Source organism: Leopardus geoffroyi, chromosome C3 (assembly GCF_018350155.1).
Source record: "Leopardus geoffroyi isolate Oge1 chromosome C3, O.geoffroyi_Oge1_pat1.0, whole genome shotgun sequence".
Classification (NCBI taxonomy): domain Eukaryota; kingdom Metazoa; phylum Chordata; class Mammalia; order Carnivora; family Felidae; genus Leopardus; species Leopardus geoffroyi.
Window position 1 is genome coordinate 113,196,787 of NC_059338.1, and position 72,089 is coordinate 113,268,875.

The 72,089-nt window shown below is 42.9% G+C and overlaps 1 protein-coding gene across 8 annotated transcripts; it reads right to left on the reverse strand.

The window, feature by feature from the left end:
• Nucleotides 1-35,787: 35,787 nt before the first annotated feature.
• On the reverse strand, nucleotides 35,788-44,963 carry PDP1 (pyruvate dehydrogenase phosphatase catalytic subunit 1). Of its 8 annotated transcripts, none has more exons than XM_045454219.1 (3): nucleotides 44,777-44,963; nucleotides 43,901-43,935; nucleotides 35,788-40,049 (listed from the first exon to the last, which is right to left on the reverse strand). In XM_045454219.1, exons 2-3 carry the CDS (start codon nucleotides 43,929-43,931, stop codon nucleotides 38,389-38,391), a joined length of 1,692 nt encoding a protein of 563 aa, XP_045310175.1. In that variant the 5' UTR covers nucleotides 43,932-43,935; nucleotides 44,777-44,963; the 3' UTR covers nucleotides 35,788-38,388. The 8 variants fall into 8 exon arrangements, with proteins under 8 accessions (XP_045310175.1, XP_045310178.1, XP_045310177.1 ...); XM_045454222.1 differs by lacking the exon at nucleotides 44,777-44,963 and adding an exon at nucleotides 44,604-44,621; XM_045454221.1 differs by lacking the exon at nucleotides 44,777-44,963 and adding an exon at nucleotides 44,458-44,511.
• Between the last annotated feature and the right edge of the window lie 27,126 nt (nucleotides 44,964-72,089).

A 72,089-nucleotide genomic window follows, 5' to 3' on the forward strand; every position in this document is an offset into this window, starting at 1 on the left:
ACTGAAGATCTTTGTGAGACGCGATAGCTTTTCAATTAGGACAACTTCCTTCAGAAGTGACAGGGCGTCTAAACATGGGGGTCCAAAAAGCATATGGGCTGACCTGGGGCAAAGAGCACGGGCTTCGAATCAGGCACACCTGGGTTTGTGTTCAGAGTCTGGCATTTTCTGGTTGTGAGACATGGTGACAGGAAAGTCAGTAATGTCTCTGACATCTGCCTTCCTCATCTGCAAAATGGGGAAATTAGTACCTATCAGTGGAGATTGCTGGGGAAGTTAAATTACCGTATGTATGCAACGTGCCTGGCACATAATAAGCAGCAGGTACTATTCGCTTATACTCGTTGTTGCACATTTGAACATCACTGTACCAAACAGGATCAAAAGATGTGTTATTGATTACCTATTACGTCTCTGAGAGTGGGAAAAGATCAGCAGGAAGTTCTGCCAGCAACATTTAAACTGCAAATTTTGGGGCGCCTGGGTGGCTCAGTCGGTTAAGAGGCTGACTTCAGCTCAGGTCATGATCTCGCGGTCCGTGAGTTCGAGCCCCGTGTCAGGCTCTGTGCTGACAGCTCGGAGCCTGGAGCCTGTTTCAGATTCTGTGTCTCCCTCTCTCTCTGACCCTCCCCCATTCATGCTCTGTGTCTCTCTGTCTCAAAAATAAATAAACGTTTAAAAAAAATTTAAAAAAAATAAATAAACTGCAAATTTTTTTCACGGTAGTCCATATCCGTTGGCAGATATGGATGTCCTAATAAATAAAATAAAGAAGGCAAAAGAATGGTAATTTTATATTGTCTTAAATGATTGAATCCTACTTCTGCTGTATAACTAGATATGCCTTGCCTTGCTCTGTAGTGTATCTGTGCAATATTTTCTCTTTTAATTTTCTATCATTTTTGAGTACTTATCATGTACAGTAAAACCTTGGGTTACAAGTAACTTGTTCTGTGAGTGTTCCACAAGACTAGCAAACATTTCTACTAAATTTTAACTAGATAAACAGGTGATGTCTTGCAATATAAGTAGCACGTGATGCTGAACGTCATATGATCACAACTGAGACAATGGTTTCTCTCTCTCTCTCTCTTTGTCGCGGGATTGGGGTGATCATCTCCCACGCTCAGATGCTCAGTCTCGGGCTGTGGTGTTTGGCAGAAATCAGTGATTTTTTAGAATGTTGGAAGGTGCTCACAGCTGGCACCAGTGTATTTTTTGTCACTTCAAAGCACCTATGGACAGTCCTTTGCTTTTCCACACAAGAGTAAGCCTAGGAAGGCTTTGCTTCATTCTAGGTCAAGCTGCTTGCAGATAGATATAGACCCTTTTGTCTGCTGCCTTATTGCCAGTTACACTAAATACAGTATATGATAAGAGTTTATGAATACTCGCTTGTAGTCAACATCCATGTGAGCATATACAATGGCCTCCATGCAGAAAAAGGTTGAAAAGAAAGGTGGTAAAAAGAAGGAGATGATTATGGTGGAAGTTAAGAAGGAAATCACCGAGAAGTACAACCGAGGTATTTGAGTCGCCAAAATTGCAAGATTTTATAACAAGTCTACGTCTGCATCTCATCTGCGGAGGAGGAGGAGAAAAGGGCGGAGGAATCCCTCACTTCAAATGAGATGAGGGAGACGTGTAAAATGTGGGGAACAGTGCAAAATTTTGTAGAAAAGCACCACCCGAATAAGTCTGTAGCAGTGCGAGCGACGAATCTAACAACAATGCAATGTCACATTTCCACGAAATCCTCAAAAGGAGACAAAAGCAAGTGTCATGGGATGGGTTCCTTGTTAAAGTTGCATGAAAAGAAAAAGATTCAATTGAACCAATAGGTAGCAGTGATTCTGTTAGTGATAGTGAAAGTCGTCCTACACAATAACCCTCCTCTTTCTGTCTCCCTCACACCAGCCACGAAGGTTTTCAGAGATAAGTGCAGGTTAATTTGTTTATTTTTCTTTGTATTTTTATTTTTTATTATTTCATATTCTATTACAGTATTGTAATCATTTTTACATGAATATTTGTGGGTTGTGGAACGAATCATCTGCGTTTCCATGATTTCTTATGGAAATTCTCTTTGATATACTAGTGCTTTACAAGCACGTTTCCAGAACTAATTAAGCTCACAAACCAAGGTTTTACTATATTTAATAAGGTGCTTTTCCTATATTTTCCTCATTTAACACTCCCAATGATCCTGTAAAAGGACTGTCATTATTCCAATATGATAGGTGAAGCTTAGTGAAATTAAGTGACTTGCCTTTCACTTAGTGAAATTAAGTGACGACACGGGTTTGCCTGCCATTCAGCCCCCTCCAGATTTTGGAGCGTGTGTGTATGTACAGACCTCTGAAATGTGGCTTTTTATATGCAGGCATGCACTATGAGTTCTTTTTCCTGTGATGAAGGTGACTGGTACTCAACAGATATTTTTTGGGTAAATGAATCTTTCCTTTCTCCTCAGACCTTACTTGTAATGAGCAATGTGTCTTTGTGTCTTTGCTGTCTTTGGAGCCAGCAAGGTCCGTGGGATGGACTTTCCTCCTCTGGGCAAAGATATTACTTTCATTTTTGCTGAGCTAACCATATAGGACTAAGAGAAGCATCATGCATATTCTTTTGTAACTTACGCACGTTGTATGGTCTGGCCCTTGTCTACACCTCCAGCCTCAATGCTCAGTACCCTCCCCTCGGTTCCTTAAATGCTGACCGTACAGGGTTTCTTCTGATTCTCACCATGCTTCTCCCATTGGGGTCTTCGCATGCTGCTCCGCCTGCCTCAAACACCATTCCCTTCCTGAAGAGTTGAATTGTACCCACTCTTCCAATCTTAGCTTAATCAGAACTTTCTCCAGAAAACTTCCTTGACCCTGTCTCAGTTATCTATTGCTGCATAACAAGGCTCCTCAAAGTGTAGTGACTTAGAACAACCATCCTTCATCTGTTCACAGATCTGTGATGGAGTTGGGCTTTGTAGGGAAGTTCATTTCTGTTCCACGTAACAATGGCTGGACTAGTCTGCCTGAGGCTGAGGGATCCAAGATGGCCTCACTCACATGTCTGGCACTTCAGCTGGGATGGCCACTTTCTCCCCACAAGATTTCTCCAGCTGGACTTCTTAACATGGTGTTTGGCTTCCAAGAGGGTGAGAAACGCTGCACGGCACCTTAAGGACTATGCTTGGAAGTCCCCTGGTGTCTTCCCCTTCTGCCACATTCTACTGATCAAAGCAAATCACAGGGCCAGATCAGGAAGAGGGAAAATAGACCCCGTCTCTTGGAGTGGCGAGTGCTTAGAGGGTTAAGGAGAAAAGCTGGTGGCCATATTTCAGCATCTCCACACACTCCTATACTCGATTAGCTCTATTATATAGAGCACCCCTAACTAAAAGCACTTGTAAGTACTTATTCAATGTCTGTCTACATTCTTCCATTACCTCCCACGCTATAAAATCTATTAGAACAGGAATCCTGTCTGTCATCTTCATTGCTAATTGTAAATATGGAGTGAATGAAGGAATGAATGAGTGAGTGAGCATACTATAGTCCAGGCACACGGTACAAGATCACAGATCTTGGTGGTCATAAGCTTGACATTTAAAGTCATGTGGCACTTCCTCTCTCCTGGAAATATTGACAAGCATCTCATGAGGATTGAACTTCCACCATCATTAAAGGCACAGAAAAGCTTATGGTTCTGGAAAATTCTGACTTCTGTAGGAAGTAAAGGCAAGGATGATGTTGTCAGCAATCTTTCTTAAAGTTATTGTAACATGACTTGTTTTTTGGTGCCTAGAAAGCTGTCACTGTGATGCTAGAATATCTTGTCTTGTTGATGTTTGTCTAGCAGTGGCTGTTTTGGAAACACATTGGAAAATCCCTTCTCCTTGTCCCCATCTGTCTTTCTTTTCTTTTCTTTTTTTTTCTTAATATTAACAAAAACCAGAAGGGGATTTCAAGAGAACAGCAAAACCAAACATGGCTATGCAGCATTCACGGGAATTTTCTTTAAAAACTCACATTTCAAATGCTAAATTAACTGCAGGCTTATGAGAGAGAAAAAGAGAATCTTCTTAGAACTAGGGGGGAGAAAACAGGGAAATCAATCAATGTGCATTTCTTTTGATGTTCCTTTGCATGAAAACAGAACAGGATGTGAGGCACAGGGAAATTGGGACTTTTTCAGCCAGAGCAGGCAAGGGCTTGAAAAATCTGGTTTTGACCTATGAGTCATTTGATGCACAGATGCCAAATCTGGAGCCTATGCTGGTTGCTGCCCATCTCCTTGGCCTTCATCTCCTGAGCAGCTGAGCTGGGCCAAGGCAGATGACAAGCAGAAATTGGTTTATTAGCCACCCCGAGGTTGGGTGTTGTGCTCCTCTCGAAACTAATTGTGCTTAGGTGCCGGGACTGTTTGCAAGCATTTCTAATTGTTGGCAGCAATTGTTCATGGTGATTTTTAAAAAACAGCTTATTAAGGAAGAACTCCAAGTTGCTTCAAATTCCTGGAAGATATGTGTATATATACATATGTTTGTATGTGTATATATGTATGTGTGTGCATGAGTGCGTGTGTCTATAACTTTTCTTCTTCAGCGGACTGAAAAGATAGTCGGAAATAGAAGCATGCAAGGCAAACGTGGTCGCTTAGCTTCATAGACCAATCACACAGCATCTCAGCTCAGAGCTGAGAGTGGCATGGTTTTCATTTGGATTTCTAAGCCTGTGTTCAGCATTAATTTCTTTGTAAATACATATAAACAAAGTCTCTAGGCAACCATCATGAAATAAAGGCAACTTGTTCTGAAAAGCAGAATAATTACTTTCATTCTAGTTTTCTTTTTTTTTGCTACTTAGAAAATGTCTCCCACTCTATACCCACCAACTACCCCACACGTTCCTCAATAAAAGCAAAAGGAGTTTATAGGTTTTTTTCAACACCAAAGAGGGGGAAATTTCTTGAGCCTCAACATATTCAGCACCAGAGGCAAATGGCTTTACAAAATTCTATCAGATAGCACCCTAAATTGGTGGATCTTTCCAACTAAAATATAAATCAAAGAATGCAGGAGTTTTCATTGGCCTCTGGCATCATCTGGCTCAGCCCAGGCTGCTTTCATTGCTGCATGGTTGCCTAGCAACCTGTCACCAGTCAGCCCCACTCCTGGGGCTCGATTCCTTACACTGGTCCTCACAGGTTTTTCTTTTTTATATTTGTTGAGCCTGCCATAGCAGCATCTGAACAATGCAATGCCCACAAGAACAGCTTAGAGGTTGTTCAGGACAGGGGGTGCCTGGCTGGCTCAGTTGGTAGAGCATGTGACTCTTGGTCTCTGGGTCATGAGTTCAAGCCCCATTGGGTGTGGAGCCTACTTAAAAAAAAAAAAAAGTTGTTCAGGATAATATCATGACAGTCCTTGAACCTCAAGGTGAGGAGTCTCTCCCTCATTTGGGGAGTGGTGGGGAGCCACTGCTATTTTGAAGTACAGCAGTGACAAGATCTATACTGGCTCCTGCTTAGGAGGTTGTGAGATAACAGACCATAGTGATTAACATGGGAATGGAAAGCCATGGCCCAGGAAAGCGATTTGACTTCAGTCGAAGCAGGGTCAGGTGTCATAAGAACACACGTTAGGGCACAAGCTTTTGAACCTGAGTTTACCTAGACCGCAAAGCCGGTGTTTTTTTCTTTATACCATTTTGTCTCATGCCTAGTCCTGCAATGTGGCACTCAAGAGGCAAAAAAAAAACCCAAAAAACAAAAAACAAAAACCCAGACATGTTTGGATCTCTGCACATTGCCCGTAATCATCTAGTGAAGCCATCTGTGACATTTTTTAATGCCCAATGCAATAGAAAATGGGAGATACGCTCATTTTACAAATGTTCTCCATTCTTCTCCAGATGGTAGCTCTTCTGCCTGCTCCAGCTTTACAAGCAAAACATCTACTTTCAGCGTGGAAAGAATCATCGGACAGGCTCTTTGCAGCCTGCCACTTAAAGGGAGTGGTAGCGAACTTTGCACCTTGAGGCAGAAATCCTCACTGAGGATCAGGGGTAGCAATGGGGAGAGGGGCTCTGAAGGGCAGGCATCCACCCCCGAACTCTTAAAGGACAGCAGCTGACTCAGAAGTTGAAGCGGGTGTGTGGCTGGAGATGTGATCATTGCAGAAGCTCGTGAAACCTTCTCTCTAGAACATTCTTACGAGCATGCCTTGGCTCCAGCAATAGCCTGTTGATTACACTTTCCAGATTCACAGAAGACAGATACTGCTTGGCATAGCACAGGTCAAGGGACAATCCCCAAGTAACCCACCCATGGAGGGTGCCAGGGTCACATAGGTCAGCTAGGACCATAGAAGTTAGAGGAGAGCGGGTAGTGGTGAGTCAAGCCATCAACCCAAGTGATGTCCGCTGTAGCGTGATGGTCGGCCCTGGAGGTGGTGGCGAGATATTGCAAGCAGAACCACAAGAGAACCAAGATCATGGCAGGTATTTGTGGGCAAACGTGCGACACAACCCTGGGACCCAGAGGGATGATGGATGGGAGAGCTAGTGCGGTGAAAATGAAGAGTAACAGTTACCGGCCACTCAGCCTGCCCGTGCGTAGCTCCGTCCTAAGCTCTTACTCCCTTGTGCTAACTCACCGAATCCTCACCAGTGCCTACACAGCACGCACCACTGCGCTGTTCGAGCGAGGAAGCCAAAGGTGGAGAGACTGGGCAACTTTCCCAAGGGACGCGCAGGGGAGGGTGGCCTCTTGGCTTTCAACCCAGATGCTTCGACTCCAGGGGCCGTGTGCCTTACCAGTACTTTACTCAGCAAATGGGCCAATGAAATACGAGCTGTTCTTCTCACATGGGCCCCCTGTGCAGCCACAGATTACAGTCAGGCCTGTTGGGGCACTTTGTTTTGTGTTCTGTTGTTGTTTCAGATCAGCCTTCTTCGCCATTTGACAAAATGCATCCAAGGGGTAGTTTAAGACTTAGGATTACTTAGAAATACTCCAGTCTTCAGGCTCCACATATATCCTTACATATGAATTTGTCCACACCCTGGTGGCTATGACGGCCTATTATAGCCCTATGATGGCAACAACAATTATGCCCCAAACATGCAGTCTGTTCCAAGTATGAACACTAAACTGTGTGGTCCTGGTGTGGGACGAGTCCAAAGGGTGCCCAAGTCTGGACGTGTGTCTTTGCATAATCACTCTGTCCTTTCTAGAGGAAGGCATGGTATACACCTGTGGGGGGGTTTCACGTTTATTTAGAAGCTGCCACTATTGTCGCTTTGAGTTCTTCCTGTGGCCCTCTTTTCCTTGAACTGCACCGTAAGCCATGCTCATGTACATCCTCGAGGGGCGTTCCTGAGCCAACAACTATGGATTTTTCTACATGCATCCAGAATCCGGAACGGGGCCGGAAGGTGAAGCAGCCGCTTGTGCAGGTAGGTTTTTAAACAGACCAACCACCAGAGGGCGCGATGCAAGACCGTTTTCGGGGGAAGGGAGCAATTTCTGCCTTCACAGTCCCCAGGGAAGTCAAAAAAACTAAGGTCTTCAGCCGGGAAGGAATATGGTCTGGGGCTACATTTCTGTCATGAAGAAGATTTGCCATGTACTTCCTGCCTGTTTGGCTAATTATATTTTCTCAGCTCCCCTTAATTATGCAGACCAGATGCTTTATGACTAGAAATAAACACAAAAAGAGAAAGAGCATCAAAGATAAATCGTCTATGACGAGGAGCCATAAATTGAAAGAAACTAACAAATTAAGTAGTCTAGTCACTGCCACACTTGGCTTGCCACAGTCCATCTTCTCAATTCAATTAGTTTTAGTACTGAGTGTAATGGTAAGCATTTTTAAAAATTGGGGCCAGAGTCTTTTACTTGTTTTCTTTTCTTTCCTTTTTTCTTTTTTGAATAGGCAGTAAAGTAAAACGTCAAATGCTAATTTCCAAATCCTGTAATGGAAAACTTCATCAACTAGGGAGTGTAGTACAGAAAATCCTCTGGTAGTGCTTTTTTTTTTTTTTTTTTTTTTTTTTCTTTTTGGTAGGGCTCATTTTTTAAGTTAATTTTTAGCTATACAAGTAATACATAACTACATTCTCCTTATGAAAACGAGACATTACAGGTACGGTTCGAGGCCCGTTGGAACATCACCACAGTTCTCTCAACCCCCTCCATCTTCTCAGAGATCATCATGATTTCCTATTAGTGTGTTTTCTTCCAGACTTTTCTTTAATTAATTAGGTAGGTGAGGGTATACTCTGTCTGAAGGGCACATTTCTGTTATACTCGTCTGAACATCCAGGCCTAGGTCAGGCCTTATGAGACACTGTAAAGAGCGCTGGACTTAGATTTGATAGGCCGACATTTAAACCTCAGCTCTGTTCTGTTCTGTGTCTGACTCCCGGCATGCCGCATAAGTGCTCTGCAAATGGGGCTAGCAAAACCTCCGTCAGACATTTGTTCATTCGTTTATTCTGCAGTATTTACTGAATTCCTTCTAAGTTCCAGGCACCTGGGCAAAGCTCTAGGCTAAGGTGGCTTGCAAAGACATAAGCAGACAATTACAACACAGTACGATAAGGAACACGTCACGGAAGTGCCAGGTGCTCTGGGATCGTAGCACTCAGGGGTCAGGGACAGCTTTCTGCAGGAGGTAATGCGAAGCTGCAATCTGAGGGATTAGAAGGAATTGATGGGGGGGGTGGGCATCTGGGTGGCTCAGTTGGTGGAGCGTCGGACTCTTGGTTTTGGCTCAGGTCACAATCTCCCGGTTTCACGAGTTCAAGCCTCTTGTTGGGCTCCGTGGTGGAAGCTCAGAGCCTGCGTGGGATTCTCTGTTCCTCTCTCTCTGCCCCTCCCCCACTCACACTGTCTCTGTCACTCTCAAAATAAATAGATAAACTTTAAAAAGGGGGGGGGATTGATCGACCAAATAGGGATTTGGGAGTAGGTCAATGTGTGGGGGTTTGAGGAAGTAGAAGTAGTTTTCAAGGCAGAGAAAATGTTATATCCAAAGGTCCACTGGCTAAAATGAATAGAATACATTTTAAGTTCAATAAGCTAAAGTGTTGAGTAGAAAATTTGAAGGGGGTGTAACTAGAGATGAGGTGAGAGAGCTTGGCAGAAGCTGTCATATACCATGTGAGGGAGTCGGGACTGGATCCCGCGGACAGTGGGGAGCCACTCAATTTAGCGGGGTCCATGCTGTGTTTAGATTTGCCCTGGACACGGTTAAGTGCTAATAATATTAGCTATGGTCCCCATACTATATTTCTTTAGCCAATATAGCCTGCACCTTCATCAATAGTGATTGCTATCCAAGAGCCAATTTCCAAGAGAAGAAGAAAGAGAAGGCTGGCTGCGGGGGGCCATGTGACAGTTGCCAGCCATCATTAAAATCAATGCTCCTTCACCCGAACTCTCCATCCCAGTCATTCCTGTGTAGTTCAACTGTGACTTTCATCTTTTTTCTTTCCTACCATCAGAGACCTGAGAAATGAGTTCAGGAGAAAAGACAGAGAAATCTACCCAGAAGCCCGGACTCCAGACACTCAGGTCATCACTGGTCCTGTCCTGTCACATGCATTTCTGCTGTTCAGGTAACCTCCCCCCCCCCCCCCGGAAGTCACGCGAGCAGGAAGACCAGGCGAGAGAGGCCAGGCTCCACGAAGCTTGTACGTGATGCCCGGAGCCTTGCTGCTTTCGGAGTCTGTTTCAGCACATGAGCAGGAAGTCAGAGGGGAAAAAGGACTCCAGTTTTTACTGTGTGTTCTTGACGAGGCCACTCCTAAGTTTCTCTCATTGCATCTTCCTTTCCCCATCTTACATTTTACGTCTTCATTGTTGAAGTGGAGTGAGGATGGGAGAGCGTGAAGACGTCACCATTTTTTCTAGCTCAAACATTTAATGATTCCTGCACTTGGTGAACCAGCCCCAAAAGAGCCCCAGAGGAGCCAATGTCTCTTGGATTCCCTCTGGGAAAATCACCGCCTCCGTAGGGTGTTAGCACACTGCACCGGTCCCAGCCAGACGTCTACCTGGGGATGAAACCACACAACCAACCAGCAAGAAAGCAGAGATAAAGTGGAAGGGACCTTTTGAAATATTAATTGAGGCACTTTTCCCCCTCATTGTTAAAATCAGACCACACTTACCATGCTAGGGTAGGGAAGACGTAACTCTGTGAGAACAGTTCATTCTTGAGTTTGCATTCCAAGTGTCTTGGCTTCAAATGCAAGAACAAAGCAATAGAGGTGGGAGTTGGGGTAGATTTCTTTGGATTCTAAAAGCCTCGCTTTAAATATCTGGTGCCAAACTCGAAGGATTCTTAGCCTAGAACAGGGGTCAGCAAACTTTCTCCAAAAGAGGCCAAATAGTCCTTGTCTCGACTACTCAACCCTGCTGTTGTAACAGGTAGCTCACAGACAGTATGTAAACAAATGGGTGTGGTCTTGTTCCAATACAACTTTACTTATAAAACAGGCTGTCACCAGATTTGTCACGCAAACCATAGTTTGCCAACTCTGCCCTAGAGTGTATTTGGGAAACCAGAGACCGAGGAAGAATAAGATCCTTTTGTGGTCTGGGAAGAAAGTCTTTGACGGGATTGGAAAAGGAAAGCAAGAAAATTTAAATTTTAGTGTCGTGTTCATCTCTTGGTTGTCATGTCTGTATTGAACTTGGGTGGAAGGGGGAGTTGGTAATAAATCCTGGATAGTCTTAAGATTTGGGAACAGAGGGTCTTGGTTGGAGCCAAGTGGATACTTGGTTAGCAGCGGAAACCCACCCAGTTCCCAAAGCAGTCCCCAAGACCGGCCTCTCCAAGAGAATGGACAAGGGACATCAATTTGGGGTGCCCAGGGAGAAGAGTCTGTGGAGGACCGATGCATCTTCCCTAACACCATCACTGTGTTTAGCTTGTGCAGCTGTTATTGCTTCAAAGTGGGCATTGACACTGTGGGGACAGAGGTGGAGAAGTCCTGAGTGTATGGGCCTAGGGTTTCTAACATATTTCTTTTCATTGCTGCTTCTTATTCTCAGAGTAAGTGATCATCCAGCATCTGACACAGTGCTTGCGTGTAGTCATTTGAATTAATTAATTAGTGAATGAATATCTCTACCATTTCCTCTTGGTTCAGTTACTTGCTCCTCTCGTCATTGTCCCATGATAATGACCATGCCGCATTGTAATTATGTGTTGAGCTGTTTGTCTCCCCTGATGAACTCACGAGAAAGGACTGTGTCTTCTTTGTTTTTATAGCTTCAAGTTTATGTAAATAGATAAAACGTAAAATGAATTTCCAAGCTGGAGCACAGGGGGATGATGTGGTTTGCTCAGGGCTGAGCGAGTCACAGCAGGCAGGAGAGAGGGCTTGTCTTCTGCCCGCCACCTGGTGCTGTGTTTTCCCGGCACTCTCTCACACCCCTTTTAAACACCTAGACCACAAACTGAACCCTTGAAGACATCTTCTTAGATGGAATATTATAGCGCTTTAAGGTATTTTTGTTTTCATTTCACCCCAGTTTATTTCCACAGAGACTCTCAAAGTGTGGGCTGGTGAATTAACGTGGAACTTTGCACAGAAAGGGCACGACGGACACGAATTGGTTGGAGACAAAGAACCTGCTCCATCACCGGGAGGAGGGAGCGACTCTTTCCTGCTCAGAGAAGACACTACAAACCCTGAAAAGGGCAGGGCAGTTTTCACATGATGGTGAGGTGCACACACCAAAAAGGCAGCAACAGCACAGATAGTGTAGAAAACGTAGAAAAAGATGAAAACTCAACCTTCACCGAAAGTTACGACAGTTTCTGTTGAGACTGTAGCACCTGCCTAACTCCAGCATCTGAAGACAGTTTCCACCAACTATAATGGTGGTGAAACTAGATGGATGGCTTACCTGTATTAGTTTTCTAACGCTGCTGTAACAAGTTACCACACACTTAATGGCTTAAACCAACACAAACTTACTATCTTATTCAGAAGTCTTAAAGTCAACGTGTTGGCAGGGTTGAGTTCCTTCTGGAGGCTCTAGGGGAGAATCCATTTCTGTGCCTTTTCCTGCTTCTAGAGGCTTCCTGCATTATCTCATGTCCCCTTCCTCAAATCACTAACTTCTGTTTCTGCCATCACATTTCTCTCTCTCTCTCTTTCTCACACACACACACACTCTGACCTTCCCACCCCCCACCCCCAATAAAGACTTTTGTCACTACAATGGGACCACCTGAATGATCTAGAATACTCTCCCGATCTCAACGTCATTAACTTAATCACAACAGCAAGTTCCTTTTGCCTTGGGTGGGGGGGTGGGGGGGCATTCATTATTTAGTCCACAATACTATCCACGGAATGATGCCCAAAGCAGAGTGAGTCTGCCACAGGACAACTTCCCTTGATCTGCTTGACCCTGGATGAGAAACTCAAGGCCTGGACCAACCCCCCCAAAATGGGCAGCTGGAGTGCTTTTCATTCTTTCCTCTCCCTGGCCCCACCTTGTTCTACACTTGCACAGAGACTGTCAGAACACAATTAGAAAAAAAGGGGGATTGGCACTGGGGGGCTGGCAGAGGCATACCCCATGCTGGGAAATGTGTTTCCTACAAGGGAAGTGCTATGGGCGGGGCTGGTAACAAGAGAGCCCTGGTAGAAGTGCGTTGTGGGAGGTGTAGACTGGCATATTCTGGTTCTGTCAGAGTAGCTGAGAGCCGAGTAGTGGAGAAGTGGAGGCAGGCTGATGCTGCCTGCCTCTGGCAAGGAGAACCACTTGGGATTAATGACAGCTTGTCAGAGAACTCTGCACACCCCCTGCCATCCAAGGAGCTGGAAAGGGCTTTTGTCTCTCCTTCCTTGGTCTAGGAGTTCACATATACTGTGCAGAGGGATCTTTTCACATCTGAGCCACAACTGAGAACTAAATTCAAGTTCTATCCTTTGGCATTGTTAGGTCCAAGAAAAACAAGGAATAAGGATTACCACTTCTGGTATGGAAGCTAAGGTAATTAGACCACTCTACCCACTGAGGACAAGTCAAAGAGCTGGATAAGTTTGTTTGTTTGTTTGTTTGTTTCTTTGTTTTTAAAGCATCAAAGAACAAACAGGGTGGGGAGTAATTGCTGGGTTCAAATCTAGGAGAGGATAAGAACCCAGAGAGGTAAGCCCAGAACTCAAAGCTGCCTTTGTCCCAAGAGTATTTGCTGATCCAGAAGAAACAGTTGAAAACCAAGCTGATGGATTTCCGGTTCCAGAAGACAAAAGTCAAAACCTAGCACCCAGAAAAAATATGTCCTGTGTTAAAACATCCTTTCTTTTTTTTTTTTTTTAAATGCTTTTTTTTTTTTTTTCAACGTTTATTTATTTTTGGGACAGAGAGAGACAGAGCATGAACGGGGGAGAGGCAGAGAGAGAGGGAGACACAGAATCGGAAACAGGCTCCAGGCTCTGAGCCATCAGCCCAGAGCCCGACGCGGGGCTCGAACCCACGGACCGCGAGATCGTGACCTGGCTGAAGTCGGACGCTTAACCGACTGCGCCACCCAGGTGCCCCAAAACATCTTTTCTTTCAGCTGGGATCCTAACAGGCCATAGACTCAGACTAACGTGAACTGGAAGAAAACCTTTCAGTGACTCACAGCCTAGTTTTACCATGCCCAGGTGGTTGAGGAAAACTCAAGACTTAAATTTAGATGAAGGGAGCCCTGGACTTAGTAATACCCCTAGGCACCCAGCAAAAATAAATGAAAATTCTCCCAGGATGGATATGTCTTCATCCTGGGGGTCCTCATTATTACTACAGTTTTCCAAATACAACGATCAGCACATAGTGAAAGATAACCAGACACCCTTAGAACCTGGAAACTGTAAGTTAAAAAGAGAGGAAAGACCAGACAACATAAACAGACACACAAAGACCTAACAATTGAATTATTATATGCAAACTATAAAACAACTCTTCTTATTACATATTTATAGAAATAAAACACAGGCAGAAAAAAAATTTAGCAGGGACCTAGAAATTACATTTAAAAAGTGATGGGGTAGGGGCGCCTGGGTGGCTCAGTCAGTTAAGCGTCCGACTTTGGCTCAGGTCATGATCTCATGGTTCATGAGTTCGAGCCCCGCGTCCAGCTCTGTGCTGACAGAGCCTGGAGCCTGCTTCGGATTCTGTGTCTCCCTCTCTCTCTGCTCCTCCCCTGCTCACACGCTGTCTCTCTCTCAAAAATAAATAAAGATTAAAAAAAAAAGTGATGGGGCAGAATTGAAAAAGAACCAGATACAATTTCTAGAGTTAAAAACTGCGGTAAGCAACACGAACAGCTCAGTGGAAAGATTCAGTAGTAAGTTATACATGGCTGAAGAGAAAATCCGCAGAGTGGAAGAAACTGTTGGAATGCAGCACAGAGAAACAAAGGTGGAAAACACAAAAGAGAATTAAGAGACTGAGGATCCAATGGAGGTCTAACAGGTTTTTTTTTTTTTTTGAAGTTCCACAGGAGGAGAGGGGAAAGAACAGAGCAGAGGCACTATTTGAAGAAATGATTGCGATAAGGCTGGCAGCAGGATCCCTGAACATCCCATCAGCTAGGTTCCCAGCGCACTCCCAAGTTAGGGACCCGGTGAGCCCAGAGTGCAAGGAGATCCTCTAGGGGGCGGTGTTGTCTAGTGTCAAACAGGTCTGAGCGTTTCAGACAAGTAAAAGCCCAAATGCTCAACACTGGTGGGAGAATAGGCAGTTATCTCCCTTGGCTGACAGGTAAAGAGTGTTCCAACCTGAGAGAGTCGCATATGCAAAGACTGGAAGGTGAAGAGAAGGGAAGGGACGACGGGACTGAGGAGGGGCGGGAGGGGGATAGGAATGACTCCTAAAATTATGAATGAGTTCCTCCTCTGGGGTATAGAGGCACATGATCAGATGACAGAGAAGACCCCAAATGGATAGGTGGAATGGGAGGGAAGAGGCTTCTAAGAAGGGAAGTGGCCTGATCAGACTTGTGTTAGGAGAAGCATGCTAGGCAGAGTATGCAGAATTGACCAGAGCTGGGAGAGTGATGGCTGTCCTAAGTCATCCAGATAAGAGCTGAGGGTGACCTGCTTAGGTAATGACATTTAAGATGTGGCAATAGCTGGGGCACCCGGGTGGCTCAGTGGGTTAAACATGGGACTCTTGATGTCAGCTCAGGTCATGCACATCCGGCTCTGTGCTGGGTGTGGAGCCTGCTTAGGATTCTCTCTGTCCCTTTCCCCCACTCATGTGCTAGCTCTCTCTCTCTCTCTCTCTTTCAAAAAAAAAAAAAAGAAAAGAAAAGAAAAGAAAGAAAGAAAAGAAAAGAAAAGAAAAGAAAAGAAAAAAGAAAAAAGGTAGAAGACAACAATACCTGATATTGGTAAGGGTGCAGGAAACAGGCATTCTCAAATGCTACTGTTGAGATAGTTAATGGATGCAACTTTAGGGAGTATAATTTAGGAATATGCAATAAAGGCTTAAAAATGAATGTAATGTTTGACCCAGTAATTCCACGTCTAGGGTTTATCCTAAATAATTTAAAATGTACAGTTTATTTCAATATTAATTATGAGGAAAACAACCTAAATGTCCAACATTGGGGATCAATCAAATATATGTAATCAAATAATATTTATAGAATTAAAAATCATATTGTAAAAGATTCATTTTCCTCTTGACACTTTTATCTTTTAATTTTTTTCTATAATTAACATGGATCACTTTTGTAATGAAGAACAAATCAATGAAAAATGTTTAGAGTTTATGAAAACGTGACAAGGAATGTTTCTAAAGAACACAAGGAGTAAGTTCCAAAAATAGAAATTATGCAAGGCATATGCTTTGGCCTCTACATAATAAAAATTAAAAGTAGTATCATATGTATGAATGACTCCACCCAGGGGGAATGCAAGTAATACCACATTTTATTTATTTCTCAAATTATTCAGCACCAGTTTGAGTCCCTATCTTCCAGACTGGTGGAAAGTCATGGCCTTGGCCTTGTCCACCCTAGGTCCCCTTCAATCATCCAAGAAGTTCATTGTAGGCAGTTCAAAGCAGGATACTGGCAGGTGTTTATTCCCAAGCAGAGAAGAATCCTAGCATCTTTAAGTCTACTGCTGAGCTGTTCCTTGCTTCACAAAGCACTTTTGCCAGCCTGGGTCTTCCTCTGTCTGTCCCACGCAGCTGGCCCCTATGTCCCAAGGTCAGGCTGCAACAGTCATGTCTTTCAAAGGGGAACAGCCTTGTGGACAATCCCACTTCGATATCTGGGAGTCCAAAAGGGGAGGGCTTGTATGGTTTCCCAAATCAGATTGTCTCCAGGGGCAACAATTCAGTGTCCTCCCAGGTTCCCAGTTATCAAGTCCGCAGCCCCCAAGGTCACCTGGGTGAACGCCTCTCCTGCTCACAAGAATGCCAGTGTTCCTATCAAGGCTATCCCCAGAGCAGTGCAGTGTTCCACGGAGGAGAAGACAATAGCCTCCTCCCTAACTCTTGCCCTGAAATAGCTCAGACTGTACCAAAAGCCTCAAAAGATTCACTCAATTTCTCCATCTCTGGGCATAACCCTTGTCCATGAGCCTACCAAGTGTCTCAAGGAATATAATTAAGTTTCTGGCCTTAAACCCTGTGTGAGGAGCCAAAACAAAGCAAAACAAAACAAACCCAAATACACCGAACAAAAACCAAAACGAAAGAACTCCTGCTCAACCTTCACCTTCAACCCAAATTCCTCTTTCCACCACCAATTAGACAAATAAAGCTGCAGGTATGTGAGTGGGTGCACAAAGAGATTCTGGGCCCCGGGGATGGAGATGTTTGCCTTGTTCACAGTGTCTCAGTCCCAGCTCAGCAAGTCAAAAATGCCCAACACTTACCACAAGCACAAAGAGCAATTCTTGACTCATAAAATGCACCAATAAATGATCCTTCCAGAGCATCTTCTATTACTGAGTTAGACCTCCAACAGTGCCAATAGCTTTCAGAGTCTGGTGGTTATGACAAGACGGAGCCTCTGGCTTCTTTCCTTGTTTTTTTCCTTCCTTTGCAATCTCCTCTGCTTTCTCCCTTCCTTGTCCATCTCCCTTCGTCTTTCTTTTTCTATTGATTCTTTGCCAAATTCTGTTATTAATTATAATAGCTTGAATTAATTCTCTTGAGTTTTGCGGATAGAAATGATGTAATCTGAAAATGGTGATACACTTACCTCTGTTCCAATAACTCTTCCCTTCCTTTCTTATGGCACTGGCCTTTCCTTTCTTATTACTCTTAACCCTCAAGTTAATGTTATGTGAGAGGAGTGACAATGAATAGCTCCATTTTATTCTTTATTTCAAAGGCAATAATTCTATTATATACCTTTGTATACTGTATATATCTTCTATACCATATATACCTTCTATCTACCTTTCTATACCGTATTTGGTAAATAGTCTTCTTTTTCTATCTTACTAAGACATTTTTGTGGGGGCACCTGGCTAGCTCAGTTAGAGGAGTATGTGATTTTTGATCTTTGGGTCGTGAGGTCAAGCCCCAGGTTGGATGCAGGGATTACTTAAATAAATAAACTTTTAAAAAAGACATTTAAAAAAAATTTTTTTAACGTTTTATTTATTTTTGAGACAGAGAGAGACAGAGCATGAACGGGGGAGGGGCAGAGAGAGAGGGAGACACAGAATCAGAAGCAGGCTCCAAGCTCTGAGCCATCAGCCCAGAGCCTGACATGGGGCTCGAACTCACGGACCGCGAGATCATGACCTGAGCTGAAGTCGGACGCTTAACCGACTGAGCCACCCAGGCGCCCCTAAAAAAAGACATTTTTTTAAAGCCAGCATTAGGTTTCGAACATTATCAAATGCCATTTTGACATATATTGGTCTCTTTCTTATATGTACTAGAGTTTTCACAAACCATACTGTTCTTAAGATCTACAAAAGAAAATTTCCTAAATGTCCATTAATTAGGAACGGATAATTAAATGGCGGGGGATTCACACAATGGAATGTTATATGGCCATGAAAATGAGTGACTTATTCTGCTACTGCGCGGAACAATATGGGTGAATCTCATAAATATAATGTTGAATAGAAGCAACCGGGCAAAAATCAAATCTGCTATACGATCCCATTTATATGAAGTACAAATGCAGGTACATGTGTCATCTATGGTGTCAGAAGCGGTAGTCATGACTGAACAGGAACAGGAGGTGGACCCCTGGAGTGCTGCTATCTTCTGTTTCTTGATCTGTTTCTGATGCTGTTACATGGATGCGTTCAGTTTGTTAGAATCTGACTGCATAATAGAGGGAAGTGAGGACCATTGCAGAGGGCAGGGGGTGAACTTCCATCGAAAGGTAAAAGGTAAAAGTTCCAACTAATTGCTGCAGCTCAGGAATATAATATGAAGAAGGCAGAAGTCTGGATTTTTACATGGTATCTCCCCTTTAAATATTTCTTTTTAAAAATTAAAACCGGGGGCGCCTGGGTGGCGCAGTCGGTTAAGCGTCCGACTTCAGCCAGGTCACGATCTCGCGGTCCGTAAGTTCGAGCCCCGTGTCAGGCTCTGGGCTGATGGCTCAGAGCCTGGAGCCTGTTTCCGATTCTGTGTCTCCCTCTCTCTCTGCCCCTCCCCCGTTCATGCTCTGTCTCTCTCTGTCCCAAAAATAAATAAACGTTGAAAAAAAAATTTTTAAAAAAAAATAAAAAAATAAAAATTAAAACCGAACACAAACAAAAAACACTGTATCAGCCAAACACAGCGTGTCTGAGGGCCAGACTTAGCTTATGGAGCCCAAACTTGCAGCCTCTGTTTAGAATTTGGCAGGGTCAGGCAAACCCCAGCTGATTAAAAGCTGATCAGCTCCTCTGGGGAATTTGCTTTTCTTCCTGCTGGAGATGCTGTTCAGATATGGCAGAAAAGGGTCACTTAGTAAAGTGCCAAGCTTTCATTGTTACTTCCACATATGCCCCGCCCCCCCGCCCCCGTAAAATGTGGGAGAAAGGGGTGAAAGAGAAGTTTTGGGTCCCTCTAAAGACCACCACCATCCTGTAATGTTCTATAATGTCCTCGCTCAGAAACTGCTGCTCATTCGTGGTTTGGTTTCTCAAGGAAGCAAGACAGAAAAAAAATGAGACAGCACTTGAAATAGAATGGAATCTGCCACAGTGGGGCGGTATAATTCCATCCTGCCCACAATCCCTAACCACCTGGGCTTCCCAAATCCCAGCCCCAGATCCCTGAAGAGGAGTCTTATGCAATGCAGGCAGAGAGGGAGAGGTTATAGAAGGCAGAGAATACATTTGGGACACTATGATCTCTGGTTTAGGACATAAATTGAACTTGAAAATAGCTAGATCCATATTTTGAGAAAAGATCAAGAGGGAAGTTCAACAAAAGAGGAAAATGTATTATCAAGGATCTTATTGGTGTTTTTCCCTTGGGGGTTTCAACATGGGTAGTTTTCCTTTATGAGTTAGCCAGGTAAACATCTGGTCACTGACGCTGCTGTGCTTTAGAAACAATCTAAGTTAAATCTGCTTTTATCAGCAACAAACATCCAGTGTCTTTTTTTCTATTCACGAGAGGGGAGAACCGAATCAATAGACTCGAGCCACAAAAGGATGATTCCAAAAGTGTGCTGTTGGGTGACTATTTTGGAAGTTAGGATGCATTTTTTTGCACAGAAACCAAGTGATATCTAAGGATTAAGTTTCCATAAACAGGTCAAGAGAAACTATTTGACCCAGAATGAAACTAAAATATTATTTTTACAATTAAGAAGAATAGAAAATAACACGTCCTGAGAAAGAATAACTAAGAACACAGCAAACAAGGTGAACCATTCAGTATCACTTATTAAATATTTACTTTGTGCAAGATGCAGTTGATCTGAATTTGTTGTTTGGAAGATCAGCACTAGCAGGTTTAGTGGGGAGGGGGGGACAAAAGCCCCATGAAAGTGGGTGAAGAGGAAAAGGAAGAGAGAAAGTAGAACCAAGTGAGTTTGTTCCTTCGAAGACCTTGATGGGGGAAAGGGAGAATGCTGTCGTGGTAAGAGGGGAAGAATGCAGGACCAAGGAAGACAGAGGGAGAGGCAAAAATACAAGCCAAAGGGGGCAGACTTGATGGACCTTGCTATGTTCTTGTAGCAAGCATTATTAGTTGCTCTCTGCTAATCAATCTTTGCCTATCTTAGTAAGAGTACCTTGATTTTTTTTTAATGTTTGTTTATTGATTTTGACAGAGACAGAGAGAGAGAGAAGTGGGGAAGGGGCAGAGAAAGAGGGAGAGAGAATCCCAAGCAGACTCTGAGATGTCAGCGCCGAGCCAGATGCACGACTCCAACTCACAAACCGTGAGATCATGACCTGAGCCAAAATCAAGAGTCAGCTACTTAACCCACTGAGCCAGCCAGGCGCCCCAAGAGCACCTTGATTTTAGTCAGGAAACCAATGCACTTAGCTAAAAGACTTTTTTCCATCACCCCTTGCAGCCAGATGTGGCCTTATTGATAAGGTCTGGCCAATGAGACAGAAGTAGAAATTTCAGGTGGGACACTTAGGGAGATTGCTGATTCGGCCAGGAGAAAGCCCTCTTGTCCTTCCTACAGTTGAAACATATAAATGTGAAACACATACTTCTCACACATTATCTGAGCACGTGCCAAAGTGTAATTGATTCATTAATGAGGGGAGCCAGCAAGGTGACAAAGCCGGCTCAGTAGGGAAAAAAGAAATCCTGAAATAAGAATGCTAAGTTAGATAGAAAGTGGCAAATGTTCTTCAAGGTAATAAAACCATCTCTCCTGAGAAAACCTCATTTGCATCTTCCCCATTTTTAACAAATTAACGTCTTATTTTAGACTCTGAACCCTAATCAGCAGCAACGAAAGAGTAAGCCATTCACCAAGTGAGAAGACCCTAGGGGGAACGTGACAATGCTCTAGGATGACAGTGACAGGACCCACAGTCGCCCTTCTGCTTTATTTCCAAGTTCTGGACACTTTTCCTGAACACCACCTTCTTTCTGCCTGCTGTCTGAAATGTGGGTGCAGTGGCTGAAGCTACAGCAGCCACGAGGAGGAAGCCAGGAAGTACAATGGCAGGGCAAAAAGGGAAAAGGAGCCCGGGTCCCTGATGACTGTGCAGTCACTAAAACAACCCTGCACCACCTACTCTTGACTTCCTTTTGGGGGGGAGGGGTGATAAGCTTCTCTCTCATTTAAGCCATGGCTTCTCTTATTTGTGGCCAAGCTCCGTCTTCTAATGGGGCAGGAGGCAGACGTCTAGAGACAGAAATAATTATTTAAATAATGCTGGCAATCCCGTGGACCACTGCACTCTGAGGTTGTCTACGGGCAGGAAGCCTCTTAGTAAAACATACCAAAAAAGGTCTGGGTGATTTAGGGGGTTCCAAAGTGCACACAAATAATGAAATGTATTGTTCATCCCAGTGGGTAGTGATGGCTTTCCTACAACCTTGAAGAAGAAACTGAAGATCTAACTCGGGACTAGAGAGGCACTAATAAATTTATCCACAAAAACTTGGATGGTGACACCAAAGGAGAAGTCAGAATATTCACAAATGTGCTCAAATGTCCCAAAAAGCTTACTGCATTACTCAGTACAACCCCCCCTTTGGACTTTCATGCTTTATTACCATATACCTTGTGCAGTACACATGCCTTACACCTATATATTACTTTTGCTTGATACACTCATACTTCTATATTACCCTACAGAACCGCATTCCCACAGCCCTATCTGACATACTGTGATGCGTGATTTGAGAAGCCTACTAGGATAATTTTGACTCTGTGTGACGCTTGCCTGTGTGCTGACGCAAGAATCTAAACTCCACCTTAAGCTGTGATTCCACCCTAGAGAAGCTGAAAGGGGCTCTGATCAAGATTGGTGGAGAGACAAGCTTTAAAACTGGAGAGAAGGAGGGAAATGTAGACACAGATAAATTTGTTGTTTAGGAAGTGGGAAACGAAGCAAGCTCTTCTAGATGGGTCTGGGAATTGAGTGAGGACTTGTGAGACCATAAGCAAAGAGATGTGCCTAAACCTCACACGGGACTTGGCTTCAGCTTGGCATTCTCTCCCTCTTCCTCTGTTTCCCCCACTCAGTCGGGGGGCCCGGGTGGGGTGGAGCGGGGGTGGGGGCGGTGGGGAGGAGACAGGGAGGAGAAAGATCGAGCAGTTATGCATTGAGCCTGGACTCAGAGTAAATACAGTCCAATCCATAAGTAAGATAACATTTAGCCAAGTTGTGCAATCTGATTACATTTGGCTAAGAGCCTAAAGCCTTAGTCACTTATTCTAAACTTGTTTTAGATTAAATTCTAAAATTTAGAATTCTAAAATTTAGGTGCATAGTAGGCACTTAATACATGTTGAACGATCGGCCGAGTCCAAGGACTTGTTTTGTAACTTTCTGAATGCTGCAGAAGCTGCTGTCCAGAAGAAAAACCGGTCAAGAAAAGAGCCCCTTTAATGGCAAGGAGTTCACGTGTGCCGCACTTGAGAAGCCCTCCAGAGGCTGCGTGTCCCTTGCTCCTGTTTCTTCTCTTCGGAGGGTATACCTTCTACTTTCTTAAACAATACCTCTTTTTGAGTCAGAAAGAACCAGGGAACGGTGTCCTGACAGAAAAGGATTGAGCATGAATGTTAGCATCTTACGTAACATGTATTTTTATACCACAACTTAAACCTAATACCATTTTCCTTTAGTGTCTATATTTATTTTTGAGAGCACCATATTTTTAAACTGCACGCTGTGCTGACTTGCTCTCCACTGTCCAGGCTACCCTGGGACTTTCTGATATCATCAGGGTGGTTGACCACGGTTGTGTGTTTGGTGTTCACAAATACTAATGAGGCAATGCGGCATCTTTTGTGGAGAGACAGTGGGAAGTACCCTTTGTCTCCCTCTGGGTTTTAGACAATGATCAAATACAAAAGAAGCAGGAGGTGGATTCTGGCAGCAGCCTCCCAGCCTTGGCCGCCTCTTCTCCTGAACAGGGAGCTCAATTTCTTGGTCGCTAAGGGAGGTTAAGCTCCGTTTGCCATGAGAGGAGGGAACTCATTTCTTTCAGCAGCAAGTAAGTTTCTTTAGTACCTGAAGGAATTTAAGTGAGCCAAGACAGGGAAAGACTTCCTCTTTAGGACACGGACAGAGGTGACCCTAAATGGAGAACAGACTGGATTTAGGACAGCGATGTCAGACCCGGTGAACTTAGTTCGAACTGCCTTATAAAGCGACCAAATATAAACTTTGTACCCAACTTTTGTGATGGTAGCCAGCCTGTCCCTATGTTACCCTCCCTGCTGTTGTAAGGGCTGCTCACACAGCAGACCCCAGATGAGTTACATATAGACCCAGATCATCTCTCCAGAGCTCCTACTGTGTGCCCGACCTAGAGGCTGGCAAGCGAAGAGAAGCACCATCTTTCTGAGTTAATAACCTCCACTCAGGCTCAAGTCCTGGAGCAGCGGGAGCAAAGTCAGGAAGCAGCTGACCCCTCGCCATAGGCATGGCTGCCTATGGTCCCCGGGGTCAGAGAGCTTGAAATGGGAGGTGGGGGGCAGTCCTCTTCCTCAGAAAGGGAAGCGATACAAATGAACGTGAAGGAGGAAAGGGTAATGCAAGGATGCGCTGTCTCACATGCAAATGAGGAACCGAGCAAGGGAGCATTGGCAAGGAAAACCCAGCCACTGTCCATAGAAAGAAGATAATTTGCCAAAGGACAATAACATACTTTTTAAAGACTTTTTATAAGCCCTAATTAAACACACACACACACACACACACACACACACACACACACACACACTAAGATAAAACCCCAAACCTCAGAAGATTCATGTGGCTGAAAGGCAACTGGACAAAATCCTTTGGGGATTCCATTCTGTTAGCCTCTTCCTTTGCTGCCAGCTGCATAGTGGGGGCAAGACAGGGGAGAGAGGGTTGTAAGGTGTTGGATCAGACTCACTCAAGGAGAGGCAAAAGGGAGGGATCATGGTGAGCAGGGGAGGAGAGAGCAAGGTCCCTAGGATTTACCGGGTGTTAGACAAGAGTTGAGGGCAGAGGATTTAAAGGTTAACCATGCGTTATGACCTTGATTATGGGAAATTTTTAGAGATGTGAGTCAGACAGAAATATCTCAGAAAATGAATCCATTCTGAGACTACACTGAGTGCCTTGTGACTACAAGTATCCTCCAGACAAGGTAACGAGGCTCTCTTTAAGGTAATGCCCTTTTGTGAGCAGGTTAAGTTGAGGAAAATGGACTCATTCTCTTCGACTGTTTCAAGTACTGTCTTTGCCACTCCAGACCAATCATGCACCAACTTCTTCATAATCAACAAATTATAGCAGAAGAATACATCCCACTTTTTTATTACTCAATTGAAATTAAGAATTTTTATGTGAGGCGGCTTTCCAAGACTATAATCGCAGTGAATATAAAACTCTACTGTAAGAGATGAATTCCAAGAGTCTAAAAAGTGACAGTCAAAAGAGGTAGAAACTGCATAGCAAATAAACCAGATGTGCATGTCTATACGATCTCTCGAAAATGCTGCTGTTGAAACGAAGATGCGAATAGCCTCAAATTCAATATGTAAAAAGTTTCAAACAAAACAAGATCATATCACCTGTCTGCCGGAAGCTGTTCTAATGTAGCATAGAGTTTGTTGAAAGGGCTTCATGGAAATAGATGATTTTCAAGTGTTCGTAGAGGGGAACACAAAGAAACTAATCAGCCTGTTGAGCCTGTCATATCAGCAGCAAAGAGGAAAAGATACCATTCTCAAGGTGGGTAATGAGAGGAAGAAATCAGCCATGTAAAAGAAATGAATATTCCATTTTCTAAGTATTTCAGTATGTGCTTTTGACCCAAAGAAAACAGAACCTTCTGTTTGAAGGCAGAGATGGGGGGAGAAGGACACATTTTCACTTCTGTGCTTTTTCAATTTCAGAGTGTCTTTTAGCTATCCTCTTTCTAGAAGACTAGTACTTTTTTAATATAACACATTTATTGAGATATGATTCATAATACCATACAATTCACCCACTTAAAATATACAATTCAGTGTCTTGTTAGTATATTCAGCACTGTGCAACCATCAATTTAAGACCATCTTCTTCACCCACCCCACCCCCAAGTAACCCTTACCCGTTAGCAGTCACACTTCGGTTCCCCCTAACCCTCTCCCCACACCTAGCCAATCATTAATCCACTGTCTCTATAGGTTTCCCTATTCTGGACACCTCATAGAAATAGAACCATACAATATATGGCCTTTTGTAACTGGCTTCTTTAACTTAGTGTAACGTTTTCAAGTTTCATACACACACACACACGCACACACACACCTCATTCTTTTTTTTATTGTCAAATGATATCCTTTTTTTGAAATTGGTTTTTAATGTTTATTTATTTTTGAGAGAGAGAGAGAGAGAGAGAGAGAGAGAGTGCACAAGTGGGGGAGAGGCAGACAGAGAAGGAGACACAGAATCGGAAGCAGGCTCCAGGCTCTGAGCTGTCAGCACTGAGCCCGACGCGGGGCTCGAACCCACGGGCCGCGAGATCATGACCTGAGCTGAAGTTGGACACCTAACTGACTGAGCCACCCAGGCACCCTGTCAAATGATATTCTATTGTATGGGTATGCCACATTTAATTTATCCGTTCATCAGTTGATAGACATTTCTGTCATTTCTACTTTTTGGTTATTATAAATGCTGTGAACATTTATGTACAATTTTTTTGTGTGACATATGTTTTCGTTTATCTTGGGTATATACTTAGGTGTGGGATTCTTTTTTTTTTTTTTTAATGTTTATTTATTTTTGAGACAGGGAGAGACAGAGCATGAACAGGGGAGGGTCAGAGAGAGGGAGACACAGAATATGAAGCAGGCTCCAGGCTCTGAGCTGTCAGCACAGAGCCTGACGTGGGGCTAGAACTCACGGACCGCAAGATCATGACCTGAGCCGAAGTCGGCCGCTCAACCGACTGAGCCACCCAGGCGCCCCAGGCGTGGGATTCTTTATATACTCTGGATACAAGTCACTTATCAGATGTAGGCTTTGCAAATATTTTCTTACATTAAGATTTATGTTCCGTGTTGAGTTAATTTGGGTGTACAGTGTGTAAGGAAGGCATCCAATTGCGTTGCATGTGGCTCTACAGTTGTACAAGCACCATTTGTTGAAAAGACACCGAATTGTCTGGGAACCCTTGCTGAAAATCAGCGATGGCCAAGAGCCGTAGCTTCTGGTCTTCCAGAGACTTTGCCCTATTAGGAAGCTAGAGCAAGGGCAATGGGGGTCCAATATTCTTTTATTTTTTAATATTTTTTAATATTTTATTTTAGAGAGACAGCAAGTGCGAGCAGGGGAGAGAGGCAGAGGGAGGGGAGGGAGAGAAAGAGAGAGAGAGAGAGAGAGAGAGAGAGAGAGAGAGAGAGACAGGGAGAGAATCTTAAGCCGGCTCCACACTCAGCGTAGAGCCGGACTGGGGCTCGATCCTACGCCCCCAGATCATGTCCTGAGCCTAAAGCAAGAGTCAGACATTCAACCAACTGAGCCTCCCAGGTGTCCCGGGACCCAATATTCTTGACCTGCCAAGTCTAGGGTAGAGCCTATGTCTCAGGAGTGAGGGCTGGGTGAAGGAAGGGAGCCCCCAATCCCTTGGCTATACTCACCTGGAATTTAGCCCCTGCAACACAGAGCTGAGGAGGATAGGAAATGCAGACAGCCTGCACTCCAGGAGGGATACCACAGTCCTTGGCTGGTGGCCAGGGCAATAGGAGGGAACCCCACGGTCTTGGCGACTCCGAACTGGAGTGGAGTGCCTGTCCCACTGAGCTGGGGGTAGGGAGAGGCAGGGAGCAGTTCATAGCTTAAGTGCCATAGAATCTCACTGTTCTGAGATTTATTAGATTTTCTTAAGTAAATGATAAACGTTTTTCTTTTATCTGCCTTCAGGACAATCTCCAGAGACTTTTTTTTAAAGTTACAGTAGATTCACTGGTCTGAGAAGCTCCTCCTGACACCATGCAGGAATTGCCCTTCTGGTACTTGCATTTGCTATTTCAGCACAGAGGGAAAATATAGTTCAAGTTAGGGTGGGAGCCAGAGAAGTCGGAAGCCAAAAAGAATCAGTTGGTCATGGTTACTTACCTCCCGAGGATTTTGTAGTACAGCTAACTCTGGAGTTAGACCTCTTCTCAGCTGAACCAGTGCTGGCAAAGCTGTGGGCAGTGATGTATGACAGCCTAGAACCATTATGAAGCATGTGATGTGACGGCCAGCTTGCTCCTCTGACCAGAGACCAGAAAGGATGTGGGCTAGAGAGATAGGGTGAAAGTGGGGTGGGGTTGGGGCCTCAGCGGGCCGGGAAGCAGAGAAGTGGGAAGTGAACTGGCCAAGATCAGGGACAATCTCAAGCGGGTAGTTTTTGTTTGTAAAATATTTACCTATTTCAAGGACTCTGTAAAGCAGTATCACAGTCACGTTCTACAAACTTCCACTAAGGAATGGAAATTCTCCCTGTTACAAAGTCAAAGGTGGAGTAAAAAGAACGAAAGCTAGTCCAAGTCTAAACACTTAAATTACTATTCTTTTAAATATGGAAATTAGTGCAGTAAAAAAGAAACCAGACAACTAAATATTAGTCTGTTATTTGTGATAGAAAAAAAAAATAGAGGGGCACCTGGGTGGCTCAGTCGGTTAAGCGTCTGACTTCAGCTCAGGTCATGATCTCACGGTTGGTGAGTTTGAGCCCCGTGTTGGGCTCTGTGCTGACAGCTCAGAGCCTGGAGCCTGCTTCGGATTCTGTGTCTCCCTCTCTCTTTGCCCCTCCCCCACTCACACTCTGTCTGTCTCTCTCTCTCACAAATAAATAAACATTAAAAAGAAAAAGAAAAAAAAATAGAAAAAAATTGAGACATCAGTTACATATATTTTGGCATGTCCAAAAAATAGATTACTATGTGATTATTTAAAAAAGATATTTGTCATATGTTAGTTTTACCTTACTTTTATACTTAAGGTCTACAAAATAATGATTTGGTATATGCACACGTTGTGAAATGATCTTCACAATCAAGCTAATTAACACATCCCTTACTTCACATAGTTAAGCTTTTTTTTTGTAGTGAGAACACTTAAGATCTACTCTCAACACATTTCAAGTATACAGTACAGTATTATTAACTATAGTCACCATGCTCTATATTAGATTATCAGAATTTATTCATTCTGCAGAACTGAAACCTTGTACCCTTTGACCAACATCTCCTTATTTTCTCTACTCCTTAGCCTTGGCAACCACAATTCTACTCTTTGCTCTTCAGAGTTTGAATTTTTTAGATTTCACATATGAAACTATTCAGTATTTGCCTTTCTGTATCTGGTTTATTTTATTTAGCCTAACGTCCTCCAGGTTCTTCCATGTTACTGCAAATGGCAGAATTTCCTTTCGTGTGTGTGTGTGTGTGTGTGTGTGTGTGTGACATTTTCTTTCTCCATTTATCTGTCAATGGACACTTAGGTTGTTTCCATATCTTGGCTATTGTGAATAATGGTGTGACAGTTATGGGAGTGTAGATCTCTCTTTGGGATCCCGATTTTACTTCCTTTAGATATATACTTACAAGTGGGATTGCTTGGATCATATGGTAGTTCCATTTTTAATTCTTTGAGGAAACTCCATACTATTTTCCGTATTGGCCTCACCAATTTACATTCCCACCAACAGTGTACAGAGTTCCCGTTTCTCTACATGCTTGCCAACAGTTGTCTTTTTGACAATATCCATTCTAAAAGGTGTGAGATAATATCTTGTGGTTTTGATTTGTATTTCCCTGATGACTAGTGATGTTGAGCACCTTTTCATATACTGTTGGCCTGTTATGTGTTTTCTTTTGAGAAATGTCTATTTGGGTCCTTTGCCTATTTTTAACAAAGTTATTTGGTTTTTTCTATTGAGTTCCTTATAATTTTGGATATTACCCCTTATCAGACACATGGTTTGAAAGTACTGTCTCCAATTCTGTAGATTGTGTCTTCACCCTGATGATTGTTTCTTTCGCTGTGCAGAGCTTTTCAGTTTGATGCAATCCCATATGTCTGTTTTTGCTTCTGTTGCTTGTACTTTTGGCAACATATATCCAAAAAAAATCATTGCTCGGACCAATGTCAAGAAAAGCTTTTCCCCATGTTTTCTTCTAGCAGTTTCCTAGTTCCAGGTTTTCTGCTTAAGTTTTTCATCAGTTTTTAGTGGATTTTTGCATATGTTGTGAGACAGGGTCCAGTTTCATTTTCCACATGTAGATATCCGATTTTCCCATCACCATTTATTGAAGAGACTATCTTTTCTATATTGTGTGTTCTTGGCACCCTTGTTGAAGATCGGTTGGCTGTATATGCATGGATTTATTTCTGGCCTCTCTATTCTGTTTCATTAGCTTACGTTTTTAGTTCAGTACAGTACTGTTCTGCTTACTAGCTTTGTAATACATATTGAAATCAGGAAGCGTGATGCCTCCAGCTTTGTTCTCGCTCAAGACTGCTTTGGCTTTGTGGGTCTTTTGTGGTTCCATAACAATTTGGAGATAGTTCTTTTTCTACTTCTAGACAAAATGTCATTGGAATTTTGATAGGGATTACATTAATCTGTAGATTGCTTTGGGTGGTATGGCCATTTTAACAACATCAATCCTTCCAATTCACAAACATGGGATATCTAAAAAGATATGTCATATATTATTAAGTAGACAAACAGGCTACAAATCAATGTACAATCTGACTTTATTTTAAATGCACAGATGCATATCAAAAGATCAAAAGATAGTTGTCTCTATGATAGAAATAAAGCTTTAAATTTATTTTTAATTAGGCTTAAAATAATCAAACATAAATGGGATCATATCACAGAACTTGAATGTTTTCACTCATTATATCTCAGAAATATTTTCATAAGACTGCATGTAGATATAGCTCCTTTTTTTGTATTTATGTATGTATGTATGTATGTATGTATTTGCCCAAGTGACTTTTTTTTTTTTTTAATTTTTTTTTTTCAACGTTTATTTTTATTTTTGGGACAGAGAGAGACAGAGCATGAACGGGGGAGGGGCAGAGAGAGAGGGAGACACAGAATCGGAAACAGGCTCCAGGCTCTGAGCCATCAGCCCAGAGCCTGACGCGGGGCTCGAACTCACGGACTGCGAGATCGTGACCTGGCTGAAGTCGGACGCTTAACTGACTGCGCCACCCAGGCGCCCCGCCCAAGTGACTTTTAAACATATGACATCTTTGGTCATTGCACATCTTGTTTACCAGAAAATGTCCAAGTTGGAGACATCGCCTTTTCAGGGAAAAGCTGAGTGAGCAGTGTCTGTGTGACTAAATGTATGATTCTCAAGAGTATAACAAATTACTTCAAATCTTAGTGTCTGAAACAATGAAGTTATTTTTTTTTTAAGAAATTTTGTCAATGTTTATTTATTTTTGAGAGAGGGAGAGAGAGAGAGTGTGCATGAGTGGGGGAGGGGCAGAGAGAGAAGGAGACACAGAATCCGAAGCAGGCTCCGGGCTCCGAGCTGTCAATACAGAGACCCGGGGCTCGAACCCACAAGCCATGAGATCATGACCTGAGCCGAAGTCAGATGCTTAACCGACTGAGCCAACCAGGTGCCCCTGAACAGTTATTTCATGCAGTTTCTGAGGGTTTGGAATTTGAGAGCAGCAGTTCTAACCCAGGGTCTTTCGGGAGGTTGTAGTCGTGTTGTGAGCCAGGGTTGTAGCCTTTGGAGACTTGACTGCGGGCGGCAGAATCTGCTCTCAGTTTCACTCATATGACTGTTGGCAAGAGGCTTCAGTATCTTTCCACACAGCCCTCTCTCTACAAGGTTTTCTCATCATGGCTCCTTGCAGTGAGTGATCCAAAAGAAAGAGAGTGAGAATGACAAGACAGAAGCTTCAGTGCCTTTTATGACCTAATTTCAGGAGGGACATCACATTGCATCTGTGCTGTGTTCTGTTGGTCACACAAACCAATAGTTGGAGACAGGGATCACTGGGAGCCATCTTAGAGGCAGGTTACCAAATATACCAAGTATCCTACACAAGGAAGAAAGGCAGTAAACATTTGCTAGATTGGACAGAACCAACGAGTGGCTGGCATTTCAATCCAGATATAATGGTCCAAGACTCTGAAGAGACACTGTTTAGGTCACCCACATTCAGTTGTCAAGTTGTCCCAAACCTGAGTAGAATTCAGTGACCCTGTACTATGTCAACCAAGAAATTGAGAGAAATAAAAGTAGAACGGTTTAAACTCAACGTAAAGTAAGTTTGCATACCAGGTTACGAAATGTCACCATAGACACTGAATGACTAACGGCAACATGGAAATGACACAGGTGTCCTCTTGCTTAACCACCCCCACCTTACCTGATTTAGAAGTAGTCAAGTCACCCACCTACAAGTGGCTAGAAGCCAGATTTCAGCCTGGCATGGCTCTGCTGCCCTTGTCTTGTACTTCCTCTTACTGCTGCTGCCACCAACACTTGCAGCCCTTGGCCACTATCTGCCCTCCCAAGTAGTTCTGTCTTTAAACGTATACTGGTTGAAAGGATGCTGCAGTCACTGTGTATCTACGGACAGCTTTTTTCCTGACACTCTTATCTTTCTGCTTCTTCTCCCGCCATGGTCCTCCCTCACACTGAATGTTCTAGTCATACCAACAGTCCTCAGAGATCTTCAGACAGTATGATTTCATGTTTCTGTGCCTTGCCGCATGCTCTTCTTCTTCCAGGAGCGTCATCCCAGGTCCTTTTCTGCCTAGCAAACTTCTTTTCACCTTTCAAATCTCCGCTCAAACATCGTCCTTTCTAATGAAATTTCCCTGACTCTCCAGGGCCTGCCTTGTACCTGGGGCACACCAGGACAGGGTTAATTACTCTCTTTTCTGGATTGTTGTTGGAATTTTTACTTGTTTGACAGTTTTGGAACCATTCTTACTTCGGGGTAGTTATTGTTGTACACATGCATCTTCCCAAGCAAACTGTGAGCTAGCTCCTCGAAGGCAGATTCTACCTTTTACCCTCAATGCCTATCCTCAGTGCCTAGATTTCTGTAATAGATTTCAGTGAATATTTCAACAAATAAACTGAGGAACTAAGGAACTGCAACCTGGACGCTGCAATGCACTGTGAAGTGAGAGACACCTCTGGTTCTAACCTGTAAAACAATTTTGTTTATACCTTTGCTTGGCATACTCCGTCTGTCTGTGGGTGGGCCCATTCCTTATGTGCTAGACTAACTGCTGGGATACATCAGTCTTTGCTTTTTCTGAGGATCTTTGCCTCTGCTTCTCAAGGGGTCACTTGCTTATGGCCACTCAATAGTCCTCAGGTCTTCTCAATTCTGAAGAGATCATTCTGGTTATATGGAGAGGCCAGGCGGCGTGACAGCTTAGAGGCTAAGAGGCCAAACAGACTAGCCGGCACAAGAATTAAATAAGAAAATGTACATAGTGTGCTTTCCACATGACCTGACACATAGACACATAATAAGTGCTCAATTAACAGTAGTTTTGGTTACTGTTACTATTACAGCTGCTATTACAGCTGCAAGGTCAGTGAACTTTCTGGTTATACCTGATGTCCTCTTAGCCTAAGAAAGAGCCACAAGGATCTGACACAGGATCCCAAGCGGTGCTCTAAGAATGTGCTCTCTCTGGTCTGCTCGGTCTCACAGCTCTGTTTCTCCTGCCACCAGGACTCAATGATCCAGCCTTTTCATCAGGCTAAATTAGGCTGTTTAACCTGTGCCCAGGTTTAGAGCAAGGAATAATACCTCTAAACAAAGTTGTTTTGAGAAAACTGCCCATCTAGGCAGCACAGATCCCTTTGCATAAGGTCAGTTTCAAAGACTTTTCTTTTTCTGTCTTTTCCAATGAGCTGAGACAAAATGGCCATGCTAATGGCAACTGTTTTGCATTCCAACTGCTGCTGTCCTAGTATAAAAATTTCATAAAGCCTCAAAAATGTTTAAAATCTTTAGCTTACCTCTATTCAGCTCACTGCTGCCTTTCCTCTGTTTTGCTTTTGTCCCTGTCACTGGTCCAAGGTGTCAGAGGATCTGATGTTCCCTGCCCCCATTACCACCTCTAATCACTACTGAGATTGCTGACACCATTCTCTCCACCCACCCCCCCCTTTTTTTTTCCTTCCCTCTCAGGTGTCTTGTCAGGTTTCCCATTCTTCTCAGCTTTCTTTGAAGAAGGCTGGCCTCCTAGTCAACACTGCCAGCCAATTACAGTTCCTGTCCTTCAAGGAGACAAACTGAGTAATCCTCACAGGTGAGATAAAATCTCACTTCTCTGACTCTCCCTGGCTGCTTGCTTTTGCTCAGTGCCCAAGGTTTGAAGTTTCTGAAAGGCTGAATGTGTTCACTAAACTCCTTGCACTGGAGGAAAATTAGGTTGTACAGTTTGATCGAGTGTATGTAGCTGACAAGGCAGTGAATTGGGTATGATTTAGAAAAACAGGGAAGTGTGACCCTTAAACCTTCTCTTCCCACCACCCCATGGGGTAGTAAGGTGAACTAAGAAGAAATAATTGGTCCTTTTGGGGCTTGGTGCCCAATACTTTCAAATAGCAGCTATAGTTCTTGGTGGGCCCTCACAGGAACCCTTCTCCCATTCTGTGCCTATGGAGCAACAGGGGTCAAGCGTTGGATGGAGAACATGTAGCAAAGTAATGGGGGATCTGAATGAACTTTTTGGGTTCAACTGACTCACTTGACAAACTGAGACTTTGAGTTCTCTCCTAATGAATACAGAAGCCACCTCCCCTGGGGGACCAAACCTGTGAGGGGCCAATTTGTATTACTGGCACTTTCTTTCATTCAGTTCTTTGCAAAAAGAAACTAGATTGAGTTTTAGAAATCATTGAATCTTAAGTATAAAAGGAAACTATAACTACAGGAAAAAATTATTTCTCTGTATCTGAGAAGTTAACTTCTGACGAATTGAAGAAGAGAACTTCAACTTAAAGTTTTGATTGTGTATCACTAATGTAAAGTGAATGCTGAACATCCACTTTATATTCATATTGTGTTGGGCTCAACAAGCCAACAAAACCGATGGGCCCTGCCCTTAAAAAACTGAAAATCTTAAAGTTCAAATTATTAAAACAATTTAGAAACAAGTAAGTGCACATTTTATGAACCTAAATATTGGTTAAATAATCGAGCCTAAATTGTGTGGCCCTTAAAATATGTGCATTGGGTACCTATTATTAATGGCATATGAAATGCATGAATTTTATCATTCTTAATTTATTTGCTTAGACTTGTAACTTGAGAGTTATTTAGAAAACAATGCTGTATATTGTTAGGATCCCATCTAAGGTATAAATTTTGTTGTAAGAACTGGGCAGAAAGGATTTAGTAGGATTAAGCTTGGCTCTCAAAGTAAATTCTGAAAACAACAAAGGAAAAGACCTGCCTGCTGTAACAAGTCAGTTTAGATGCTGTTAAGATGTCTTCATTTACCAGGCTTGTCCAGGACTCAGCTTTTGAGGTTATTATTTATGAACAAGGTATGTTAACTACTGACCAAGGATAATAAATTTACCTCCACACTCTTGCTAGGTCCAAGGACAAAATGAATAACAATGCATATTCAGGCATGTGCTTTGACTGATAAACCAAAACCATCAAAAACCAGGACATAATTTGCCTTTTTCTGACAGTCATTAATTCAATCACTTAATGAACTTAAAATTAACTCAACGAAATTCTCAGTGGGAGAGGTACAGAGAGGTCAACAGCAAAGAACCACTCCTTAATCCCTTCAAACTTTTCACCATGAAAAATTTTCATCACTTGTTTATGGGACATTAAAAAAAAATTTTTTTTAAGTTTATTTGAGAGACTGACAGAGTGAGCAGGGGAGGGAGGGGCAGAGAGAGGGAGAAAATTCCAAGCAGGCTCTGCACTGTTAAAGCCCATTGTGGGGCTAGAACTCACAAACTATGAGCACCACCTGAGCAGAAACCAAGAGTCAGACACTTAACTGACTGAGCCACCCAAGGCATTTTTAAAAATGTCCTGCCCAAGGTGCCCAAGGGCATTTTAAAAAGTCCTGCCTTTGAGGTATAGAACATAAAACTCACCTGTAATTGTATTTGCAAAGTTACAGCTACACTTCACCATGAGTACTCCTGACAATTGCTAATCTGAAAGTCGGCTTTAGAAGGAGACAGGGAAGAGCTAATAATGTCCATCAACAATGGATAAATTGATATATTCATATGATGGAATGTTACTTGGTAATAAAGAGACTATGAACACATTGAACAACATAGAAGAATCTCAAAAAATTGAAAAGACAGACACAAAAGAGTATGTGTTATGTGATTCCATTTATATGCATTTCTAGAATAGGCAACACTAACCTATGGTGGTGGAAGTCAGAACAACAGTTACATGGGGAAGGATTAACTGGAAAGGGGCTAGAAGGAATTTTCTGTAATAGAAAAGTTGTGTTTCTTTATTGGGGTTGTGGTCACCAAATCTCAAACTATACATTTAAAAACTGTGTAGTGTATTGAATGTAAACTATATGTTTTTTTTAAGTACTAATTATCTACTGGACTCTGAAGTTAAATATAATCCACTACTGTAGACAGCATCTAAAAAATCTTACTATGATTAAAAAGCAACACAGGCATTCAGAAAGCAGATATGAAGCTTTAATTCACTGTGGGCATTTCTCTGACCAATATTATAAACTTTACACGTCTTCATACAGATACATCTTTTGTAAGACACAGGTTTTTTTTACCAAGTACTGTGAAACATACCACCATTCCACTTAGTTAAGGGCGTATTATAAATATAATGAGCCACTGATTAAATATAAATACAGAGGTTGATATGTGTTAGAAAGTTTCCATAATAAAAAAAAAGTTTAAGAAAGGCTAAACTATGAAAGTTCACGTGTTTTTTTACTTTAAATATCACATCACAGTGACAGCCAATTACAATAAAATTACAACTGCTTTTAGATGATAGTACATTCGGATATCTAACATCCACTTATTTTCATTTCCACACTGCATTTTCATTTCTAAAGAGCAGACCAACTTTTAGACTGCAGACCAAATTTCTTGTGCAAGAAATAAGAATTACTATCTTGATTGTGACCACTGGAAACTAAATTTATACATACTGTACTAAATAGAGACGAAACTATTAAGTATATAATATGGAGCTCTTCAGTAGCGGTGTTCAAGAGAAATTCAAATAGTAGCCTGAAAATGGTGTTTTTTTTCTTAATGTTTATTTTTGAGAGGGGGGGGGAGGGGCAGAAAGAGAGGGAGGCACAGAGTCCAAAGCAGGCTCCACACTGTCAGCACGGGGCCCGATGCGGGACTCGAACCCATGAACTGAGAGATCATAACCTGAGCTGAAGCCAGACGCTTAACCGACTGAGCCACCCAGGTGCCCCTGAAAATGGGTTTTCATTGTTACAGCAGTCTACATATATTTCATTAAAAAGATGACATCTCTGTCAAAACATTTAGAAATAAATATATGGTAGAGCCTTCCCTTTTCCAAGATGCTGCCTGGAAGAAAAGTTCCAAGCTGAATTAAGGGGGAAAGATGGGGGGAAAAAAAAAACCCTCAGAAAATAAACATGATACGATGCTCTGAACTACAATCTTCCTGAGTCTGTTTTTCAACTGGAACAAGTTTTAGTCAGTTCTACATTGCTTTAGTGTCCACAATCCAGAGGGAGTCCTTGAACAACCAGTTCATATTCTACAGAAATCGGAAGGACTCCTAAACACCCCTCAACTAATTACACGAGGGAAAGCTGATCATGAGTTGTATTAAAATCTATGTGAATATCAAACATAGTCATAGCCATTCTTTTACCAGTGATGCTAGAATAAGTGATGAAAATATATGCGCAGCTGTACACAGATCACCATTAAATACAGGAACAAATGCCGTTGATGCATATTAAAAAGCTCCCCAAAAGCCAATCTGAATGTTTATTTTCATTTATTTTGATACAGCATTAGAAGGGACTGCATATAATTACAGGGACTGCTGCAAACAACACTTGATGCTACTAAGTGTTCTATTAAGCATCAGGCATGCACAACAGTTACCTTTGAAAATTTCTCACGTATATATCTTAAATTCCTATTTATAAGCTACAACATGTTTAAAGCATTTAGTGATTTTTAAACCAAATATTTTAACTGACCTATGTCTACATGGAGAAAAACAAAAACTCCCTCCCTGGTCTCAATAACCAAAAGTAATATTAAATCTTACTCCCCAATTTGATATTTAAACTTAATTCCAAAAAGTGCGGGACATTCTTATCACGACTAAACTGGAAGGATGATCTCCTGAACAGTCTACCCACCACACACAGCATGCTAAGCCTGTGGGGATTACGAGATAAGCATGATGTGCTTGGTGGCTACAGATGACAATAACTGAACAGTCTCCTCTTTTTATTCTGGATCTTTTTATTTCAAACTAAATGAAATCATTTCATCAATACAAACTAAAAAAATAATTCTTTTTTCTTCATTTAACATCAATCTAAGAGTGGACCAAACTAAAAACACTGTCTTCAAGCATGTGGCAAAACAGAAAAAGTTTCAATTACATTAGGTAACCAGGGGTGGTGAAGGGAGTAGTTTGTTTTTCCATTTAAGAAGCATTCCAGTCAAATAATCACAAACACTTACAAATTCAGACTGCTTGGTTCTCAGTCATTTATGGCTTAAGTACTGGATTTGAAAACCACTTCAGGCTAAAATAAATTTATATGAATAATGCATAGATTGTATATCTAGGAAATCATGCAATAAATAAACATTCTCATGTACATTGGAATCTTAGTGACGAGAAGGGTCTGCAGGTGTGAACAGAATGTTTCTTCCCTTTTACCAAGAGAATACGCCCAGCAAGATCCTGGCTTTTGGCCTATTCAAGATCCTACTTGCCAGGTCATCTTGATTTTCTCAGATCGATAAAAGCAGCCAATGTCATGAGACATTTGCAACAAGGAACGGACTCGCCTCAATCACAGGTGCCGTGAGGTCCGAGCTAGGCAGAATGAGACCCTCGTGATCCTGCCACCCTGCCGCAAAGTCAATTTGGAGGACTTGACCAGCTAGAGTATCAATGGGTAAATGTTTAGTGACCTACTGGAAACCCTTATTATATTAGTATCTTTCACAAATCTATCTGCCCCTTCAATCTATTTCATTCGAAAATTGCCAGGGTAAGTAAGACCCACCCACTATTCCTGGTTTTGATATGCCCCTACAACATGAGAATTGAACTGAACCACGATGATTGTTATGTCGTCTCTGTACATCCGAGCAAGCTCCTCAGGAAGACTGAGCATTTTGGAGAGGCGCTCATGGTCTACAGCTCCAAACTCGTTGTTGCCCACCGCGTGACGAATGAGATGGGTTGCTGCATTCTGATCCTCGAATACCGAGGACATCTTGGCTCTCCTTTCTGTTAAAAGGCCATGCATCTGTCCTAGAGTCACCTTGTAGCCGCCAACAGCTATTGGCTGTTGGTGATGCATGCCCGTCAGGTACTCACCCACAATCCTAACCACATCCTGCCTATGCATCGTCTCCCACAACCCATCAGTAGCCAACACCAGAAACTTATCCTGTGGCCTTAATCGGTGATAAGTCACCTCTGGCTCAGCAGTGAGATAAGGAGGTGTATAATAATTAGGAGGGATAAACTTGGTATATTCATTGTCATTCAACTGGTCTGGGCCTGATTCTATCACTCTCTTTTGAAGGTCAATGCTCCATTTGAACTTTACGTCTCCAAAAGCCCTAAAAGGCATCAGCAAGCCAAGCAGCCGATCCTGTTTCACCACGCTCTTGGCCTCATTCTTTGGGTGCTCCAATTTCAGCCGTTCCAGTTCTCTTTCATTCTGAGCATTGTGGTCATTTGAGAGAGTGACTGCCGACCAAGAGCCGTCCTCTTCCTGCACACCCAGCATGGCTCTGCTATCGCCGGTATTGGCCACGTGAAGGTCAACGCCATCTACATGGGCCACACAAGCAGTGGCCCCAGAAAATGCCACTCGAAGCACCAAGTAATTGAGAAAAGAATTGGGATCACCGACTTGAGCCTCCAAAGAGATGTCATTGTCAAGCCTCTTGAAAGCATTAATTAAAGCCTCCTTCACATCAATATCAGCAGACTCCCCGGTGTTGAGGTCTATAAGTTCTTGCCAGTAAGTCCTTAAGCTGTTGAAATACAATTTGGACGCCTCCTTACTGAAGTAATCATTGGGGTGCTTGTGCCACTGGAGAATGGGCAGCAGTGCCCGGCCACTCTCGACTGCATTTTCAATCTCTAGCAAAGTCTCATGGGGCAACAAGGAGACGGCAATGTAATAAAAGAGTCTCTCACTGACTGCCTGGGAACAAGCACAGCCGGCATGGCCGTCAAAAACCCCCAAGAGCATCCCTCTGGTCTGCAAGCAAGTAGCTGCACTTCTCCGGTCCTCGATGGGTGCATTTGCAGGCAGCTGATTGCTGTCAAATCCAAGGACGGAACTGACATTTTTGCCATCGAATTCTGGCACTTTGAAGCTGTATTCGTTGGCTTTCAGGATGCTGTTGACCTGCGGGGGTGTGAGGTAAAATCTCTGCGGCGTGGAGGCGTATCTCCTTCCCTGGGTGTTGTACTGCCACCAGCTCTCCTTCGGCCTGCAAAAGGTGGCATAGGCCGGGTGGGGTGCGTATCGCAGGCGACTCTGAGGAACGTAAGGCGACGAACAGCAGAGGTGTTTGTGGTGGCAGTAACACGCGGTGCCATAGATTCTGCTCAGTTCACAGTTACGGATCAGAGGGAAAAACAGTTGAGTTGGTGCTGGCATGGCATCAGAGAACAGCGGCAGGCTGGCACTTCTGACGGGGATTCCTAGACAGCAATTATACAGACACACACAGAGAGAAGAGTTACATTTCAGATCACTTCATCCATCTCTGCTTTGAGAACAAATATTTAGCAGGTGAATCTACACGCTAAGCCCTGCGCTAGAAAGCACCGTATTTTATACACCTCTCCTGTACTACTTCCACAGGGTATATTCTGCTAAGCCCAATTCTTAACCACTTATGGAGCCAAGACTAGAGTCTAGCTTTACTTCTTTCTTTTCCTCGCATTTCCTTCTGCAGCACAGACTGTGCAGAACATACAACAGATCTGGCTGGGAAAAAGCTGAGGAGACGAAGATTACATAACATTATGCAGTGGCAGTCTACCTGGCCAACCACTCTTCTCCCTCTCTATCCTTAAAAAGGCCCTGGAGCTCCCATGATGAAAATCCCGTTTCCAGATTTGTGGTCAATGGTAACATTTGATTACACACGATTACCACCAAAATGGTGTCAGAATACATCCCCGACATATGTATGCTCATGAATTCTTTGGTAAGTTATATGCACACACTACCAAATTAATATTATGTTCATATATAGTATGGACATATATATGCAGCAGATATAGGGGGAAAAATTACATGACGAATAAAAAGAGAAATGCCAGTGTTCCTTTCCTGCGCCTCAGTGGACGGTCTTGCAAACTACGCTTCTCTAGACGTCTACACTGCGCCAATTTGGTGAGCTCAGGGACATAGGTCTGCCACCAACTTGCCAAATAATCCTAGAAATGTGAGCTTACCTCTTTGGGCCTCACTTCCCTAGGTTGTAAGTGAACACACAGAAGCAGATGCTACCGAAGGCCTCTTCTGGGTCTCTATGCCTTTATAAGTGTTTGTTGCAGTGAGGCTTTGAAATCAAATGCAGGTTTCATTTATTCGTTGTTTAATCACTGTACGCTTTGTGATAAAAAGAAGTTTAAGTACGCTAGTAGCTCTAAGGCTTTGTTAGTAATGTAAATGGTCTCAGTTCTGTAATTTAATTTACTTGCTAGCATTTTCCCCTGCTAATCAGCCAGAAGGGAAAGCTACAGAAATACTATTTTCACCCATTATGGATCGAGGTAGAATTCAATCCCTAGAAAAATATTTTCTCTTACATTTAAAATAAAAGTATGTATTTGCCTTAAGGAAGCAATAAAGAATAGTGAAATAATAGTCTAATAGTCTAAGGTTTGTATAGAAAAGGTGCACATATTAATCCAAATAAAAATCACTGACACTATGTGACACTGAAAATATTTTGCTGGACATTTATCTAGAAAATTTATTGAATGTGCATCATTAATCCAGATAATTTATGCAAGGGAAAAAAACTTTCTTCCTTCTAACATTTATTTCCCCTGAATTGTTGAGGTATTGCTTCAAATAACTCATTTGGCCTATAAAGAAATAGACTTTAGAGTTAAATAAGGAAACAAATGCAGTAAACAAAAAATAATACAGAAAACAAAACCATGTGAGTTTTAATGTCAGCAATTCCTTCTTAAGGTTGAACACATTAAGGAAAAAAAACTTACAAATATCAGAGATTGTTAGCTATATATTACATTATTTTCAGGTACCCCCTTTTGAAGAGTAATTGGAGAAGTGATAAGTGGGATGTGTGAGAGCAGAGAAAACCAAACACCAAATAATAACTTATTCTTGTTTGCTTCTGTAATGAGCACTGCATAAGCTGGGCATACAGAACCCCTTTTGCAAGTGATAGAAAGCACCATTATTTTAAATGCACTATTTCAGAAGGGATTTGTTTTAAAAACTGAAGACAAGATTATACAACAGAAGGCAATGATTAGAATTTTGGAAAGAAGATCAATAACTAAATAAGCATTCTGAAATGCCATAATGAAAAAAAGAAATTCCAGATGAACAGGAATCTATCAAGACTAACCATATAAATCTCTGCACTTCAAACTAAATACCTGAAAGTCATCCAAAGGTTAAGGGTACATGATTGAGCCAGGAGATGTGCTCAAATGTTGTGCCACATGACTCTGGCTTCCAGACATAAACCGTACCTTGTTAGATTTGCATGCAGAAAGCACATTAACTCATTTCATGCTTTGTATAAAGGTTTTCTATTATTAAAAATATAAATAGATGACCATTTTAAGAGAAATTTTCTCCATGATTTTATTATTTTTTTAAGATCTTATTTTTAAGTAATCTCTACACTCAGCCTGGGGCTTGAACTCACAACCCCGAGATCAAGAGTCACTTGCTCCACCGACTGAACCAGCCAGGCACCCCTCTCCATAACTTTAGATAAGTTTGTATTTGTGCTTACTTTAAAACTTAAGACTTTTATAGGAAGAAGAAATGTTTGCTTCTGTATGGAATGCAGACCAAATCAAAGTACTACTTTGTGCGTGTGTGTGTGTGTGTGTGTGTGTGTGTGTATGTGTTTGCAAGGGGGGTTTGATAGATGAGCAGCAGGATTTCGTTGTATGTCTAACCAAGGAATAACAAGTCCAATAAATCTGCACTTTCCTTAAATTCCTCCGTTTTGACAATTTTTCTGCTTTTGTAGTTGATTGCAAAATGAATGAAATATTGTGGCAAAAGAACTGATTCATGCAGCAGATGCTTTGAATAATATGTAAAATCAAAGAGCAAGCACTCAAATACTCAACATACTACATTTTTTCCTTCGAGGCGAAAGTTCTTGAGATTAAAAAAAAGAAAAAAGCAGAGTGGATTTTATCGATTGCACCTTTCAGTTTTTCAGGAGCTTAGCATATGGACTGAGAATGTATCCCAATACCCCAACTCCCAGCATACCTTCAAAAGACAAATTCTTAGAGAATATGGAATTCATGAAAACCCTGCTCTGTGATTCATGAGTGTTGTATCATCACCAGTACACATGACATAGTCTCTCCATCAGACCAGATATCCTCACAAGCCAAAGTGCTTGCAAATGCTTTTTCAAACCGTAAGTGAGCATTCAAAAACTCTGAGTATCTTTCTGAATATCCTGTGATTCAACAACAACAAAACCCCATGAGATCAAAACTTTTGCTGACAAACTCACTAAACTAATGAAGTAGAAAGCTCTTGATTAGGCAATTAAGAACAGCAACAAGGTACAGTGTTGGTAAACTGGAGGACTGTCACATTTTCAAGTGATTTCTGACCACAATTTCATTGAAAAGTTCCTATCCCTGATCCACGTTATATGCAGTATCTTAGTCCTAGGCAAATTTGACCCATTTTGCCAATGACTAGTAAGAAAAGATGCACTGCAACCCGAAACAGGAGAGAGACCCATCCATTCTTACTGATGGGCTCGACAGAGCCTGTGCCAAGAAACGATTCTACTTCATTCAATAAACCCACGGACCATATTAATTAGAAAATGCTGTTATACTGCACCGACTCCGGAGCTCTTTAGCTTTCAAAGCTTTTGGTGTAAATGAAAAAAAAAAAAAAAAAAAAAAAAAAGCTATACTCGTCATTCAACGTGTCAGAACCTCAGTTTATGTAATCCAATTGCATTAAACACCCTGTATAAAGACTTCACAATTTTTCAGCATTTTCTGGAAATGCTAGCCATTTCACAGCTCCTGTTATCTCTACATGAATGAAGAAACCGGCTTCCCTCAGAAGACACGACGCCCCAAGCCAGCACTTGTTTGATTAGTTTCCTTTGTCCCTACCTGAAAGCTGCACTAAGGTATCAAAGCTATCCGGGTCCAGGACGCCTTTGTTCCCTTTTTCTATCTACCTCACCCCTAATTCCACGGCGACCCAGCTAAAACCATCCACACACAAAATCAGTCACCATCCTTTCTGGGTACCCAACGCAGGTAGTTAAGTGAATACCTACCAATTCGTCTGGGCCCGGGACACACACACATTCTCCTGTCATCACAACACGGAGCCGACAACATCCACAACCCGCGCGGACAGCAGCAGCGACAGCAGCACCGGCCCATTGAAAGCAAGGCAGAGATGCTCATTAGAGGAGGCGGCGGCGGGGGAGGCGGGCACGGAGGAGGGGCGAGCTCTCGCTCCAGCCCCGTGTGTGGGGCAGGGAGGGGGGAAAAGGATGGAGCAGGGAGAAAGGGGTGGGGAGAAGAAGGAAACCAACCAAACAAACCCACCCCACTGGAGAGGCAGGAACGGAGCCCGAGGCGGCGAGGACTCAGCCGCGAGCAGAGGCGCGCCCCGGGACCGGTCCCTCCATCCAGCCCGGGCGCGGAGCCCACCGGCCCCCGGCATCCTCCGCCCGCTGCCCACCCCGCCCGGCCCACGCAGCGCCGGCTTCGGTCCAGAAGCCTAAGGCAGGGGTCGGCCCGCGGCAGGCTGCCGTGGGATCACCCCAGACTCCGGGGTGCGTACGGGGGACCCTCAGGCAGAGACGCCACACAGCTGGCGCCGCACCTCCTCGGAGCTCGCACTCGCGTTAGGTTCTCCACGGCGTCCCCGGCGCTGACAGCGGCGGCGGCCGGCCCGCCCCCCACCCAGAGCCCGCGGCGGCCCCTCGGCGCCGCCACGCCCGCCCCTAGCCCCGACGCCCCCGCGCGCACCTAGCGCTCCGGGGCTCGTCCCTCCTCCGCCCGGGCCACCGCTCGCCAACCCTCTGCACGCCCGCGGCCGTCGCTCCCCACGCGTGCCGGGCAACCTCCTCACAACTTTGGGCGCGTAGAGGAGGATTCCGGACTGGGCGGCTCGGGCATGGGGCAGGGAAGGGAATACGAACCGGGCACACAGGGGAGGAGTCGCTTCTTCCCGACGAGGAAGCGGCCGCAGCAGTAGCGGCACCGCCAAGCGTTCCCTCCAAGCCGCCCGGCGTAACTCCCTGGAGTGCAGCCCCTGGCCCCCAGCTGGCCCACTCCCTGCCCCGCCGGGCCTCCACCCTGCCCCGCCCGAACGTCCGGGCCGAAGCACTTCCCGCCTCCCGATTGGCTGCGCCCGGGAGAGTGGGCGGGGAGGAGAAGTGAGGGCCAGGCCTGAGTCGAGGAGCGGGGGGGCGGAAGAGCCGCGCGCTCCCAGCCAGCTTTGTGACGTCATGGGGGTCAGACAATCCCTTCCATTCCGAGCGAGCGGCTCATTGGTTCCACTGGCACGCCTCACGTGACCGCGCCCGGTAGCTGGGTGGAAGGTGGGGCTTCGTGGCGCAAGGGAGCTGCGACCGGCTGGGCGGGGCGGCTTTGAAGCGGCTGGAGACCGGCGGGGTTGGGAAGAAACTCCTGGGCCCGCCCCAGCATCCCCACGCGCTGGGGTCCCCGGGGGTTCGCTGCTCCCGGCCGGCCGGGCTTCGCGAATCCCTGGCGCCTCGGCAGGTGACCCGCCTTGGCCTGGCAGCCTGGCGGTTCAGCCTTCCCCGCGCCTTGCTGGTGGGCCCAAGTTTCCTAGGATAGGCGGTGGGGCCGGCTCCCAGCCCAGCAGGGAACTGAATTCCCTGCATTTCGCCCCAGCCTAGAATATAAGGCATGACAATCTGTTGCCCCATTCATTTGATACTTTGCAAATCTTAGGAACAGTAATTCGGATCATGTTTCCTACCGTTTTCTAGACATCTCTTGGGTCCTAGGGAGGAAAAGCGAGACTGAACAGCAGCAAGAAGTTGTGATCAAGGAATTATTTTCCCTCTAGTGTAGGTGTCCTCTGAAGGTCTTTGATACCAGTGTTGTCTCGTTTTCCCGGGATGGTTACAAGGAAACCTGTAGGAGTGGAAGAATACTGGACTTGGAGCTGATCGGAGCACCTTTATCCAAGTCATTTCTGCTCCATAAGACTCCGTGTCTGTTTCAGTGAGATGAGGTTACGCTTGGAGTGGCATTGGCATTCTGTGATTATACACAAGAGGTCCTGAAGGCTTCTTTTGCCTCCATCCACCCATATCCCATCTTTATGGGAACTGAGTCATCTATAGTGGCCTCTAAATGCTTCTCTGGGGATGATATTAGGTAGATCATTGCACTCAGCCTGCCTAGTATGAAACTGTTTACCTTGATTTATTAAGCATATCTGCTTACTAGCCAATAAAGTTCACACAGTGATATGGGCTGGATATAAAAACTGTCATGTTAATGGTATTGTGGGGTTTTGTTTTTATTAATCTTGCATTATTTTATTTTTACGTAATAAAGGAAAAATTTTATATACACAAAACTGCCAAGAACTGGTTCTACATAATTCCTGGATTTTTTCAGCTGCCTCTATTCTTTAAATTAGAGGAGAGCTTTTTTGTCCAGCTCCAAGTGGCCCATGAAACTCTTGTGGCTCTCTAAGTGGCCTTGATCTCCCATTTAGTTCATCTGCCTCACTTCCCCCCCTTTTTACCTCTCCAATTCTGTAAGTATTTTTCATCGTCCTTTTCCCAATTGGTATAGATTTATTTGTCTAGTTTTCTCTTGTTTCATAGGAGCAGTATAGGGTGACTTAGCATAGTGAGTAAGAGCATAGCTGGAGGCAGGCTGCCTGGGTTCCAATCCCAGCTCTGTAAATTACTATGTGGTCTTAAGCAACCTCTTTCTGGCTCAGGTCTTTCATATGTCAGGTAGGAATAAAAATAGTAATACTTCACAGGACTGTACTAAATAGGCCAATATAAATATATATTGTGCTAAGTAAGTACATAGCAGGGAGTAAGAGCTATATAAGTATTCGCTATTATTGGGGCACCTGGCTGGCTCAGTCGGTAGAACATATGACTCTTGATCTTGGGGCTGTGAGTTTGAGCCCTACATTAAGTGTAGAGATTACTTAAAAATAAAATCTTAAGAAAAAAATTAGCTATTATTAATATTATAGACACATGTCCAGGTAAGTATGCCTCTTTTAGATTTAAGACTCCTAAAGAGTAGTGGTTCCAGATCCCTAAGTGCAATATATTCTTAATTCTCTAGTTAGACACTAAGAAGTTATTGATAGGGGTGCCTGGGTGGCTCAGTTGGTTAAGTATCCGACTCGATTTTGGTTCAAGTCACTATAGTTTGGGAGATTCAGCCCTGCATCGGGCTCTGTGCTGACAGCACATGGCCTGCTCCGGATTCTCTCTCCCCCTCTCTCTGCCCCTCCCTGAGTAGTGCTCCTCCTCCCCTCTCAAAATAAATAAGTAAACATTAAAAAAAAAAAGAAGTTATTAACATACTGGAAAGTCTTAGAACTTTAGGATATCAGTTTAATTTACGTGAGGAGTGTCACTGCCTCTTAGCCCCTACTTTGCAGACATGGTGACCAGTAAACTGAAGCTAAGAGTAGATTTTTATGAGTTTCTGCCTCATAAGGTTTCAGAAATGAAGTCTATACTAGGCTTGTCTGTTGTCTATAATATTTTCCCATTGACTCCGAAAGGTAGAGGGATAATACTCAGGAATGTATACATCCATATGAATGACCTCTTCAAACTGTCACTTTGGGAATGTACACCTTTATTCCACACCAACATTGCCATTATGCAGAGCACTTTTTAAATTACCTTTGCAAGTTGTTTTTGTCTGCACAGGAAACTCCAACTTGTTTTACTATAACTAGCACCTTGTTTTTTATACCTAAAATAGCATTGATTTCCCCCATCTTACTGTTCTTAGCCCTAAATGACCTGGCTATTTCTGAAAACCCATTCTCAAAAAGCTAGTATTTGCCACCACTAAATATAGTCAAAAGCATTTGTCATGAGTGTTGGAGGCAATGTCAAGGTGTTTCTAGAATCAGAATAAAGGCCCCCCAAAGTAATGTCTATGAAGTGAACTCATGTAGAGGTGCAAGTTTGTTTTCCAGCTGCAGAGTTGTAGGTTTCAGTGATGTGTATTACACATCGAGTCATAGTTTTGCAGAGGAACCAACCACTTGTACCATTGAGAGAGATTCTTTAGTATCTCAACCTTATCTCCTCTCTGCCTTGGCTTTCTCCCTGTCTCTATACACAGCTCTGTTTAGCCACTCAACAGGCTTGCTTATGAAGTGCTGTTTGTTACCACATGGTCATCTGGCCAGGCAAGGGCAAGTCCTTGGGTGTGCTGCGCTGACCCCACAGACTGCTTGAGCCACCAGAACACCTGTTGACACTTGGACATTGGAAAGTGTAGACAAGAAGCTCCGGAACAACCTAGGATTGTTGGAAAGAAGGGCCAGCAAAGAGAGAGAGAAGGATTTCAAAAATAGTACAATAATAGTACCAAAAAATGGTACAAAGGGGCTGTGCAAAAATACCTATTTTGTCTACTCACATGCTTTCCGTGATACCAGTAATGCAAAGGCAGCTCATGAATGAGACCCTTGACGGTCATTTTCTTACCCTAGAACAAAGCTAGAAATGAGCAAGTGCTGAACCAGATTGGCCTGTTGTTCTTATGGGTGGATGATGAAACCTCCGGGGGTATTGGAGGTTAGCTGTGACAACATGAGATGGCCCAGCAGAGTCTTGGTACCATCCAAGAAGCTTAAAATAGACCAGCATGTGGGTCTGAGGTATTGGTCTGGTAGTTAGTGACTTCCCTTTGCCTTTGCCAAAATCAACAATTGGAAGAGAGGCTGGGTCTAACACACTCCTCTCTAAGTCCTACTTCCCTACAGGAAGGGGCAGGAAATCAGCAAGTATTTACTAAGTGTGTAAGCAATAGGTACCTCTGTTAGCTATTACCATCCCAGGGTTGAGAGTTGCTTTTTGGAAATTATTTGGAGTTATGCAGTAAGATCAGCAAACCATCTATAAGAAACAGAATGTGTATTGTAGCTCATCTCTTGTGGACTTAGAGGCTGTTAAAGGTGTTTTCACGTTTATCTCATTTAATATTTTTAAAGTACTCCATTGTCATAAGAATTCATGAAGCAATGGTATATTTGAGGGGAAAAATAAAGCTTCATTCTCTTGCAAAACTAGGGAGGAAAGTCTGCTGACTGGTAGGCAGGAAGTTTCTGTGCATTAATTTAACATGACAAAGAATATGACAGCTGTGTATCTGGGGTTGCTTAATTAGGGTGCTTTGGTAAGAAGACTGCAGGTCTGTGGACCTGACTGCCACATATTTCAACAATTCCTGTTAATGGGGGTGTCTTAGAACACTAAGGATAGCATGCATGGGGGGGGGATTGGTATTGTCTAGTCATCAGACAATCTGGCAAATTAATTTCCCACTCAGTGTAATTCTATAGATGGATTCCCCAGAATAAAATACAGAGGGAAAAGGTAAAGGAAGGGCTTCAGGGAAACAGAGCCATTGGGGCGAGTCTACAGCACTTTGTACAACAGGTGCTGACTTACGGTGCCTTTGAAGCAGGTCAGGCCAATGTGCAGACTTCAGCAGAAGCCTCCAGTCTATACACCCAAAAATAGTCGCTGCTGATTTGCATACTTCTTAAAAGCTATAATTCTTCACTTATCTGTACACCTTAACTACTAGAATGTAAGCCTCTTAAGGGCAAGGATCATGTCTCTTTTATGAACCGATACAAACCCACAGCTTGGCATATAGTGAGAACTAACAGGTAGTGAGTGCTTAACTTTATATTATTCTCTGTTCTAACTGCATTGTCTCAGTATATTCTCATAACACTCATAGGAGGTAGGTGCTATCAGTATATCTATTTCACAGGAGAGGAAACTGAGTCTCAATAAGGGTAATTTGCCCGGGGTTACATAAATAGGAAATAGTAGAACCATCTACTTCAGAGCTTGTACTCTAAGGCACTATGCTATAAGGTCCACTACATATAATAGGTGCTCAATGGGGCACCTGGGTGGCTCAGTTGGTTACGTATCTGACTCCTGGTTTCAGCTCAAGCCATGATCTCACGGTTTCTTGAGTATGAGCACCACGTCAGGCTCCTTGCTGACAGAGGGGAGCCTGCTTGGGATTCTCTGTCTCCCTCTCTCTCTGCTCCTCCCCCACTCATGCTGTCTCTGTCTCTCTCAAAATAAATAAACTTTAAAAAAAATAGATGCTGGATAATGAATGGACTCCTTTCAAATGAAAAAGGCGGCACGTTGCAATAGATGAATGCATTGTGATGAAGGCCTAAAGAAACTTTCCCATTTTCATTCGGATTTGAGGGCAAACTATATATTTGCAGAATTTTCACCCATGCTTATTGTGTCTGTGACCAGCAATAACCTTGGTACAGCTAAGTATATACCACTGACAGTCCTCTATTGTCAGAGTGCTGCAGGGTTTGGCTATAGTTTTTCAGGAGAACCAGCTGTGGCTCTAAAAGCATATTTTCCTTGGAAACCAGATATTAATATTTGTAGATGATACCTAATGTATTCGATTCATATCCTAGATATGATATCAGCAGTTTAATCTGTTGAAAGCTATAAATTATGTTCATCTGAAAGCGTTACTTTTATTTTGAAGCAGTATCAGCTGGAGAGAGAAAAGTTCAAGGAGAGAAAGAAGACTGAGAAAGTGGAATGTTAGCTATTGAATGTATACGTATAGCTATTGAATGTATATGTATAGCTATTGAATTAGGTATCCAGTTTCTGCCAGGAACAATGGGCTCTGGAATGCTCATCGGAATATTTAGATATTACCTAGTACAACGTCTGGGTTCTTAAGGCTTCATGGCTTTGTGAAATGAGTATAGACTGGAGTCAGAGAGTCCTGAATTCAAATCCTAGCTTTGCTTCTGAACAACTGGGTATTTTTTCAAAATTTGCCCAACGGCTTCAATTTTAAAAACCTCTAAGGTGTGTTGTAAAGATTAATGATGATGTCAATGAAAGTTCCAAATGATGGCTGGCAAGTAGTACCAAGAGGTTGTACCCAAATGAGTTCTCTATTGCTGCTGTAAGAGATGACCACAAATTTAGTGGGAACAGCGCACATATCTTACACTTGGGGAGATCAGAAGTCCGAAATGGGTCTCGTTGGGCTGACATCAAGGTGTCTGCAGATCTGCATCCCCTTCTGGAGTCTTTAGCCGAGAAGCTGTTTTCTTACCTTACCCAGCATTGAGAAGCTACCTGCATTCCCAGGCTAATGGCCCCTTTGTCCATCTTCAAGGCAAGCAGAGATCTTACGATCACTAACTCTGATCTCCTCCACTGCCTTCCTTTCTAATGGACACTTGCAATTACATCAGGCCCAACATGATAATCCAGGACGATCTCTTTATTTTAAAATCAGCTGATTAGCAATCATAATTCCATCTGCAACCTCCTTTCCTCTTGCAATGTAAAGCAGCATATTCACAAGTTCTGGGGATTATGATGTGGACATAGGGAGGGGTATTATTCTGCACACCACAGCGCCTTTCTTCTTTAATATTTGTTCATTCATTTATGCACTTATTAAAGGAAAATATGAATAATAAAAGTACCTTTTGGGGTGCCTGGGTGGCTCAGTTGGTTACGCATCCAACTCTTGGTTTCCACTCAGGTCGTCATCTCAAGGTTCGTGAGTTCGAGTCCCACATCGGGCTCTGCGCTGCCAGTGCAGAGCCTGCTTGGAATTCTCTGTTTCTGCCCCTCCCCTGCTTGCACTCTCTCTCTCTCTTTCTCTCTCTCAAAATCAAAAAATAAACTTTAAAGAAAGTGTCTTTTAGGGAAATACAAGTCAAAACCACAATGAGATACCACCTTACATCTGTCAGAATGGCTAACGTTAACAACTCAGGCAACAACAGATGTTGGTGAGGATGCGGAGAAAGAGGATCTCTTTTGCGTTGTTGGTGGCAATGCAAGCTGGTGCAGCCACTCTGGAAAACAGTATGAAGTTCCTCAAAAAACTAAAAACGGAACTACCCTATGACCCAGCAATTGCACTACTAGGCATTTATCCAAGGGGTACAGGTGTGCTGTTTTGAAGGGACACATGCACTCCAATGTTTACAGCAGCACTATCAACAATAGCCAAAGTATGGAAAGAGCCCAAATGTCCATCGACGGATGAATGGACAAAGAAGGTGTGGTATATATATATATACACACACACACAATAGAGTATTACTCGGCAATCAAAAAGAATGAAATCTTGCCATTTGCAACTACGTGGATGGAACTGGAGGGTATTATGCTAAGTGAAATTAGTCAGAGAAAGACAAAAATCATATGACTTCACTCATATGAGGACTTTAACAGACAAAACAGATGAACATAAGGGAAGGGAAACAAAAATAATATAAAAACAGGGAGGGGGACAAAACAGAAGAGACTCATAAATAGGGAGAACAAACTGAGGGTTGCTGGAGGGGTTGCGGGAGGGGGGATGGGCTAAATGGGTAAGGGGCACTAAGGAATCTCCTCCTGAAATCATTGTTGCACTATATGCTAATTTGGATGTAAATTTAAAAAAATAAAAAATAAAATAAAAAAAGTATCTTTTACCCTCCAGAGAGATCTGTTTAGTTGGAGAGCTTAGATTTAAAAAAATTAAAAAATGTACTGACGATTATATACAACTGACACTTTATTACAAATCTCATTAAAAAATTAACTGACCAGACAATATGCAACAGGATCTGATATGAGCCACTCAAGGTTGTGCTACAGACTTTTGGAGGAAAGAGTCAGTTTGGTGTATGAGAGGGAAAAAAAGAATTGCTGGAAATTTTGATTGTCTTCAAGAAGTAATGTAATAAGGGTGTCCCCTTCCCTCCCCAAAAGAGATCTTAGTTTGCATTGTTTAAAATGTGATCTTAGTTTGCATTAAGGTAAGAACAAAGGAGATGATAGCCTCCTTCCATTCTGCCTTGGTGACTCTCCACCAAACTTTGAGGGGTATAAAAAATCTTTAGTGGAACCAGAGGAAGGCAACCAGCAGGGTGAAGAGCCTGGAATCAGAACATAGGACAAGTTTAGGGATATTGATGGTGTGATCTTCAAATACTTAAATGACAGTCGTATGAAAAGAAAGCAAGATTTATCTTGGAAAGTTCTGGAGTTTGCAAACACTAGAATAAATGTGTATACGTTAGATTTAAACTCGGTATTATCACTTTGTGTGTTATGGTTTTCTGAAAATGGAATGAGCTACCCCTTAAGTAATGAGTTTTCTGTGACTGAAGGTATTTGAATAAAACCCAGACAATAGTGTCAAAGAATGTGGTCCCAAAGCATTTTGTTCATGTCTCAAGCATTGTACTTACATTGTAATCATTTACATTCCAGTCTCCCTGTATTAATTGTTGTTACCTTTTTCTAGGGTGAACCTATCATATTCATTTTTACTTGGTTTAGAAGATACCCAAAGAATGTTGGATGGGGGAATGGATATTGCATGGATGAGGTTGAGATTGCACAGAGTGACCTTTGGAGCCTCTCCTACGCTGAGACTGCTAGTTCTCTGAGCTAGGGTATGAACTAAATTTAAAGAGCAGAACTGGAATCCAGAAAGGAGGTCGTGGTAGTACATTCTAGATTTCACAGTATGGAAAGGCCCAGAGAGGGGATGGAACAAATCTGAGTGGAGGTGCTGTGTTGGGTGAAGAACAGGAGTTAGAGTTGGCACAGAACACTAGGTCTAGATTTCTTGCAGTGTGGACCCAGGTTGACACTTGACTACATTGTTCTGAAAGGAAAGTACTCAATCATATGCATCATGGCTGGATGGGGATGACTAGGAGCTTGTAATGGACTTAATTATGTCCCTCCCCAATTTTTTATTTTTATTTTTTTTAATTTTTTTAAATGTTTATTTTATTATTTTTGAGACAGAGAGAGACAGACCATGAACGGGGGAGGGGCAGAGAGAGAGGGAGACACAGAACTGGAAGCAGGCTCCAGGCTCTGAGCCATCAGCCCCAGAGCCCGACGCGGGGCTGGAACTCACGGACCGCGAGATCGTGACCTGAGCCGAAGTCGGACGCTTAACCAACTGAGCCACCCAGGCGCCCCTGTCCCTCCCCAATTTATATGTTGAAGCTCCAAACCCCAATGTGGTAGTATTGGGAGGTGGAGTCTTTGGGAAGTGACTAGGTTTAGATGAGGTCATGAGGACCCTCATGATGGGTGGGATTAGTGTTCTTTTAAGAAGAGGCAGCAGAGGGATGCCTGAATGGCTCAGTTGGTTGAGTCAGTTGGTTGGTCTGACTTCAGCTCAGGTCATGATCTCATGGCTTGTGAGTTTGAGACCCACTCTGGGCTCTGTGCTGATAGCTCAGAGCCCGGAGCCTATTTTGGATTCTGTGTCTCCCTCTCTCTCTGCTTCTCCCCCGCTCACACTCTGTCTCTCCCTCTCCCTCTCTCTCTCTCTCTCAAAACTAAACATTAAAAATTTTTTAAAAATTAAAAAAAAAAGAAGAGGCAGCAGGAAGTTTGCTTTCCCCGCTGTCCCTCCCATGGGAGTACATGTAGAGAAGCGTGCCATCTGGAAGCCAGGAAAAGCACCCTCACCAGAGAAAAAAATCCAGTCTAAGACAGGCTATTGCCTAAATATGAGAGTAAAGAGTTAAAACCCTGGGCTAGATAACGGCAGCAAAAATATAAGGAAGGGAAAAAATGGGATTTTTTACTAAAAACATCAGGACCTGATGGTAAGGTAAATAAGAAAGGGAGGAAAGGAAATTGTGTGAGGCCCAAAGCTTTGTGTCTGGGTGACCAAGAGGTTGGACATTTATGCCCACTGAGTTTCTTTCTTATTCAGATGGAAGGAATGTGGGAAGATATTCAGAATATTCAGGATTTCCCACAGCTGTTTCTGTGACGTTCTGGCTGAAAATGGGCTGGTTTTTTTTTTTTTTTTTTTTTTTTTTTTTATATTTGTGAGGATGAAAAAGTCAAGAATATTAGTCTGTGAAGGGCCAAAGTTTCATAGGTGAGCCGGAGTATGAGGTAAGACTTTGCCCTGAATGGCCATAATAATAGCAGGCACTGCTGGAGGGGAGACTGCCCTGGGCCCGTGCAACAGCAGGCACTCCATACGCATCACCTCATGTCATTGAATGGCCGGTGAATACGAAGGCCTGAGCTGGTCCTGCCCAGTGTCTGCGTTAGGGCAGCGGCCAGGGAGAATTCTCAGCCATGTTAGTACTAAGGATACTGACATGTTTCTTAAGTAACTGGATTTTCTTTTTTTTTTTAATTTTTGGACTCTAAATTGAATAAATACCTGCCTGTGTCTGTGTGTATGTGACAGGGCGAGGGAGCAGGATGGAGGAGGTATTCAGTGGTTCAGAGCCAGAACTGTGGTCCAGTTATAGCATATGTGTCATATATTATTTTTCTAGCCTCCTTTCCATTTCTTTTTATATCCCCACCCTTGTTTTTCTATCCTCTCTCTTTTAATTTTGCTGTCTTATATTTTATGCATCCCTGAAAGTAGTCCTAAATTCCTTCTAGAACAAAGGAGAATAAGTATAAATATACTTCTACGGGGGTGCCTGGGTGGCTCAGTTGGTTACGCATCTGACTCTTGATCTCGGCTCAGGTCATGATCTTGATTCATGAGACTGAGCCCCGAGTTGGGCTCTGTGCTGACAGCTCAGAGCCTGCTTGGGATTCTCTCTCCCCGTGCCCCTCCCCTGCTCACGTGCATATGGACACACTCTCTCTCTCTTTTTCAAAAAATAAATAAACTTAAATATATACATACATATATATATATACATACACACACACACACACACACACACACACACACACACACACATATATACACACACATATATATATTTCTATGTACATTAGTCCCCAATTTATTCACAAGAAAGCAGAGGCTCAATTAATTTATCTAACTTACCCAAGACTACAGTGGGTATATTAGTTGTCTGTTGCTAGGTAACAAATCACCCTTGAAATGAGCAACTAAAACAGAACGAACACTGAGTTTCTCACTTGATTTCTGAGGGTCGGGAATCTGGGAGCAGCGTAGCTGAGTGGTTCTAGCTCAGAGTCTGATGAGGTTGCAGCCAAGCCTCAGGTGTTAGTAGTCACCTGAAGGCTTGACAGGGGCTGAAGGATCTGCTTCCAGCTCACTCCCATGGCTGTTGGCAGAACATTTCCGTTTCTTGCCTCATGAGCCTCTCTGTGAGGCTGTTCACAACACAGGGGCTGGCTTTCCCGAGAGCCAGTAATCTGAGGGAGACACCGAGATGAAGCCGCGATATGTTTTGTAATTAACCTCAGAAACGATAGACGGTCACTTCCTTATATTCTGTTGGTCGCACAAACAAATCCTGGTGCCATTGGGGAGGGAACTCTACGAGGGGATGAATTCCAGGGCTGGGGATCACTGGGGGCCATCGTGCCAACCACACTGAGCAAATAATGTAGCTGAGCCCACATGATGCTGCTTTTACAAAACCACTGGATTCACGCTCAGGTTTGGCCCCCAAAGCTGTTTCCATTCCTCGCATCTTGAACATTAGGTGAATGAGCACCAACAAGCAGTGCTATTCTGGGTTTCCAGTTTTCTTCCTCTGACCCTGCTTACGATCATCAGCGTTGCCACAATTTCATCCGTAAAGCTTTGTGTAGCCTCGTAACTCTAATCACTGCTAAAGATGAATCCAGATCTGATCCTTCTCCTTAAGATAACCCTAAATGATTTAATTTTGGGATGCTCAGGAGCTAAAATAACACTATATATACTTACATGCTGTGCATTTGGTTATGCAAGAAACGATTATGATTTTAATTCCTTTCACTTTTTACGTTTTTTGCTTCATGGGAGGTATACGTGTGTAGAAGATAAAAGGCTTTAGTGATCCCGCCCCTCATAAGATGACTCCACCCCTCATTTGTCAGTGTAATGAGAAAATCCATGAAGATAGTTTTATGGAACGTATTTTTACTGCATTGTTGAACTGTAGCCAAATTTTATCAGAGAAAGAAATGAGGACATGTTGTTCTCCTGGAACCAGGGCACTGCTGGCTCAGTGTTCAGTATTCAAACCACAGATCCATGAGTTACCAATAAACCAACAAACAACCCGGATAAATGAACACAGAGGATTTCATTTGTTGCTGGCTATTACCCTCCGTTTTGATGTTCCTTCCTCTATTCTGCATCTGGAAATTCCATTTTCACTTGAAGTATGTACAAATTGATGTCACTATCAGTGTGTAAACACAACCCCAGACCAATTTCTTAGCCAAGATTATTTTTTCAGAACAATGGTGTTGATTCATTATTTCAACTTTAAATTATTCCAATTTAAATTTGTAAGCCATTGCTATGTGCTAGGGGTATTTTGGTGTTCTTATAACTTTCTTTACCTCTGGCATCTACCTTCCAGACCTGGTGTGATATGCTAGTTTACGAGTAAGATAATCAGTTTTGTCTAGGGAGAGAACTTTCTCTTTACATTTGACTTATGTACAAATTATTTTGATAAAGTCTCTTAGAATACTTACAGGGTTCTAAGCTTTGTGGTGTTCTATAAATGGATAAAAAGGTAAGACACAATCTTTGTGCCTTTAAGAACTTGTAGTCTCGCGGCTAGGTGAACATTAACAGGAATAATCATGAGACCATGTGTTATAGCAGAAGTATTCACAAAATGCTTAAAGAGAAGGGGGAAGGAGTTTAGTTCTGCCTGCTAGAGGAAGGAGTTATCAGGAAAGACTCTTCTTAGATTGGTGGTCCCCCAAATTTGGTCACAGGACCAGTGCTAGTCTCCAATAGAATTTTTACTGATTTGTGGCAGAGTGACCAAAAAAAAAAAAAAAAAAAAAAAAAAAGAGAATGAGGCCATGATTTAATGTAAATAAACTAAATTATATAAGTTAACTTTATGATTTTTAAAAATTCTTCAGCCTAAAATGAAGGATTTACGTTTCTTTTCTGTTATATTATCCTTAACGAAGTCATGATGATAGTACCTATTATTTGTTTTCTTTAACTGCAAAATGAAACTTGGCAGCCTCACATCAATCTGCATTTTCATGCATTTAGTCATTTATTGGTCCGTGAAATCCAAAAGGATAGGAGCCCTTAATATGGATGGTTACATCTGAGCTGGAGTTGGAAAGGAGGTACACTCCTGTGTAAAGGAAATTTCTGCTGTTTGCCTGCAAGTGGTTTAACTACCTCTGCATTAAGGGTAAATAAATTTATGGGAAATAAAAATATATATATTCTTGCTTTTTTAAGACTGGTTTTTAATGTTTTTCTTGAATGTGTCTGGGGGAGTGTGGGGGGAAGATAGAGACAAAACCTGTGCCCATAGGGGTATAGAATTTGAACTATAGCTTTGAAAAGCTGCTGCTACCAACATGAATACTGGTTTTAGAAGGATTTTCCCCCTCCCCCCCATAAAGTCTTCTGAAGTTTAGCTAAAATTAGGTTTGATGATTGTAAACCTTCTACTTCTTTCTGGGTATTAGGTTAAAAAAATAAGAACTTTTGTATATATGGGCCTTCCCCCCCGCCCCCAACTTGTTCGCAACAAGACCAGAAAGAGTGAGCCATTGGCTCTGTCTGAGCAGGTCAGCAGTAACAGAAGCTTCACCGCAGCCAGGCTGAAGACCCGCTTTGACCAAAGCCTCTCGCTCGTCTCACCTTTGGTAGCAAAAGCTTTCCATCTCTTTGCAAATAGATGCTTGGCAGGAATTGAGCTTAGCCATAATTTTAAGGAATGTGTCATCTTTGAAGAGGGATTCAAGGAGAATGACAAAGATGATAAAAGGACTGAATAATATCAAAAGATGTTTAAGAAAAGTATAGGGATTCCCCTGTCTGAACTCTGGGGCAGGTCTTGTAAGAGTTTATCTACCCTGAGTGACTCCCAGCAAAAGTGCTTTAAGACATGATCAAAGATTTCCTTGAAAACTTGCCAGACAACACTTGTACATAATAGGCTCTCATTGTACTATCCACTTGGAAGCAATCCCCGTAAAGTAAGAGCGCTCTGCGGTCAGACATGCTCCTCGTTTCATCCTCCTGGTACTGCGAGGTCGTAACATTGCCAAACCCTAGTTTCCTCCTCTCTACGATGGGAATAATAGTTCTTACTGCATAAGGTTGTTGTGCACAGAAGTAATAGCATGCAATAAGCACAAATTACCACTGTTCCTATTTTTATTATTGCTGTTTCCTTCCGAGGGGGGGACCGTCTCCCCTGCACCCCCTCCTTTTCTACTGCGCACTGTCTTCCATCTTTGAATCCGGAGGGTCCTGATTCAAGTGCGCATGCATACTAGTTGATTCTTTCAGCTTCCTTGAGTCTAGAACACCTGCGCATGAACCAAAAAGCTACTCTCGTGCTGATCGGACAGATCATTTATTTTGGTGAACTGTCATATACTTAAGCAAATGAATCAAAAATTTATATCACAATATTTCTAAACAAAATCATGTAGAGAAAAAAATGCTAAACATTTAAGCAGATTATATTTTCTTTTTTTTAAGTTTATTTATTTATTTAGAGAGGTTACCCGGGTGAAGGAGGAGCAGAGAGAGAGGGAGAGAGTGAATCCCAAGCAGGCTCTGTGCTGTCATTGCGGAACCGGAGGCAGTGCTCAATCTCACAGACGGTGAGATCATGACCTTAGCCAAAACTGAGAGTCAGACACATAAGCAACTGAACCACCCAAGTGCCCCTAAGCAAATTATATTTTCTATTAACAAGCCTCAGACATTTCTCTCTCCACGACCTTTACCAACCCAGCAATGGGAATATTGGAAGGAGATAAACATACCAGTGATGATGGGATAATGGAATATTACATGTCCTTCCTGGTTCCTGCTTTGAAAAAGAGAGAGAGACAGGGAGAGAGAGAAATATAGAGATTCTATCTCTGGTCTTGAGGGGGTTGAATCATGGCCTGATCTGATGCACAGAGGAGTTCCTGGAAGCCTGTCTTCCCTGAAATGACTGGCTAAGCTGTTGGGGGTTGAGATAGAGAAGCTAAGAAGCCCCTCTCACACACTCCCAAGAAACAGATTTTGTAATTAAATTAAAAGGGGTGGAGGGATCATGAGGTTATATCTCTTGCCTAGAAATGTTGAATTGACCTAAACTTAAAAAGTGCTATTTTGAGTCATTGGTTCATTCAATCAATAGTTAATGTCACCCGATGTGTGTCAGACACTGTTCTGGATGCTGGAGATCAAACAGGACCAAGTCCCTGTTCTCATGGAACCTGAAGTCTAGTGGGGAAAACGATTCAGAAAGAACACAGGAATTCCACAGAATGCACCCTCCTGTGGCATAGGAGTGTCTCGAGTGTGGGCCTGGTGGCTTAAGTACCGTGATGTCCATGTTTAATATTCACTCAGAAACTTAGGTATGTGTTTTCATGTTGTTATACTAATTATCAAAGCACTCACTTCCAATTAAAGCAGTGAGTATTTTTGACCTCTCAAAAATCACTGACATGGCTTTGCAGATAGATCTATTTTTGTTCTGCTTTCTCAAGTTCATGCTCTTTGTGGGATCCAACAAGGAAAATGCCACCCAGCCACAAGTGTAATAGAATAAGCTCTATGTTACCCGTGATATTGACATGCTGAGAAGCAAACCTTTGATTTTCTCAAATGCAATTTTGTGCTTTAAGTGTCGGGCTTCCCTACCTAGGGTTTTACTCTTTGATATATTTAACTTTTTGTATATATTTTCTTAAGTTTCAATGTAAATGTTAATAAGAGTCAGAAATCTTGGCTGAGGCCAAAGGCTGGATCATATTATATGTGCTGGTAAAGCCATGAGAACGACCTTCAGATTTCTGTAGGCTAGTGGTTTGTAAAGGAGGACAGTTTGTTCTAACCTTAACCCCGTTACAACCCTAGCAAAAAACATGTGGTAAATCAGGCAGCACACGGTAGATGTTATATTTCAGCTATGAAGTGATACCTGATACCGAGTCAGTATTTATTTTTAACTTGGAGGTACTGTATTAAGTAGTTAAGAACAAGTCTCTCAAATATCCCGCACAGATTATTCATTAATTACCATGGGGAAGTGGTGCCTTTATAATGGGGAGATCTGTCAGATACTACCGTCATCAATGAATCTAACGTCATCAATGATTGTGATTATGGGCTAACATGTTCTCCCTGATGAGATGCATCACCTAGCTAGTAAGTATTCTCACCAAACAATGTGTAACTTGACCATGAGGAAACAAGCAGACAAATCTAGACTGTGGGGGATTCTGCAAGGCATCTGGCTTGGATGCTTCAAACACGCTGTGCCAGTACAACGACAACAACAGCAAAGTGAAGGAATGCTCCAAATTAAAAGACACTAAGTAGACATGACGGCTGAGTGATAGGGTGCTGGATCCAAAAACAGAGAGCAGAGGAGAGGGGATGGGAGTAGGGGGAAGGAGGAAAATATCTGTAAAGGTTATTTGGGACAAAATTGGGGAAAGTGGAATATCGTCTTTCTATTATGCAATTCTTTTGTATTGGTGTTCAATTGCTTGACTCTGATTGTTACGAAGGGGAATGTCTTCACTCTTTGGAGATACATGCTGGAAACTTTTAGTGTGAAATGTCGTAAGATCTGCAACTTTCAAATGATTTAAGACAAAAATAAGAGAGAAACAAACATGGCAAAATGGTCATTGGTGGATCTAGGTGAAGGGAATATGTGTGTTCATTGTATTTTTTTTTTCGACTTACCGGTAGGTTTTGAATTTTGTTAAATAAAAAGGAGAGTGGGGAGATAAGGAAAGTCTATTTGAGAGAAATTATTATAGAAATCTGGAATAAAACCAGAAGATGTATGAAAGCACACATGCATACAGCTTTGGCATGAAGCCCAGGACAATGGGCGGAACTCTGCGGTGGGAAGCACAGGGCTCATGCCCCGTGTGTCCTCTGCCATCGCCAGCCGTGTGATTGGAGGCAGTTTGCCTAAACTCTCTGTACTCATTTCCTGGGGCTGCCGTAACCAAGTACCTCAAACTATGCGCCTTAAAACAACAGAAGTGTATTGTCTCGCGGTTCTGGAGGCCAGAAATCTGGAATCAAGGAGTCAGCAAGGCCATGAACCTTCTGAAACCTACAGGGGAGGATCCTCCCTTGCCTCTTCCTCGCTTCTGGTGGCTTGCCAGTAATCCTTGGCACTCCTTGCCTGGCAGCCACCACACATTCATCTCTTCCTGTGCAGTACATGGTGTTCTCCCCTCGTGTGTCTGTCCCAGTAACTCCTCTCCTAAGGACAGCCGTTATATTGAATTAGGGCTCTAATGACACTAATGACCTCATCTTAAGCCTTATTACATCTGCAAAGACCCTACACCCAAATAAGGTTGCATTCCCAGGTACTGGGGGTTACGGCTTTGACACAGCTTGTGAAGGGTGAGGTGGGGGAGACGCAAGTAACCTCCAAGACTCTCCATTCTTACTTCTTCAACCCCCAAACAGTCATGGGAAGGTGGGGGGGACCGGTGAACCAAAATGACGTCTGAGGTCCCTTCTGATCCCAGAGCGTGAGGCTCTGTGTGTCCACCTGTCCTAAGTGGTGACATTAGTCGGTGCTGGACAACAAAGGAGCCCAAGAGAGACTTGGTGAGGAGGAGGCTCCAGGTCATTACCGAACAGAGAAGAAACGCGGCCTTTGGAAAATACGATTCTTGCGCATTCTTGGCATAGCAGGCCGCTTTAGTTTGCTGTCACGGGCATCCTCTTTGTCTTCATTTTTATTTGTCTCAGTGGTTGTTGGCCCAAAGTTTTCCAAGTCGAATTCTCCTCTTGTTACCCATAAAATTACATAAAATGAGATGCTAGTGTTAAAAAATATATAAATAATTGTCACATTGCAAGTGATTTCAGATGTTGGCTAGGCCACTGAATGGAGCAGATTAATGAGGAAAATCGAGACTCCTCTCTCTGTGTTTGTCCTTCAGGCTGAAAAAAGGCAAGATAAGAAGAGAGGACATTCTGTAATGAGTAAGGGCAACTTCACCTCCACATGGGCTCAGCCCCTCCCGCTGGGCCAGCTCTAGGCATCTAGAGGAGGAGACCTTTTGAGGCCCTTGGCTCTCCCTTTGCAAGCAGAGGAGGCAGGGGGCAGCATAAATGGAGATGAGAACTGTCCGGGCTCTTTCCTGATGTCCCCGTGCTTCAAAGAGAAAAGTGTGTCAAAGCCGGGGAGGGGAAAGCACTGAACACCGAGTTGAAAGAGGACATGTTCCCAGAACTCCAGGCTCACAGTTCTCAGTGTGACACGTTGTGTACAAAGATGCAACGGCATGCGTCCTCTATCTTCCTCCATGTGACCTGATGTGGACACCAGGTGACTGTAAACCAGGACAGGGCGGTGTCCCATCTGAGCAATCTCCAACTTGGGGCGGGAAGCAAAAACCTTAGGGAAATGAGATCTTATCCAAGATCGAATAGTGTTCATTTTTCCTGATTTCGGAAATCATTTAGGTAAACACTTGGTAATTTAATTATAATGTTGTTGTTAGGAAAGCCTATTGTGTCATTTGCAGCCCATGCTAGGTAAAAACACTGGAGATTCACACCTTGTGGTTATTATTCTGGTCTTACCCTGCCATTTCTTCAGCACTGGGAGTTATGGGTTTGTCAGCATTTCCATTATTACTTCTTATTTTTAAGGCTCTGTCTTAGTTGCTGAAAAGTGCATGTATTGGATGGGAGCCTAGAGATAATTTCCTTCAGTGTTATAGCAGCTGCATTCTGTCACGGATGTGTGTGACTTTGCAAGTGATTTCAATTTCTTTTTATTAAAAAATTAATTCCTACATAAATCTCAACTCCTTTTTTATATGCATATTGCTCTTATTCAAGATCATGGTGTAAATCGTGTGAGATAAACATTTACGAACAGTACACAATTCAAGAAGTGTATTGTCCTGGCAGCGACATAACAAGGTATGGTCAAGAAGTAAGGAGATGGATGTGGTGGTAATCGGTCACACATTGTGTATCTCTAGGATATGTAATATAAAACAGGAGAAAAGAACATAGGGCCTTAGATTATAAGTTTAAGTTACAAGTATTATACTTGCTATGGACATTGGGATCTTCCTACCAAATCATAGAATTTCAGTATCTGCAGAAGACCTTAGATTTTATCTCACTCACCAATTATGGATACTTATTCCATCAATTCCACATTCCTTCTTCCTCTTTTCCAACAACGTATCAGTTACCTATTGCTGTGTAACAAACAACTCTCAAACTTAGTGACTTAAAAAACAATCACTGAGTGACTCACAATTTTGGGTATTGGCAATTTGAACTGAGCTCAGCTAGGTGGTTCTTCTGCTCATCCCAACTAGGCTCACCCATGAGGCCACACAAACACTTTTCAAGGTTCTGTTTGTGTTACATTTGTGAATGCGTCATTGGCCAAAGCAAATCACGAGCTTGGCCATATGATTTGCTTTGGCCAGTGACGCATTCACAAATGTAACACAAACAGAACCTTAAAAAGACTATCTCTTGGTGGATAAGACTCTATCTCCCACAGTTATGGGCCTCTGAGGGAAGTGAGAATTCATAATAAGAGAGAGAGGAGAGTGACATGATTGTCCAAGGACATTGAGTCAGTGATAGAGGTGGAGACACTTCAGCACAGTCCCTGTCTCTCCCTCAGATGGCCCCAGCCCTATACCCATGATCTATACCCAAGACCTGAGGAGAAGTGGCTGCAACAAAAAGAACAAAACAGGGTTTCAGTGAAAACTCTAGGGAAGACATGGGGATTTAGAGGGTGAAGGGAGTATGTGGTTTGGGATAGACGGGAATTGGGTTGCTGAACCCAGCCTGCTTCTGGAACAGAATTGAGATGGGAAAAGAAATCACGTGGGTGAGGCATCCAGGCTTCAATGGAATGTCCAGGAAGAATCACAGCCTCAGCAGGTCAGGGTAGGAGGAGGACTCCTTCTCAAACACAGATGAGACACCCTCTTAGGACTCCCAGACAAACTGGAAGACATTGAGGGAACTGAGTGTCCTATGGAGCAAGCAAGGCTGGAGTCAGAGAAACCTTTTTTGGTGACTCTTTATCTTGACACTATTTCTGGCATCTGGCTGTTGTGGCCTGAGGAACAGGAATGAGAGCTGTCCCCTGCTGATGAGCCCTGCTCTTTCAGCATGGCCCAGGCAAAACTACATTGTCCTTTGTTCTTGATATGTCTTAACCTCCCGTGCAGAGTCTCTTTCTCCTTTCTTGTCCTCAACTCCTCTATAGTTTATTCACCATAACAAAGAAGCTTTCTGTTATTTGACGAGTAATTTTCCCCAGGCTTAAATTACTTCCCCAGCCTGGGGATCTTTGCATCTTCATAGGAGATTTCTGATGACCCCAGACTCTGGATCTAAAGGAAGAATTTTGTTTTTAAAGAAGAAAAACTGGTGTTATTCTAAGATATTTTCACGTAGAAATTCCAAAGGAATCTGCAAAAAAGATTATTAGCTCTAATAAGTACATTTATCAAGATCTAAAGGAAAAAATTCTTTAATAAAAAATTCAATTGTGGGTGGGGGGGAGATGCTGAGCAAAGAAGGCTTCCTGGAGCCTCTCAAATCACATCACATGGGTAGCTTTAGTTTCAAGGCTGTGTCTGTGCCTCCAGGGACTCTGAGGACCAAAGGAAACATGAAAAGGACAATGTACTGATTTTGGAAGATGAGAGAAGCTAAAGAGCTTTTAGTCAACATTGTATTATGCAAATTTTCAAACATACAGAAAATTTGGAGGAATTTGTACTCAACATCCATGTACTCACTGCCCAGATTTTATCATAATGTTAAAATACTTACTTTATCACACCTGCACCCATCTGTCCATCCCTATCCTTTAATCCATCAATTTTTCAAAGTCGCAGTCACCACTTTCCCCTAAATGCTGCAGCATGCATTTCATTATCTCGAGTTTCATTTTGTTTATAGCTTTTTTTCAGGTATGCACAATGATCTAGGTACATTTCAAGCGAACATTCTCTGAGTTTTCACAAATGTGCACAATTGTTTAATGGAGACCCCTATCAAAATAACATTACTATTACCCCAAAATGCCTCATGCTCCACCCCCAGAGACAACCACTGCTCTGATTTTTTCCACCACAGGTTAGTGGAATCATACAGTACATATTCCATTATCTGAGGCTCCTTTCACGCAGCACGTTTTAGAGATTCATCCATGTTGTTGCTTGAATCACTAGTTTGTTCCTTTTTGTTGTTGAGCAGCATTCCACTTGTTAAGTTTACCATGGTTTGTGTATCCATTGTCCAAGATGAATACCTAGAATAAAGCTGCCATGAACACTCTTGAAAATGTGTTTTCATTTTTCTTGGGTAAATACCTAGGAGTCAAATTGCTGGATCATAAGGTAGATATATGTTCAGTTTTATAAAAAAAAAAAAAATGACTTTTTTCCAAAGTCATTTTACAACCCTATCAAGAATTGGTTGCTCTATATCCTCATCAACATTTTATATTGTCATTCTTGCTTAATTTTAGCCATTCTGGTCAGAAAGTAATGAAAGAAATTAATGAATACTTTAAAAAGTGAGGTTAAAAAACCTGATAGGGCAATGAAATAAACGATTATGATTTTTATAGTTTTGTATCTAATCTCAGGGTATATTCTGGATATTGTAAAAGTTAAAAATATTGGAGGTAGAGTAGCTAATTGAAACTTTTAGCCAATGAAAAAGTATGTGAAGGGTTTCATTTTTTCATTTAACATTGTCGTGAAGACAAGAGAAGTTAACATAATTATTGGCAGCTGTTGTTTCTAAAAGACAAACCAAGAATGAATTTAGAATAGTTAATTGGAAACTTATATTTCCAGAAAGATAAGCTATTGGGTTCTAAAGCATAAAAAAACCAAAAAACATTGCTTCTAGAAATTTATTTGTTCTTCTTTCTTTAACTGTTATTTAACATCAAAGCCAATCAATTCTTATTGTTTTAGGTGGCCGAATATACTCAAATATCAGTCACAGTTCCAATTCTTAAGCTACTATGTAAACATGTATGTATTACTCCATGATGGTATATAAGTAATACCCGATATATAAGCAACAAGTGCTAGGGAAGGGGATCTGGGAGCCCACAACTGTGGAGGGACTTCAGGGAAGGGATAAGATTGAAGGTGAATCAGCAAATATGGGAGGATCAAGTGAGGGTTAAGATGGAGAATATTCCAAAGAGTAATCAAAAAAATACTCATGAGGGTTGATTAATACTTTCCTGAGAAATATTCTTCTCTATTAAAAGATACTTTGTCTTTGATCACTGTGGTAGAGACATGAAAGAAATTGTAGGATCAGAGGAATTAGGGAGGAAGAATGCTCCAATATGCCCCTAGACTCTCAATATTCAGAATCAATACAGAAAGTAAGTTTCTTTGGCAATGTCATTGGTGAACTATTGCCAGAGAGTAAATGAGTGATGTGTCTGTGTGTGTGTGTGTGTGTGTGTGTGTGTGTGTGAGTGCATCTAAAATGGAAGCAAGAGGAAGCAGAAAGAATATGCAAGTCTTAGATAAAACAATAAATGATGTATAACACATTTATTGTTCTGTATTTATTTATACACACTCTATTTTGTTGCAGAAGAAAGCTAGGATAACTTGAATGGATACATATAACTTGAAGGCATAAATTTAAAATAAGGGTGAAATAATTTTTGCATGAGTTTTTTTTCCTGCATCACTGTATTAATAGCTTTGCACTTGTGGGGACAACTGAATGGCACTTGTATCCTTCAACCTACCTTCAAAAAGCAGTCTCACTGTTGTGCAAGTTGGATCCCTTCTGGGTCACCACCTGTTGTGAGTCAGGTTTGGAATGAATTCTACAATCATACCCGGTTTAGGTTAAGGAATATACTTTATTGAGGAAAGGGAAAACCTCTAAGACAGATCACACAGAAAGAAAAGATATGGATTCACTGCCTCCCATGGGCCCACAGGTGAGGGTCCCCTACAAGACATGTGGTCAGGGTTGATGTTCCAAGAGAAGAACAATACCCACCCCCCCACCACTCCATTTTTCCTAGAAAGCAGGTATAAGAAAGCTGCTTTGTCACTGGGGGGAGCACTCAGGTACCTGGTCCAGGCAGTCTGGATTTGGGGGCCCAGTGGTTTACAGCAGTTGCTGGGAAAGCCAGCTGCCTAGCACCTGTGGAATTTGGGGTTCATGGGATGTTGCAGTCTTCCTGCAGGGGAGAGGATGATAGCTGTCCCTTGGGAAGCTGAGCTTAAACGCAGCCCTTCTGCCGTAACAAGGAGTCTCAGGTCCCCTGCTAGCTCATTGTCCTGGTCACCAGAATGAGTTTCCAGGGTCATCCTCAGACTATTTTGCTCATCACACCATACTTAATGGGAAGTCTGCAGCCAGGAAGCCTAAAACTTGTATGGTGACCTTGCAAAAGTCACTTCACCTCTCTGACCCTAATTAGAAGCTCTGGTACTTACCTTGCTCTGTGGGTTGTTAGGGAATCAAATAAGAGTGACCAAATAACTAAAATGGGAGGAACTGGAAGGAGGTGGTCAGAAGGTATGAACTTCCAGTTAAAGGTAAGTACCAGGGACAGAACAGGTAGCGAGGTGACTAGAGCTCATGATGCTGTATGGGAAATAGGGAAGCTGTTAAGAGAGTAATCTTAAGAGCTCCCATCACAAGGACATTTTTTTTTCTTTCCTTTGTATTGTATTTGTATGAGAAGATGGATATTAACTAAACCTTACTGTCATAATCACTTCAGAATATATGGAAACCAAACCATCATGTTGAATGCCTTAAGCTTACACAGTGACGTATGTCAATTATCTCTCAATAAAACTGGGAGGAAAAGTTTCTTTTTTAATTCTTAATGATTATTTACTTCTGAGAAGGAGAGAGACAGACAGAGCGTGAACAGGGGAGAGAGGGAGACACAGAATCCGAAGCAGGGTCCGGGCTCGGAGCGGTCAGCACAGAGCCCAATGCTGGGATCACAACCTGAGCCAAGATCTTAACCTGAGCTGAGATCATGACCTGAGCCAAGATCATGACCTGAGCCAAAGTTGGATGCCCATCTGACTGAGCCACCAAGGCGCCCCTGGGGGAAAAAAAGGCGCCCCCCCTTTTTTTTTTTTAAAAGGTATGAGTGGGGCACCTGGGTGGTTCAGTCGTTGAGCCTCAGACTTTGGCTCAGTTCATGATCTCACGGTTGGCTGGCGAGTTAGAGCCCCACATTGGGCTCTCTGTTGTCAGTGCAGAGCCCGCTTAGGATCCTCTGTCCCCCCTCTCTCTCTGCCCCTCCCCTTCTCTCTCTCTCAAAAATAAATAAACTTTTTTTTTTTTTTTTTAAAGGGAATGAGCAACAGCAAGAGCTGAGAGGTTTGATACAGTTGAGTCCCTGCTTAGAAATCTTGGAAAAGGAGAATGTGGAAACAGTGGAGGCCCCAGCCAGATTGAAAAGAAAGCCAAAGGCAGAGGGGGCTTCTGCCTCACTTCCAGTTTGGAATTCTGAGGGGAGTCCACCTCACCAGGAGAGGCCACAGACAAGCAGAAATGGCGATGAGGCATGGTCAGGCAGTGAGAGGGCCTGCACATGGCAGCCGGGTGATTCAATCTCCTGTGTGTCCCACTAGGGGAAGATGGAGGTTTGAGTGGGCCAAAGGGACCTGGGTTTGGAATGAGGAGGCGGTGCAGGACATAGGCAGATGACGTTGGCACACACTCCAAAGCTGGACGGACCAGTTGTATCCCCACCAAAGCCACATGGGATGCTACTGTAAATGGGATTGTTGTCCTAACATCTTTTTCAGAGAGTTCATTATTAGTGGGTAGAAACGTAACTGATTTTTGTATGTCGATTTTGCATCCTCTAGTTTTTTCTTTTGTTGCTTGCTTTTGTTAACAAGAAACCGTCACCTAATTTGAGATCATGAAAATTCACACTCCTGCTTCCTCCTAAGCGTTTTACACTTTCACCTCTTACATTTAGGTCTATGACCTCTTTCAAGTTCAGTGTTGTATTTGGTGTGACGTAGAAGTCCAATAGAAAAGATAGCTTCGTAGTTAATTTCACTTAACCTTTTTTGCTTTTTAAAATGTGGCTACCAGAAAGTTTAACGTTACTTTTAAAAGTGACGTGACTTACATTACTTTTCTATTGGACAACACTGAAGTATGCCAGTAGCAATACTGGGATCATAGCTATAAGTGCTACAAAAATGTATTGAGCACATACGATGTGCCAGGTGCTATTCTAGGCACTAGGGATACTGAGACAACGAGGCACTAAGGACAAGCTCTCCTCTCAAAGAGTTACAAATATTTTGTGGGAAACAGACAAGCAAACAAATCCATCATGGTGGAGAATTTGGTTCTCAGCTTCATATGTCTAGGAACAATCTTATCAGTTCCATAGGAAAAGGCATGCTGGAACACTGGCTCAGAGTTACCATCCTCACATAAATCACAGAACCATCATTTATCAGTTTTTAAGGAGATCTGGAATATAACAGTCATGACTTCTTGAGCACCTATCTATACAGGCATTGTTCTAGAACTCTACATGCAGTATGCATTTTGCCCTTACAGTGATCCTATGAGATAGTACCATGATCATCTCCAGTTTACAGGTACGGAAATTGAGATGTGGAGCTTTGAAGTAGTTAGCCCAAAGTCACACAGCTGGGAAGTTTTAAATTCAGGAACCAAGCTCTTTAACCAGTACATTCCATTGCCTGTTGCCAAATGTCCCGGATGTTCGTGTTGGCCCCTCAGTGGTTTGTCTCTCTGTAGGAGGATTTATATGCAAAGCAGAATTATAACCAGGGGTTGTCTGGGTGAGTATCGAGTCAGAGCAAGAGAGTTGGTGACAAATTGAAAGGCTAATGGCATCAAGACCCACCGTAGGGTCAAAAGATACCCAGTACAGCTATGGAGAATTAAATATGGAGGGTCATGGAATCCCTTCCTCTGGATACTTGCCAACTTCTGCCTCTCTGTGCTTGTGGTTTTTTTTCTTTTTAATTGTTTCTAGAATGGCAGTTCCTCTTTCCTTAACTCGGTCCTGCTTTTGACAGCATAATACCTAGAGTTATGTTCTTTCTCTTCCTGTTTTGAGTCTAGGAAATACTTGGTGTTGAAGTTGACTGATTTACTGCCCTCCTTTGCTGAGTGTTGGCTTGATTGGTCAAAGCAACAGAGCTCTAACTGACACTCCGCCCTCCTTTCTCAGTTCTAATCTGAGTCCTGATATTTTTATGCCACCGCCACCATCTCTATCATAGTAACCGAGACAAACCTGTTTAAAATGATAGACCTTCTTGATCTTCCTGCCTAGAACTTTCCTCTCTCCCGTCCAGCCTCTACACACACGCTGTCGCCCAGAATAGCTGTGGTGTTGACCCACCGCTTAGGTGACTCCCTTTTGATTTTAAAATAAGCTCCTCAGCTGGACGCTTTCGGCTCCTCATGATCTAGCCTCACTCTTATCATTCCCCCACCATGAATCCTCTGTCCTTCAGGTCCCTGTCTTCGTTCATTCCTTCCTCTGAAACCTGGCTCTAACAAAACTACCTACTCTTACAAGATCTACTTACTTATATCATACAGTATATACTGGGCTTTAGCATATACTCGGCTCCGTTGCTCCCTCTCTCCCAGGTCAGAATTCTCTTTCTCTCTTCCAGGACACAGTCTGGCTTATGTTATATTTAGCTCGGAGGTGATGGGAAAACCAGGGGCTCTGTAGCCCTGCCACCGGGGTAATGAACATGTCAAGTAATTATGACAGTATTAATAAGAACTAGAACTTTTTCAATAGCTGTCACAAACTGAGTGTTTCATAGCATTATCTCCCAACTCTTTGAGGAAGGGACCACTGTACCCATCATACAGATAACAAAACTGAGACTCAGGAAGGAAAGCAGTAGCCAGATGGTGGGGCTGGGATTCAGAGCATGTTGTAGAGGCTAAGCATTGGCATTTTGGTGCCCATCTCAGGGGCGAGATGGTAGCTGGCTCCCGGGAGGCATCACACAGAAGACCTAGTCTCGGCTGCCCTCCGTGAACTTCTGTTCTTAACAACTTGGAAGAGAGGAGGCACAGAGGTACTGCACAGGCCAGCGGAGGAAACCAAAGCAGATGTCCAAAGGAGCTGGTGCAGAGCAGGAGGGAGGAACTGGGATTCGGTCTGGGGAAGTGCACATCAAACCAGCCACAGGGAGCCAATCCAGCACCCCAGGCTGGGACGGT

Bases quoted from the DNA above. Each gene is read 5' to 3' on its own strand.
- PDP1 (XM_045454218.1), bottom strand. From the start codon at position 44,295: ATGCCGGGGGCCGGTGGGCTCCGCGCCCGGGCTGGATGGAGGGACCGG. The intron at 40,050-44,177 runs GTGGGTTTGTTT...ATTGCTGTCTAG, and splicing joins GTTCCTGCCTCTCCAGTGGG to GAATCCCCGTCAGAAGTGCC.